Source organism: Oryctolagus cuniculus, chromosome 9 (assembly GCF_051225735.1).
Source record: "Oryctolagus cuniculus isolate XC-2025 breed Fujian yellow rabbit chromosome 9, ASM5122573v1, whole genome shotgun sequence".
Lineage (NCBI taxonomy): Eukaryota > Metazoa > Chordata > Mammalia > Lagomorpha > Leporidae > Oryctolagus > Oryctolagus cuniculus.
In genome coordinates this window covers 86,993,889-87,065,541 of record NC_142875.1, presented here as the reverse complement: position 1 = coordinate 87,065,541, position 71,653 = coordinate 86,993,889, and the positions used below count along the sequence as shown (strand labels likewise).

Genomic DNA, 71,653 nt, shown 5'->3' with positions numbered 1-71,653 from the left:
GTGCCTCATCTCCTCGGTCCTCCTTGTAACCCAGACCCCAGACGGTGACTTTGTCCTGTGTCCTCTGCCTGGGTTCCTGGAGGATGACCAGCTGCAGGCCCTGCCCTGCTGTGGCCTCTGCCACTGATGCTCAGCTGCTGGCTTTGCTCACCTGTTGGGATGCCCGTGTTCTTTGTTGCTGTAGCCAATAAATTTCATGCTTTCTTGCTTTTGACCTTGCTTGCAGAATTGGTATTTGGATCCGCTTCCTTAACTGTTCCTTTTGTAGGTTTCTCTCTCTGTGAGTCTGATGATGAAGTCAATCCTAGGCACAGAGCCTCCCCAGGCTCTAAGTGTATAACCTATTTGTTTGGGCTTTATGTTTCTTTAAAAACAGGGTGATACTTGTTCCCCAGATTCCTGGGAAGGGTCATCAAAGACTATGATGAGTACACGCTGCAAAAAAGATATGGAAACATGGTGCTTTACCTCACCCTGTACCCATGGGTGCTGTAAGGGGGAGGCAGCCCTCAGTGCCCTCTTCCAGGACACAGGGATCCAGGACAAGCAGGGGTCCGGGACAAGAATCCCACCTGAAGACAGCAGAAGCTGTGCAAATAAAGCCTAGATGTTGCTCAGCAACGCATCAATGGGAAAGAAAGGGAGAGTAAACCTGGGGACCACTGAGCCCCACCTCTGCTTTCCCCCAGTTTCTGTTCTTTCACAATCAGAATTTGAGCCAGCTTAGCCCAGAAGAGGCAGGTACCCTGATTTTGACAGGACCTAAAAAATGGAGGCAATGTCTTTTGCTTTAAATTTCTATTTGAATGTAATTTCAGATCTGCCAAGAAGAAAGTAATGCAAGAAACATTTTAAACATTCTTCTATTGCTAACATTTCAACCTCCTGCCACACTGCTTCATCATTTGCCCTCTCCCCTCTGTTAACTCTTGCTGAACCATTTGAGATTAAGTTTCATACACAATGGCCCTTTATTCCTAAATATGTCAGTGTGTATTTTCCACAAATGGAGACCTTTCTTCTACAAAACCAAAGTCATCAATGATGCTGTGACCTGAATCTGCTCTTACTGACCCAACAATGTCCTCGATAGCAAGTCTCCCACTGCAGGACGGGATCCAGTCCATGGTCACATACTACATTTATTTGTCATAATCCAGAACATTCTACAGTCTTTTGCCTTTTAGGTCACCAACATTTTTGAAGAATTCAACCCTCCACCCCCCAACTCCTGTTTGTTTTTTTTTTTTTTTTTTTTTTTTTTTTTTTAAAGAGCACCACTCATTTTGTGTTTAATTTTTTTGTGTGTGGCTACAATGAAGTTATGTGCTTGCCATAGGGTACTGCCTAGGTGATATGTCCTTTCCAAGCCATCATACCTGGAGATATGTGATATCCGTCTGGTCCACCGTGGAGCTGGTCATTTTGATCATGTGGACATGGTATTGAGTAATGTATTTATTGTATGATGAGTATTTTTAAACAAAAGATTGTTTGCTCATATATTGGTGATGTAATAAGAAATTTCCAAACACAAACACATATACATACATCCCACATATGTTATATCTTCTTTCCTTAAAGTTTCTTCTTTGCAATACCACATACCCAAGAGCTTCTGCATTTTCCAATCTTGCAAGGGCAGGTTTGACCTACAGAATGGAATTCTCAGAAAGGGAACTTGTAAAGGACATTAACTTGCTTACAAAATCACTGTTCCATTGCAGAAATGGATCCTAAATTGATTAAGCCACACCTCAGGACTGGTCTTCCGATCTGCTAAGAACAGGCAGCCTGCAGCTCCAGAGCCATGTTTCTAGGCCACAGCCAGTAAGCTGCTAGAGGGGGCTGGTGTTGTGGTGCACCTGGTTAAACAATGCTGTCATTCCACATGGGGTGCTGCTTCAAGAAGCAGCTGTTCTGCTTCTGAGCCAGCTCCCTGCTAATGTGCCTGGGGAAGCAGTGCAGGATGCCCCAAGTACTTAAGAGCCTGTCATTGGGGCTGGCACTGTGGCATAGAGGGCTAGGACTCCCATGTGGGCATCCTGGTTCATGTCCCAGATGCTCCCCTTCCAATCCAGCTCTCTGCTATGGCCTAGGAAAACGGAAGATGATCCAAGTGCTTGGGCCTCTGCATGGGAGACCTGGAAGAAGCTCCTGGCTCCTGGCTTTGGATCAGCTCAGCTCCGGCCATTGCAGCCATTTGGGGAATGAACCAGAGAATGGAAGACCTTTCTCTTTGTCTCTTCCTCTCTCTCTCTGTGATTCTAGCTTTCAAGTAAATAAATAAAACCTTTTAAAAAAAGAAGCTGCAACAAATGGTGCTTGGAAAACTGGATTTCCACATGCAGAAGCATGAAGCAAGACCCCTACCTTACACCTTACACAAAAATCCACTCAATATGGATTAAAGACTTAAATCTATGACCTGACACCATCAAATTATTAGAGAACATAGGAGAAACCCTGCAAGATATAGGCACAGGCAAAGACTTCTTGGAAAAGACCCCAGAGGCATAGATAGTCAAAGCCAAAATTAACAATTGGGATTATATCAAATTGAGAAGTTTCTGTATTGCAAAAGAAACAGTGAGGGAGAGTGAAGAGGCGACCAACAGAATGGGAAAAATATTTGCAAACTATGCAACTGATAAAGCTTTAATAACCAGAATCTACGAAGAGATCAAGAAATTCCACAACAGCAAAACAAACAACCCACTTAAGAGATGGGCCAATGACCTAAATAGACATTTTTCAAGAGAGGAAATCCAAATGGCCAACAGACACATGAAAAATTGTTCAGGATCACTAGCCATCAGGGAAATGCAAATCAAAACCACAATGAGGTTTCACCTCACCCCAGTGAGAATGGCTTACATACAGAAATCAACTAACAACAGATGCTGGCAAGAATGTGGGGAAAAGGGGACACTAACCCACTGTTGGTGGGAATGCAAACTGGTAAAGCCACTATGGAAGACAGTTTGGAGATTCCTCAGAAATCTGAATATATTCCTACCACATGACCCAGCCATCCTACTTCTTGGAATTTACCCAAAGGAAATTGAATTGGCAAATAAAAGAGCTGTCTGCACCTCAATGTTTATTTCAGCTCAATTCACAATAGCTAAGATCTGGAATCAACCTAAATGCCCATCAACAGTAGACTGGATAAAGAAATTATGGGATATGTACTCTATAGAATACTATACAACAGTAAAAAACAATGAAATCCAGTCATTTGCAACAAAATGGAGGAATCTGGAAAACATCATGCTGAGTGAAATAAGCCAGTCCCAAAGGGACAAATATCATATGTTCTCCCTGATCAATGACAACTAACTGAGCACCTAAAAAGAAACCTGTTGAAGTGAAATGGACACTATTAGAAACAATGACTTAATCGGCCCTTGTCCTGTCAAGGAACAACTTATCATTTTATTCCTTTTAGTATTTTTTTGTTCTACTTAATACCATTGGTTGAACTCCTTAATTAACACACAATTATTCCTAGGCATTCAAAATTAACTGAAAAGTGATCCCTGTTAAATATAAGAGTGGGAATGAGAGGGAAGAGATGTACAGTCCAGTACATGCTCACTCAGACTTAACCCTAATGGTAGAGCTAGAAATGTGCCAGGGGATGGATTCCAATTCAGTCCTATCAAGGTGGCATGTACCAATCCCATCTTACTAATCAAATTGATCAGCTTAAGTTCATAATTGATCATAATGGTAGGATTAAGTGTCAAAGGGATCACATAAACAAGACCAATGTCTGCTAATAATAGTTGATAGAATTAAAAAGGAGAGAACGATCCAACATGGCTGTGGGATACACAGCAGACTCATAGAATGGCAGATGTCCTAAACAGCACTCTGGCCTCAGAATCAGCCCTTAAGGCATTTGGATCTGGCTAAAAAGCCTATAAGAATTTCACAGGCATGGAAATGCCTAAATGAAAGATCTCTGTGATTGTGATTCCAGCAGAAAGAATGGGCCATCAAAGAAGGAGGTACCTTTCTCTGAAGGGAGGAGAGAATTTCCACTTTGACTATGGCCTTGTCTAAATAAGATCGGAGTTGGCGAACTCAAGAGGCTTCCATAGCCTTGGCAGCCCATGACAAGAGCCTAGGGTGATTACTGACATCATAAATAAGAGTGTCAATTGTTAAACCAACAATGGGAGTCACTGTTCACCTATGCCCCATGAAGGTTTTCTGTCCTTAATGTGTTGTACTATGAGAATTAACAGTAAAACTACTACTCAAACAGTACTGTATACTTTGTATGTCTATGTGGGTGCAGTCTGTTGAAATCTTTACTTAGTATATACCAATTTGATTTTCTGTATATAAAGATAATTGAAAATGAATCTTGATGTGAGTGGAATGGGAGTGGGAGTGGGAGATGGGATGGTTGTGGGTGGGAGGGAGGTTATGGGGGGGAAAGCTGCTATAATCCAAAAGTTGTACTTTGGAAATTTATATTTATTAAATAAAAGTTGAAAAAAAGAAGCTGCCAAGCTATAAAAATATTTTTTAAAAAGGAAAGTAAAGACCCTGTCATCCATGCGGGAGATGAGGATGGAGTTCTGGGCTCCTGGCTTCAGCCTGGCCCAGCCCTGGCTGTTGCAGCCAATTGAGGAGTGAGCCAGCAAAAGTAAGATCTCTCTCTCTCTCCTTTCAAGAATAAATAAAATAAATCTTAAAAAAGAACTTGCCATAGACTGTGGCTGGTTCTAGAATCAGACAACACTTGCCACAACATCAACACAGGCCCCTGTGGGACAGTGACCCACCTCTCCTCATTGCTGTTGAAAAAGAAAACCCAGGGGGCCAACAAGGTGGTGCACTAGGTTAATCCTCCACTTATGGCACCAGCATCCCATATGGGCACCCGTTCTAGTCCTGGTTGCTCCTCTTCCAATCCAGCTCTCTGCTGTGGCCTGGTAAAGCAGTGGAGGATGGCCCAAGTGCTTGGGCCCCTGCACCTGCATGGGAGACTAGGAAGAGGCATCTGGATCCTGGCTTCGGATTGGCACAGCACTGGCCGTAGCGGCCATTTGGGGAGTGAACCAACAGAAGGAAGACCTTTTTGTCTGTCTGTCTCACTGTCTGTAACTCTACCTGTCAAATAAATAAATAAAAATATTAAAAAAAAAAGAAAACCCAGAAATTCATGGGCATGCTTGCTCACAAGCAAGGCAGGCAGTAAAAGTGCAGCCTCTGCCTCACATTCTCCATGTGCTCTGCCCAAACCTGAGTCACACTGATGGCCTTGGCAGCAAGAGGCCTGTTGGTTCCCCTGCACTGTGCTGGGGATGCAAGGGGGCAGGACTCGAAAGAACTTTGGGAGCTGATCTATCCCATCCCTGTACCTTCCAAAGCTTCCTAGTTGATCAAGTGGCAATGCTCCTAAGACTTCAATTCTCTTCCCCTCAAGGGAATCAAAGAAGCCTTTCCTTTGGTAGTGGAGCTGCCAAATACCAGAGGGAAGCTGGCTCTGAGGTCATCCTCACCCAGAACAGCTCCACCCTGAGGGTCGCCTTTCTCTGGACAGCACATGTGGGGCTTTCAATTCTGTACTCCTCTCTAAATGCACTGTTTGCAGAGGAGAGAGCTATAAGGAAAAGCAGTTACCATGGTCAGTAATAAAAGCATCCCTTGAAAGGATGATGATGACTCAGCAGAGCAGCAGGTGATGACTTAACAGTTGAGTGTGGGCACAAGCAGAGCCTGTGGGCGCTGGTAGACCAGTGGGTCATTCTGGGGAGGGCAGAAGACATCTGGCTCAGAATCAGTCTGAGGTGGGGGTGGCATGGTTAGAGATGAAATTGACTTCGAGGCAGAGCAGGAGGCGGGGGTGGGGGCAAAGGACCAGGCAGGAAAGGGGGCACCGAGGCCACCACTGGTCATTCAGTGGCCAGTGCCTCTCACCTGTGATTCTCCAGCTAAGCTTCTCTCCTGTCCCACCCTCATTTCTCTTCCACCTTCTCCCGGCCCAGCTAGTTGCTCCACACCGTCTGCCAACATTCCAGTAAGAGAGGTATCCACAACGACCACGTCATTGCCCAGCAGTGGCCAAGCCGCTGTTCCACCATAGCTGAGCCCTGCAGACTCACCATGTTCATGGACACTTCCCCACGATGAATGGCACTTTTCTTCTGAGTCCTTTGGTTTCTGTGTGGGCAGCCAGCACAGATGTTTCAAGCATGTAGCCTGGCCCGCCCTGACCTCTCTTCTCTGTTGCCTTAGAATTCACCTTCACCTGTTCCGGCAATTTCTTCTCTGTCTTCCTTCCAGGGTATAAACAGGCACGTTTCTTCTCACTCCGAGGCACTTAGCAGAGCACTGCACCTGTGATAGGGTCGAGTCTACACCACAGTCTTCAACACTGCTGGGACATGAATACTCTCAAGGAGGTAAGTGACTTAGCAGTGGGCATGGTTTGGGGTGGGGTCAGTTTATGCCCTGAGAAGAGATTGTTGGTCCAGTGTGTCCATCCCCTGAGTGATGAGGGAGAGAGGGCAGCTGAGGCTAACTCTCAGGTTTGAGCCTGGAGATGGGTAGAGGAGCAAGCTTCGGAAAGATGGTGTTAGAGTGCCGTCATGGAGACATGCCTGGGGGGCAACCGCATCTATGAGGGGCAAGTGCACCTGCAGCAGGTCTTTAGGAGAGAGAGCCACTGCTGTGTGTCAATGCTAAGGTGCTTGTTTTCAAAACCAGTGGAATGGATCCTGTTACCATGACAACAGCTAGTAAGCCCCCCCCCCACCACCCTGTGTTGGGGACTGAAGGTGGGGCAAGTCTGTGGCTTCCCTTTGATGGATGGGAGTTGTGTGAGTTCCCATTTGATCTAGTCCCTGAGCCTCACAACCAGTAAAAAGCACGTGAAAGCAAATCGCATGCTACAAGCTGCAGAGACAAAGGATTCTAATTATTATTCCCGACTTTGGACTCTTACAGTTCCACCTGTCGCCACATCTCCTGGAAGTGGGCAATGTGAGAATGTGCACAGGGAGACCCGCAGCTCAGTGCCCGCTGCTGCTCCTCTGCCCTCTGCGGTCCTCGGAGGTGAGGCCGGGCCACACTTCCCAGGAATACTTAGGGAAATTCACTGACGCTGAGCATGCTGAAAAATACAGCTGAGTCATTGCTGGCAGCTCCATTGCTTCAAGGTCTGATCTCTCGGGTTGGGGGTGGGGGGACGACTCATGCAGTAATTATTTCCATATGAGGGAGAGAAAGAGGAAATGAATAATTAGGAGGCATTGAAGAGATGCAGATTTCCCTTTGTTCAAAGCTGATGTCTCAAGATGTTTCTTTACCAGGAGGATTTCCATCATCTGCTTTACTTCTGAGAGAGCAAAGGAAGGAGAGGGTGCTTATAGATGGCAAAGAACAGAGAAGAACAAGAGAGATAAGAGGAAAAGGAAGAGAGGAAACGCATTACCACTATGCTACTGGAAACAAAATCGCGAGAAACTGCCATGATCAGCATCTTATACTTTTTGAGAGTATGTGAGGAAGGATGTTTAATTTATTTTACTATTTTATTTATTTGAGAGACAGACATATGGTGGGGGCTGGAGAGAGAGAGAGAGGAAGGAAGAAAGAGAGAGGGAGGGAGAGAGAGAGAAACTCCCATCTGCTGGTTCACTCCCCCCAAACATTCCCAACAACTGGGGTTTTACTGGGTCACAGCCAAGCTAGGAACTCATTCTAGGCCTTCCACATGGGTGCCAGGAACCAAATTACTTGAGCCATCACCTGCTGCCTCCAGGGTGTGCATTAGCAGGAAGCTGGATCAGGAGCAGAGGCAGATAGTCTATTATGGAACATGGGTAACTTGACCGTGAGGCCAAATGCCTGCCCCTGAAGAAGGATTCAGAAACCTTTATAGGAATCTCAGTGCTACAAGGGAAGTGTGTCTATGCCTGTGCTTCAGGGCCAACTTGGTCTCCTGGGTCCCCGGGCCTGTGGCTTCCCACCCCTCCTCTGTCCCCGTGCACCTCCCCTAAATTCTGTGCAGGGCTGTTTCTCCGGTGAAGCCTGTGCAAGTCCATTTTCTGGGGCTACAACAAAATATCCATGGCTGGATCCATGCAGCTCACAGTCCTGGATGCTGCAAGTCCAAACAGCACAGAGTGGCTCTGGTGAGGCCCCCTTGGCTACATCAGGTCGTGGTGGGTAACATCTTGGCGGGAGTGGTGTGAGAGAGAGATCGGTCAGGCAGGAGGCCCAAGGATGGCAGGGACCCATCTTGCTCTTTTAATAATAGTGCATTTCTGCATCAGCAGGGTCCCAAGGTCACTTGATCCCTTCCAAGGGCAGAGGCCCTCAGTGAGCTCCCACCAGGCCCCCAAGGCCCCAGCACCTCTCCCATGGCCATGCTGGGGACCAAGCTTCCAGCACATGGACTCTTGGGAGACACCCTCAAACCACATCCAAACCACAGTGCTGCAGCCTCATCCTACAAGCCCCTAACCTTTGGCTGAATCCTGTAAGTAAAGGGAAAAAGAGAGAGAGAGAGAGAGAGAGAGAGAGAGAGAGAGTTGTCCCTTTCTACTGAGGGCATCAGAACTGCTCCCCTGCGACAACTGGGGATGCTTAAAATAAGGGACAGTAGGTGCCGTCTGAGGAAGCCCCGCTCAACACCGTGATGTCCACCGTGGGAAGCCACAGGCCAGGTGCTCAGCATGGCTCCCAGTTTGCTGGTGAGGAAATGGGGCTGAGAAGCCTTGGGAGGATTGCCCAGGGTCGCCTTGCAGCTGGCTGCCTGGCTCAGACAGGCTTTTGCCCGTCGCAGGATGCTGGTAGGAGATGGAGGCAGGCCCCGCAGCCGGAGGCGCCAGGCTGGAAAGGAGCGGCCTAGGCTCCATTCTGCAGTGGTGGACGCTGCGGCACCACCCTGGCATCACATCCCCTGTGCAGAAGCCCCAGGCTGGGGAGGGCCACCAAGAGTGTCCCTTTCACATGCCCAGACCCTCCTGCACGTGCAAGCACGGTGCAAATGGGCGGGAGTCAAACAGGCAGGCACAGAAGCGGCAGCTGGGAGCCGGCGTGAGCTGCCAGGAGGCAAAGAGGCAAGACTTCCACTGACCACAGGAGACCAACGGGAGTGGACCCCAGGGGGACCCATAAAGGGACACCGTAGCAAGGATAAAGACAGGCTGACTTCCACTGACTGGGCACAGAGGGATGGTCCGGGCAGACCTGGCTGTTGAGGATGACCGCCGGTGGTGGAACACAGTCGGTAAATATTCACGGAGTGCCTTTAGGTCAAGCGTGTTCCCAGGACAAGCCCCAGACGGTGCTGGGCTACGCGGGCGCCATGCACTCCAGCGGGGAGAGCCGTGTCAGGTCAGCAGGACTCAGGAGGATGTGAGTGACAGCTCCTTGCGGGAGAAGGGACCCTGGGCTGGGTGGCAGCAGGGTCAGCGCCAAGAATCCAGACCACGAGGATTCTATTACGTGCACTGGAAACCACTCGGCAGGCCTGCTGCAAAACCCCATTGTGTTTCACTGGAAGAGGTTGCATTCTGGGTTGGTGCAGATTCTGTGCTTCCCAGTACATTTCAGTCATCAGTGACAGCTTCATCCTGCCGGGAAGAGGCCCAGCATTCAGAGGCAGGAACCAGGAGTCTGGTTCTGCCGGAGATAAGCACAGCTCCCGTGTTGCGTGCTGTGAAGCTCTCTAAGTGCCTTTGTACACTGCCTCTGTGCAGGTACATGGAGTCCCTCGGCTGACTCACAAGAGTGCAGGGGCTCAGAGAGGGTAAGAAAACTGCCCAAGACCACACAGCCAATGATAGAAACGCTTTTAATTTTTTTGTCATTAAAATATTTTATTTATTTGAAACACACACAGAGAGAGAGAGAGAGAGAGAGAGAGAGAAAGAATCTATCTGTTATTTCACTCCCCAAATGGGAGCAACAGCCAGGGCTGGGCCAGAATGAAACTAGGAGCCGGGAGCTCCATCCAGGGCTTCCACACTGGTGGCAGGAGTCCAAGTACTTGGGCCATCTACCGATGCTTTTCCAGCTGCATTAGTGGGGAGCTGGATTAGAAATGGAGCAGCCGGGACTTGAACCTGCAAGATTCCGGGAAGCAGCTCTGGGTTTATGCTGGTAAGGGCCATGCCCCATTTTAGAGTTGTCCTTTCTTTTATTCTCTACTTCTTGCCAGTAAAGGAAAGAACACAGATGTTGATTGCAATTTCCAAGGCCCAAATGGTGCTCACTGGACACAACAAAGGCATAGAGAAAGTCCACATAGGTGGCCAGTCAGTACCACGAGCTTACCAGTGCTTTATAGAAGAATCATAGATGATATTATACACACGGTGATTTATATGTGTCTCAACAAAACAAAACAACAAAAACTCAGGGGCTGGCACTTAGCCTAGCAGTTAAGACAGCCGCATCCCATATCACAGTACCTGAGTTTGATTCCTTGCGCCAACTCCTGACTCCAGCTTCCTGCTAAACAGATCCCGGGAAGCGGTAGATGATGGCTCAAGTAGTTGTGCCTGTGTCACTCACATGGGAGGCCTGGCTCTTGGCTTCAGCCATAGCCTAGCCTTGGCCATCCTGAGCATTTGAGGAATGGACCAGCAAATGTGAACTCTGTCTGTCAGTCTTTTTCCTTCTTTGTTATCTCCAATTAAAAAAAAAAAAAAAGAACCACCACTAGTCCAGAGGAAGAAAACTCCCCTGCCCTGTGTGGCCCTGGTCAGGAGCATAAAACTGATGAAAAGGGGCTGTTTAATCACGGCGCCTCTGCTGCTGCAGAAGCGTTGAACATTCTGGTCACTCACCACTGCAGCCCGCAGTGTCCGCGCATTCCGGATGAGGGCCAGACAGGGAGGAGTTCTTCTCATGTTCTCCACTCCTTTCCCCTGCCATCCTCATGTCACCCCCTGTCCACCCCTGTCCGCTCCCCACCTGCTTCCCATCCACTCCTCCACTCCTCCGTGCTCACCCAGCCTCGCAGGCTGCTCTGAGCGCATTCACACAGCATTTCCCATCTGTCTCCCTGATGCCGGGCTGAGTCCTGGGGTTAAAAGCACAACTCAACGGCCGGCGCCGCGGCTCACTAGGCTAATCCTCCACCTAGCGGCGCCGGCACACCGGGTTCTAGTCCCGGTCAGGGCGCCGGATTCTGTCCCGGTTGCCCCTCTTCCAAGCCAGCTCTCTGCTGTGGCCAGGGAGTGCAGTGGAGGATGGCTCAGGTGCTTGGGCCCTGCACCCCATGGGAGACCAGGAAAAGCACCTGGCTCCTGGCTCCTGCCATCGGATCATCGCGGTGCGCCGGCCGCAGCGCGCCGGCCGGCGGCCATTGGAGGGTGAACCAACGGCAAAGGAAGACCTTTCTCTCTGTCTCTCTCTCTCACTGTCCACTCTGCCTGTTAAAAAAAATAAATAAAAAAAAATAAAAAAAAAGCACCCGCCCTCCAGGGGATAATTGTCTGGGCAGGAGCTAGGCCTGTTTAAAAACAATGCAGGGAGTGTGTGTTTGGCCTAGTGGTTAAGACTCCATCCTATGTCACAGTGTAGGGGTTCAGTTCCCAGAGTTGGCTTCCGATTCCAGCTTCCTGCTAATGCACACCCTGGGAGGCAGCAGGAGATGGCTCAAGTAGTTGACCCCCTGTCCTTCCTGTGAGAGACCTGGATGAAGTACCTGGCTTCTGTCTTTGGCCTGGCCAGATCTCACTCGTTGCGGGCAATTGGAGAGTGAACCAGCAGATGAAAGAGTCTATTTTTTCTCTTCCTCCTCCTCTTCTTTCTCTGTGTCTTTGTGTCTATCTCTCAAATAAGCCAACATTTTAAACTAAACGCAATCCCGGGGACAGGCATGGAGGTGCCATGCCTGGGGATGGGCTGGGCTGGGCTGGCAGGGCCCTGGGAGGGCTTTATCAGGGAGGAGTCCTTAGCAGGGTCGGATGGTGAAAGCGGTGGTGGCAGAAGAGGGGTTAGGAGGAGCTTCCGCCCCAGGGGGCAGCCTGCATACTGCACATTCGAGCCATCACCTGCTGTGCTAGCCCAGCCTGGCCCAGCCCAGCCCAGCCCAGCCCAGCCATCTGAGAGCAGCTCCCTGCCTCTTCCCAGCCTTGTCCCCACTCTCAGAGCCTGCCAGCCTCCCTGGGTTATTCTTCCTAAGCCCTGCTTTGCTCCATGTCACTCTCCTGCGCCAACCTACTCATGGCTAAGGATCGAGGCCCCCCATGTCTTGGCTGTCCAAGGCTCTGCACACACTGGTCTGGGTAGTGCTTGGGAAGGTTCCTGCCATGCCCCTTCAAGAAAGCTTGCCTGCAGCCTTGCAGGCCCTGGCGAGCCTCAGCCAGGGGTCAGGAATGCAGAGCCCAGGGTGAAGGTGAGAGGTGGCCCTGTGGACAGCGGGAGGATGGGAGAACAGTAGCCTGTTCACTTGCTCAGCATTGAGGCCCTACAGGGCTCTCTGGAAGCCCATCTGAGGCTTGTTCCTGCTCTGGGTCCTTCTAGCTATTTCTTATCCTTGGAAATTTCCTGAAATCCTCCAGGGAGCCAAAATCTTGCCTTCTGATGGAAAACACACACACACCAGAATTTGTTCCAAATGAGATTCATCTGCCGGTTGCAGACTAGCCCTTGTTCATAATTCTTCTGTCCCCAGGCATGGCTCTGCAATTCTTCCAGTCACTGAGATCAAAAAGCACACATTCCTCCAGCCTTGCCGTAACTCTCAAACCTGGCCGGCACAAGGCACCGCGCTGAGGGCTACAGCGGCTGGGAGAGACCTCAGATACCTGATCTGCCTGCTCATCAGCCCCCCATGCCACCTCCATAACAGCTCTCACCTGCTATCTGCCAGGTCATTTTTTGTAACTCTCTACTTGCTTACAAAGTGGTCATCGTCTTTTTCTTCTTTTAAATGTATTTATTGGAGGGGCTGGCATTGTGGCTAACAGGTTAAGCTGCCATCCCATAGGGGTTCCGGTTGGAATCCTGGCTGCTCCATTTCTGATCCAGCTCCCTGCTAATGCACCTGGGAAAGCAGTGGGTGATGGCCCAAATCCTTGGGCCCTTGCTCTTATAGGGGAGACCAAGAGGAAGCTCCTGGCTTCTGCCTGGTGCAGCCTTGGCTGTTGTAGCCATTTAGAGAGTGAACCAGCATATGGAAGATTTCCTCTCTCTCTCCCTCTCTCTCTCTCTCCATTTCTCTTTGCAACTCTGACTTCCAAATTTAAAAAAAATCTTTAAAAAATATATACTTGAAAAGGAGAGTGCCAGCGAGTTCATCTGTTGGTTCACTGTCCACATGGACTGGGGCTGAGGCAGGGCCAGAGCCGGGAGCTCTGAGCCAGGTCTCACATATGGGCAGCAGAGACCCAACCACTTGGGCCAGCACCTACTGAATCCCGGAGTCTGCTAAGAGGAAGCTGGAATGGGGAACCAGACTGGGACTTGAACACTGGCACGCCAACATGGGGTCTTCCCTGCTAGGCCAAATGCCCCCCGCCTGGACCCCTCTGCTCCTTCTCTCTTTAGCTACACAGACTGGGTCTGATCTTTTTTTTTTTTTTAAAGCACTGGCCATTGGCTGCTTCACTGGTGATATCCCCATGACTGCCACAAATCTGATCCCCTCCTTTAACTCATCATGGTTCTTCCTAAAGTGTCACCTGGAATTCCATTTAAATTCTGCTCCAAAAATCTTCCTTGGGTCTACCATGAGAGGAAATTAATTACAAGCATGATTTTGGGAGTGGGACTGCCTGGCTTTGACCTTGCCTGTACCATTTAATGGCTGTGCAACTTTGGCCTTTGGTTTTGTCACTCAGGGGACATGGATGATAATAGCACCCAGCACACAGGCTGCTGTGAGGCCAAATGAGTTAGCAAGTGACTGTGAAAGCACCAGGAATAGTTAACAGCCCATAAACATTCAATAGACAGCTTGCTTTTCGGTTTCTTTGCTTAAAATACGGCATGTGCAAGATAACACTGCAACCAAGTGCTGTGTATAGGGAGGTTTAGGCAGCTTTCTTTTTACTTTAAAATGGAACTTTTAAATTGCAGGTTAATTGAGTGACATGTACTTCACCTTCATGGATATTAGAGTGGCTGGAGATCCAGAATGAAGCCAGGCAGCTCTGGTTCAGTCGGTGGCAGGTCACTGGGGCAGACAGATGTGGAATCCAACGGTTCCAGCTTGGCGTAGACAATCAGCTGCACACAGCTAACAGAGGCGGCTTAGCAGGGGGTGTGCAGGGCACTGCAGTGAGGGGCTGGGGCAGGGAGAGCCGAGCACGGTGCAGGCTGGATGCCCTCTGCTGCAGGGCTGCATCAGCTGACTTAGTCGCTTGTGCCCATCCAGCAGGCCCAGGCTGCGCTGTTTTCACAGGTTCTCGCCCATTGCCCGAGGCCTGGCGTCAGAGTGTCTGGGTTCCAAACCATAACTCTGGGCAATGAACTTGACCTCTTTGAGCCTCAGCTTCCTTCCCTCCCGGAGGCCAGTGGCTGCACCTACCTCAGGGAGCTATGCGTTTAAAACTAGTAATGCATGCAATGTGCCTGGCACGGCTGGGCAAGTCGTTCAATTTGCAGATCCGGGATGCTGTTTCTCTGAGAACTCCTGCGACTCTGTAATGTTTATTGCAGACAGCTCCCCTTCCACCGGAGTGTGCACCCAACACGAACAAGCCTGCAAAGCCTTCCAAAGGGGACTAGAAGAGCTGAGTCATCCACCTTGTCCGCCCCACTCCCTGCTCCTGGGGGAGCGGCTGAGCAACCTGGGACTCATGGGGGTTGGAGGAGCCTGCTGGACACCAGGCAGTGGGAAAGAGGGAAACAAAGATCTCACGCTTTTGAAAAGGAGAAAAGATCCAGCCTTTGCCAACAGTTAAGATGGAGATGGTTAAGAAACCGCTCTTCGCTCGAAAGGAAAAACAAGGGTTCCAAGCTCCATTTCCACAGGTTTGGCAGCAAGCTCCGCTTTTTGGGGTCAACAGCGCCACCTGGTGGCCTCAACCACATGGCTGGCTGTCATGCTGTGCAGACAGTTGCTTTTTTGTTAAAAATGAGCCCATTGGGGCCGGCACTATGGCACAGGGGGTTAATTCCCTGGTCTGAAGCGCCGGCATCCCATATGGGTGCCGGTTCTAGTCCTGGCTGCTCCTCTTCAATCCAGCTCTCTGCTATGGCCTGGGAAAGCAGTAGAAGATGGCCCAAGTCCTTGGGCTCCTGTACCCGCGTGGGAGACCTGGAAGAAGCTCCTGGATCCTGGCTTTGGATCGGCACAGCTCCAGCCATTGTGGCCATCTGGGTAATGAACCATCAGATGGAAGACCTCTCTCTCTCTCTGCCTCTCCTTTCTCTGTGTAACTCTGGCTTTCAAATAAATAAATAAATCTTTAAAAACAAGTCTCAAGCAGGCCTCTTAATAAAATGAGCCCATAATTTCAACACCAAATACAATATCTACTTCCTGTATAGTAACCCATGACCACTGGAAAATCCATGTCTGTCCAAAAGGTAAGTTCATCTTCTGAAGGAGAAGAGGCTGTTTTGCTGTTCCGTTTCAGCAACATAAACATGGCCCTCATGGTGCTCCCTGAACCGAGGGGAGGCGCCTGTATCACTAGGATAAGAGCCATCCACGTTCCAGGATGACACCTGCCTTGGGATCCTGCTCCACTCACCTCCTGCCTCCCTTTCTTGCCTGCCTTGCACACACAACCCCCCTGTGACGATCTGGTCACCACCCCACCTTCCCACCCAGCTTCTCCAGGTCTCTTAGAGCAGGTGCACGGGGCCCTCTCGGTTATGAAATCATACCAATGCAGCCCACTTCCCTCCCAACAGGTACACCCACCCGAAGGTCGCTTTTTCTGTATCGTTTACTTTCCAGTTTCATTTTCCGCTTTAATGGTGGCCTACAGTGCTGGGACCACAGAAGCACTATTTGTAGAATGGATCAACTCATGTCATTCTTTCAGATGGGCTCTGCTGCCAGCCCGGCAGCCTGCCCTGCTCTGTGCTGATCCAGTAGGCAGGGAACCAGGGGAACGACAAAGACGCATGTTGGTCTTCAAGCAGTTATTTGGCAGGCAGTCGCGCCATGGTGTCTGGATGGACATAGCTCTGGGGGGAGCCCACCGACCTCATTCTGCAGCTCGGGGAGCAGGTCGCCAGCAAGGCTGGGTCTCCACTCTGCTGGGAGCAGATTCACTTCCTTCTCCAGGGATGGTTCCCGACTTTATCAGCTTTCTCGACTTGAATATTGTGCATGTGCATGGGGCGTGAGCACTGATGGTGTGTGTGCCTGCGTGCATGGTGTGTGTATGCACATGCTCATTGTGTGCACACACGTGTGCACACATGCATAGGTTGTGTACACCTGAGCACCACTCCCACATGCCCTGAGCGGGATGAGAGAGGAAGGGGATTTTGATGTGGGGACACTTGCAGGAACTTTTTGCTTCTTAAAAGTGCACGCCGGAAGGTGGGAGCGCAGCGGAGGATGGCCTCTGGTGTGTGTTTGCGCCATCCTCACACGGGCGAGGCTTTGCCCTCCAGCCTCCCAAAAAGAAAGAAGGCCAAAGAAGGGGGAGTCCTTAGTTTTTCATTGAGGGGCCAGCGCTGGGGCGCAGCAGGTTAAACAGCCACTCCCCAGGACAGCGTCAGTTATAGGAGTGCAGGTTCAAGTCTGGCTACTCTGCTTCCACTCCAGCTCCCTGCTAATGCACCTGGGAAGGCTGCAGAGGATGGTCCAGAGCTTGGGCCCCTGCCTGTGCGGGAGACCCAGATGGAGCTCTGGGCTCCTGGCTCCTGGCTTCCAGTCCAGCCATGGCGGCTATTTGGGGAAGAAGCCAGCAGATGGAAGACCTCTCCCTCTGCTGTGCCCTTCAAATCCATCCATCTTCAGAAATAAAAGAACTTTGGCATTGGCCGGGACATCCAGTCCCAAAGGCTCTCACCGTTTTTCCCACACGGCCCCGCTGATGTAGCTGCAGCAGCCAAGGGCACCCTCCACAAGAGGCTGACAGCGCCCCTGCTGTGACCCAGGCCCCCCCAGGCTCCACACAGCCAAACAGCGGCGGGGCTACTGAAGTGGCCCCAGTGTGCAGAGCAGAGTCAAAGCGAGAGAAGAAGCCAGACTGTTGGCCTGTACTGGCAATGGGCATGTCCCTACCAAGAGACCGCCTGTCCCCTGATCAGGGCTCAGCGCGGGTGCCACCTCGCCGGACAGCAAGGAGGCTCAGCTTTGGACAGTGCATGTGACGTGGACCCCGCTGTGCCGCGGTGAGACCGGGGCTCCCTCCTGCCTCACCAAGGGCAAGGCCGGGCTGGGACGCGGGTTCCACAGAGAGGACCACGCCACCCGACCCCTTCACACCAGTGAACTTGGAAGAACTGGAGGAAGCCATCAGGACTTAGGGCAGTGACACGTGAGATCTGCTAGCCCTGGGGGTAACGTCCTGGGTCCTGATCACCTGCCCAAGCTGGGAAAGGCCAAGGCCACAGGACTCGCCTTGAAATTGGGATAAATGTGCACTGCTGGGATTTCTGTACTACAATAAGAATTCTCCTCCATTAAATAAATGCGTAAATCAATGAGGACAGAAGCGGCCACTGAGCTGGTAACAGGGACAGCCGGCAGATGTCGCCAGACTCCATGGCATGGAGTGCGGGCCTCGCGGGGAGCCTGCAGGAGCAGCGGCCGGGTGGCCGGAAGGAGCCGTCCCTGGCCCGAGGGCGCGCTCCTGGTCTCTTTGCGGTTGTGCCTTTCCTGGCGCGCTCGCTCCATGGCTCCCGGGACGCGCGCTCTCTTGAGTTTGATCTGTGAGTTTGCGTTGTGGGGATCCCGGGCGCGTCGTGTGCCGCCCCTTCCTCCGCGGGCAACCCGAGTCCACAGCGCTCTGCCTCACGTGTGCCCTGGACCCCTTAGGTTACAGCGTGGTCTCCCTTCCTGTCACTGCTGCTGCGTCGGGGAGACGCAGGTGTCCTCGCCTCGCGTCCCAGGGGACTCAGCCTACCCGCTCCCTTCTCGCCTAAAAGCTTCCCTTTGGTGGCACAGGTCATTGGAAGTGTAGGACATCTGGTTGCCAAGAACTAGACTTTGCTCAGGGCCTGGGGAGGGTGTCCAAGCATTCATGGTTGTTAAAAATTCATAGGGCACACACGCCACTCATTGATCATGTGTCCCAGGGAGACAGGTGTGGTGGTGGTGCACTGATGGACCTTCTTCCTCTGGCCAGTGGAGACACAGAAGGCCTGCCCACCACCCTGTCCCTAACAGGCCCTGCCTTAAATACTCACTGCCCCCATGTCTCTAGCCCCCCCAGCTGCAGAACTGACCCCTGCTTCCATTTCCACCTGCAAGGTGAGCCCATTCCAACCTGTGCAAAATGTGGGGCTCTGGGGAGACTTAGTAACCTGTGCTTGTCCACAACTCTTAGAGGCAGGGCTGTGATTCAGGGTCCTAGAAATACCCGTGATTTCTCATGCTTCCTGGTAGAGCAAGGAGCAAGGTGGCTTTGGACCTGTGGGAAGGTTACCTGTCTCAGTTTATGTGACTCAGTTTACTTTAAAGTAGCCACTGGGCAGGGCAGAGATGGGGCTCATTGCTTTGCAGAAATGGGAAGTCACATTACTTTTGGGGGAGAGAGAGAGAGAGAGAGAGAGAGAGAGAGCGAGCTCTGAGCTCCTGATTCACTCCCCAAACGTTTGCAACAGCCAGGGCTGAACTAAGCTGAAGCCAGAGCCAGAAACTCAATCCGGGTCTTCCACAGTGGTGGCCGGGGCCCAAGTACGTAAGCTATCACGGTTGCTGTCAGGTGCACATGAGTTGGAAGCTGGAATTGGGAGTGGAGCCAGCACTCAAACACAGACACCCAGATCTGGGGTCTTGCTCACTGCACCACATAAGCACTGTTTCTGGACACCCTAGCAGATGTGTAATCCTTATTCCCGACTCTCCCCAGTGGCTCCTCTCAGATCTTGGTCTCCAACAGTCTGATGGCCTGAAGGTGTCCTGTCTCCTCTCCCAAAGGGAAATGAGCACACATCTGCATGAGTGCCAGCTATAGAGAGCACATCTGTGGTCCCAATGGTAATTTTTATATTTTTATTTTAATATTCTTTTTACTAGTCTCTATGTCTTCACAAAGAAATGCTAAATAACCTTGAAAATGCTTGTATTTCAAAAGGGGGGAGGGTCTGATAGTAGGAAGATACGGCATTTGTAACCCACCTTTGCATGTACTTCCTGTCAGGGACACTAAGAGAGTTTTCTTTGCTTTTTTTTTTTTTTAAAGATGTATTTTATTTATTTGAAAAAGTTACAAAGAGAGAGAGAGAGAGATAGAGAGAGAGAGAGGTTGCCTATCCACTGGTTTGCTCCCCAAATGGCTGCAACAGCCAGGGCTGAGCTGATTGGAGCCAGGAGCCAGGAGCTTCCTCCAGGTCTCCCATGTGGATGCAGGGGCCCAACATGTTGGGACATTCTCTGCTGCTTTCCCAGGCTCATTAGCAGGGAGCTGGATCAGAAGTGGAGCGGCCTGGACTCGAACCAGTGCCCATATGGAATGCTGGCACTGCAGCCCAGGGCTTTAACCTGCTGTACCACAGTGCTGGCTCCAGAGCAAGTTTTCTGGCTTCTCTAAGTGCTGCGGTTTCAATAACATTTGCTTTCCCAGACTTGTGCAGGAGTGTTTACTTCCCAGAGTCTTAATGGCATTAACAGTGGCCACCTGATCTGACTGCAGTGCTGAGAGGTGAGGCCTTTGGCAAGTGATGGGGTTAGATTCGGTCGTTAAGGTGGAGCTGTATGAGGTGGAGAGAGATCACACCCACAGAGACCCACACGTGAGGCAGCCAAGGGAGCCTCACCAGAGCCCGTGCCATACTGTTTGCCATACTGTTTGCACCTTGCAGCTCCAGAACCATGAGGTGGACATCTCTTTCATTTATTCAGTGGCTTGCCTCAGGCATTTTGTTAGAGTAACAAGAAACCGACTAATGCCTTGAGTCTGGGTTCCCTCATCCAGCACCCAGGGATGGATTGTGGTACCTCTACTATGGGCATCCATTGAGAAACAAACAGGACAAGTGCCCAGCAGGGGAAACACCTCCCCAATCCCAAGTCCTGCCTATTCCCCTGGACAAAGGGACAGAGGAGCCAGGCTTTGGTTCCAGTCCTGCCACTCACCAGCTGAGACCAGCGCCGTCTACCTCACCTGTGGGTGAGTCTAAGGAGTGCTTCTCTGTGACTCTTGGATTTATTTTGTTTCCGAGTGCTGCTGATTTCCTCTTCAGAAAAGGACCCAAGGTTGGGAGTTTGCACAGCCTGGGCACCCGGGTGCCACCAGGGTGGGGCCATTTGCTGGGGTTCATCAGAGGTGAATGGTAGCAATACCAGACAGTGGTGTGTGGAGCACAGAGAACCGGCCAGCAGTAACTGTGGAAATCTGTGGGTCTGAGGGTCTTAACACCCTGCCCCTGCCCACCACCTATCTCCTCAACTCAGGATTTCTGACAGGGCCCTGACATAGGGTGGGATGGGCATGCCTGGGCCGGAGCCAGAGACGCATCCCTCTCTCTGAGCCCCCTCCCCAGCTTCAGTTCCTCCTGCATCGTGTGTATGTTGCCCTTGTTCTGTCTGCTGGTCCACTCCCCAAATGTCTGTAACAGGCAGGGCTGAACGAGGTCAAAGCCAGAGCCAGGAGCTCCATTTGGGTCTCCTACATGGGTGGCAGGGACCCCAAGCACTTGAGCCAGCACCTCGGCTGCGAGAGTGCATATCAGCTGGAGGCTGGCCTTGGGGGCAGAACCAGGACTCAAATCCCGGCACTCAGATGCAGGATGTGGGTGGAACAAGAAAACTGAAGAAATAGTGTTTGTCAGAGTTCTTTCATACAAGATGATTTTCAATGAATTATCTTTAAATTCACTTTTTATTTCTATACAAGTTTCTCTCATGAAAAATAACATTTATTCCTTTCATTTAAGACTTCTCTGCACAGTCCACACCCCACATCTGTCTGCATGAGATCTGCGCAATGGCATGGGGCTTTGCTTATAAATGTGGATTTTAACACACGTGGCACAGAAGTGACTAATTCTCTCCTCCAGTGGGAATCCATCAGAAGAGGCTCACATGGATCATATTGATCTCAGATACCTGTTCTTTTAGCCATCTTTCTCATTCTGCAGGATCCTTACAAATTTGGAATTCTACCTTGGCATGCCCGGAGGAAGAGACCATCTCAAAATCCAGAGTGAAAATCAGAAAAGGCGAGGCAATTGCTGGCGAGGAGAAGGGCAGGGAACGGTCCCTTCCAGGGACCCTGAGTGCTGCCCAGGGCAGATTCCACCTGCAGGAGGAGCTGAGGACAGAGTGACCACAAACAGGGCCAGCCAGGACAGCAGCCTCCGTGGAGCTATGGCCAATGACCCCCTTGAGTGAATGCACCAGCCAGGCTGTGTCCTCCTGGCCTTGCCATGTGTTTGAGGATGTGTGGCCTGGTTTTTGGGTCTATGTGTGTGTTCAGTGTGGCATGCACATTTCCAATAGCAGGCTGGCTTATGGAGATATAGAATAGGAATGCAACAGGGACCTCAGCTCTGATGGCCTCCGTGTTTAGAATCTGAGTTCTTCAGGACTGGCGCTGCGGCACAGCGGGTAAAACCATATGGTCACCAGTTTGAGTCCTGGCTGCTCCAATTCCAATCCAGCTCTCTGCTGTGGCCTGGAAAGGCAATAGAGGATGGCCCAAGTACTTGGGCCCCTGCACCCACGCGGGAGACCTGGAGGAGGCTCCTGGCTCCTGGTTTCAGATCAGTCCAGCTCCAGCCATTTTGGCCAACTGGGGAGTGAACCACTGGATGGAAGACCTCTCTCTGTCTCTGCCTCTCCTCTCTCTGTAACTCTGATTTTCAAATAAATAAATAAATAATCTTTTTTTTAAAAAAAGAATCTGAGTTCTTCAATGCATGAGACCCAGAGAAAATACTTTTTCTGAAAATAAGAATATATGATGAAATCCTAAATTCACAATCACTAGGACACTGGAGAGATGCATACGGCCGAAGTTATAGCCCTGGAGGTGGAATGTAAATCCGTGTTTTCGGATCTCCAAGGTTAAAGTCAGTGCTGGCTTGAACGATGTTGTTTAGGGCATTCCAGATAATTCTAGGGAAGACATGGGAGCAGTTTTTGGAGGGACAGGCTGGTGGGAGAGCATTTTGGGATGTGGAGCCTGCTGCTCAGACTCACCGTGGCTGCCACCAGCCCCCACCTGGTTCTGGTCTCCTCCGCTTTGCTGTAGTTGTCTCGCCACGTGAGCTACTGCAGGTGCTGCCCCCAGACCCCCGCTTCTTCCAAACTCCTGCAGATCCAGCTCACCCAGAGGGGCGAGCACATGGCGATGGGATGATGCCACGTCTCAAGAACTGGTGACGGCAGCCCCAGTGGAGCAAAGTGCTCCCACTTTGGTGTCCAACCCCTCTGGGACTTTCCACTCCAAGTAATTGGACATTTTTCAAAAACCCCCAAAATCAATTAGAATGGAGCCGGCTCTGTCCCGTGGGTTACTCATGACCCTGGAGCTGATTAATCATATTTGCACAAGCTTTCGCTAAAGCAGCTTCAACAATAGCCAGGTTGGACGAGGGGTCAGCCCCACCCCCATCAGGACAGACGTGAAGTATTGATCCCCCTGCTCCTGGTCCCCGGTGCCCCGACTTTGGAAGCATTGCCAGAGATCATTGCCTGCCCACCTGGCACCATGTCCTCCATGGCGTCTTGCGGGAACAGCCCCGTGCCTCCTTCAGCTCAAAGAACTCTGGGATTTCTGGGAGCCAGAGACATACATGGCTGGATTCTGGGGAAGTGCAGCAAGGAAGTCGGTGCTGCTTGGGCCCAGGTATTCCAGGCGGTGCCTCCTGATTCTTCCCTGCGTGGCTCACCGGGAGATGTTGCTGGAGCCTCCGCAGAGGGCCGCCTTCCTCGTTGCCAAGGCTTCTGAACTGTCATTGAACATCTTCATGTTTTAGACTTTGTGCTGCCTATGGGGAAAGCCACAGACACAAGGGATAGTGTCTAACCAATCCACCCGTTGGCCTTGCTGCTCTGCCAACCTGAAACACAAGCCTTTTTTTTTTTTCCTTTTCTCCTTCTGGATGAAAGGCTGCACGTTTCCCCACATCTCCCAGCTGTTCCCACATCTGGTAAGCTGGTGGCTTGAGCCATCTCCTGGGCACCGCCTCACCTCCACCTCCTTGAAGGATGAATGAAACCTAAATCAAGCACAGCGGGGATAAGCTTGCGGATTCATTTCCTCTTTCGGGTCCACTGTACAACCACGTTGTCACCTGAGCGGCTGGAACTGAGGACAGTCTCAAAGGTCCACACAGCGCCCTCCAAAGAATGACAATAGATACAGCAAAGAGGTAAGAGTATGGATAAGCAGGCAGATGGATGGGCAAGCCTTTCTTAGGGCCTGCTACGTGCCAGGTGTTATGTGGCCTGCATATCAGCCATGCCACTCACCAAATGCAGCCTGGCATGACTCTGGACTAGTTCTATACACCCCTAAGCCCCTGCAGCCTCACCTGTAGCCAGGTAGATAATGTCATCTCCTTTTTCATGAGGTTTGAGCATTGATGTCACAGGGCCAGCCCTGGGGCACTGCCCATTCTCTATTTCTCTCCCCCTTCAGGTCCAGCAGAAGGGAGCAGTTTGAGGGTGTAACATAGATCCACGACACCTCAATTTGTTAGTCACTGAACAGTAGGGAGACAGAGGCACTCTCCTGTACTTAGCCGTGTGCAGACAGCAGGGCCTCTCACCCCACTCCGTATCTCTGAAACGTTTACTTTACCTGGGCAAACACAAGCTATCAAAGAAACAAATACAAGAAACACAAAAGTTCAGTTATTCCAGGTGGGAGGGAGCTCATTAGACTTCACCGAACTCAGCAAATGGTATCTTGATTGCCAAGTTTTAGGGTAACTTGGTGGGAGTAGTCTTGGATTAGGAGCCGCGAGGTCAGGTTCTGACCCTGGCCAGGGTCACTACTTACACGGGAGAGCAAACGACTTTGGACTTAACCTCTCGGCTTGGGCAAACTTTGTTTTATCTGAACAAGGAGGGGTTAGATGCTGGATGGCCCAGGAGCCATGCCCCCTTCTCGCCCTTTGCCTCTCTCTCCCCTGTCAAGAGCATTCCCTGAGCACCTGCTCTGTGTCAGGCCCCTTGCTGGACGCTGGGGAAACTGAGACAAGTAAGAATGACCAGAGGCTAGGTGAGACCTCCCAAGGGGTGCTGAGAGAGAGAGACAGATATGTGGAACGGATACAGCCGTGTCTCCTCTGCCTGCAGCAAACACAGCTCCCAAAATACCACAGATGTCTGTGATGCAGTCAGGAAGCGTTGTTAACAGTGTTCTCATCGCGCTCAGGTGTGCTCAGGTGGATGCGGGCAGGGAGAGGGATTCCAGAGAGGCCTTCACAGGACATGCGAGTCACTGCTATGTACTCAGAAGTTGGAAACAAACAGCTTTGTAGGTCTGCGTGTCCTTGCAAGTCAGGAGAGGCCAGAGGAAGCTGGGACAGTTCCCCGCCCACACATAGACCCCATTACTGCCACGCGAACCTGGTCCCCCAGATTTCTGGTATGAAGTGGTATTTTAGGTGACATAACAGTCCTATACCATAAGCCACCACGTCACTCACCAGTTGAGTTTAGATTTAGATAACAGCCTTATTCTGTGTTTTTGTTGTTGTTGTGTTGTCTGTTTTTAGTAAAATGCCCATAATGCAGCAGTCACCCTCTTGGCCACTGTTAGGTGGCATTAGTGCATTCACAGTGTTGGATAACCCGCCCACCACCCACCCCCAGAGCTCTTTCATCTTTTTAAACTGAAGCTCTGGCAACATCAGCTCTTCATTCCTCTCGCCCCAGCCCCCAGCCACCTCCACGCTGCCTCCCATCTCCAGGACCCTGACCATTGCGGGCGCCTCGTCGGAGTGGAGTCCTACCCTATTTGTTGTGCAGTGACAGCTGTGGGTGGGACTGAAGGTTGGGTCAACCTATGACTTGGGGTGGGTGAACGAAGCCAGCATGGGAAAGGGACAATTCTGGGCAGATGTCACTGCCCCTGTAGTGTCCTGGTGTACAAGCCCCGAAGGCAGCCACAGGAGTGTGGCTGCATCCCACAGTGGCTCTGCTCTCTGGGAGAGCCTTTGGTGGTCCATGCAAGGAAAGTGCCAAGGATAACTTGGAGCCAGAGGAGCCCCTGCGGGGCCCCTTCAAGGGGACAAACCCGTCCTTCCATCTCTGAGTCTTGCAGTGACCCCCTCTCCACCCAGCACACCTGGCTCACTTCCTGCAGCAGGGCCCTTCCCGGGGGCTCTTGTGCCATCCTGGTGCCCTCTATGGAGTTGCTTATAATGGTTCCTTTACTGGTCAGTCCCCCCAGGAGGACACAGGTCTTCCTCACGGGCCCTTCCTGGGGCCTGGCAATGGTGGACAGCCCTGTGTGGTCAGGTGCCCTCCAGGCAGAGTCTGAGGGCCACACCCTGTGCAAGCCATGGGCAGAGGGGGCTTGGGAGGCACCTGCAGGAAGGTGAGGGGAAAGTGAAGCAAACAGGTGGTTTCCACTGAAGTCCGACCTGGTGGGACCCCTGGATGGGAGTGCACTTCACAGTTGTCCCACAGCCCTCAGGGTCCAGGTCTCTGTACCTGAACGAGTTGGCCATGAGCAAAACTTTCTGGGCATGTGGAGGTGACACAGTGCCAATAGCAGCGTGTTGAGGGGCTGTGGCTGTCAGCAGCCAGCACTCACATGCCTGCGGTGGGCGAGGCACCGAGAGAGTCCACTGAGGCACTGGCGAGTAGCAGGGTCTTCTGAAACTTCCTGGAGAAACTGTGTGTGGGTTTTAGGGCTTTTGCACCAAAGTAAACAGATCTTTTAATTCCACCTGCCATGAACTTTTTTTGAAGTCTCTGGATTTGTTGAATGAACACTTGTGGACGATGATGAAACTCAAGCCCACAGCCATTTAGTGGTTGGCCATTCTGTACCAGGCGCTGTGCTCTGTCTTTGGCAGAATTTCATCTGGTCTCTGTTTAAGCCAAGACAGAAGTGCTTGGTTGGACAAGGGTAGAAACAAATGTGCTGCAAAGCCAAACGATTTGCCCGGGACACACAGCTAGGGGCCAGCATTGTCAGGGCCCAGGCTGCCACCCGCCTGCCTTTATCTCAGGTGGTGTGGGTGCACATGGAAGCCTGAGATGCGAATGCACTGATCTCTCTCTGTCTCTCATTCTTTTCCTCCTTCTCTCTTTTTAAGCTAGGATAACCTTTTACATCATTGCTTAATTGTTCTTTATTTTTAAATTATTACTTCAACTATGCTTACTTATGGGGTGCAGTATGATCATTTGACAGGTGTATTCAATGGGTCCAGAACAAGGTAATGGATGTCTCCCTCTCCTCATTGCTGCTTTGTTTGGAGCCTTCAAACGCCTCTGGCCTGTTTGCTCACAGAATGTATAGCAGGTTATTATGAACCATGGTCACACCGCTGTGTTAGGAACACGAGTACTTACTCCTTTTAGATCTCGTCCTCCATCTCCCCAGTCTCTCTAAGATTTGTTTTTAGGGCTGGCGCTGTGGTATAGTGGGTAAAGCCACTGCCTGTAGCACCAGTATGGGTGCCAGTTCAAGTCCTGGCTGCTCCACTTCTTATCTAGTTTCCTGTTAATGTGCCTGAGAAAGCAGTGGAGGATGGCCCAAGTGCTTGGGTCCTTGCACCCATGGGGGAGACCCAGAAGAAGCTCCTGGCTCTTGGCTTCAGCCTGGCCCAGCTCTGGCTGTAGCAGCCATTTAGGGAGTGAACCAGCAGATGGAAGATCTTGGTGTCTCACTCTGTCTCTCTTTGTAACTCTGGCTTTCAAATAAATAAATCTTTAAAAATAAATATTTCAAGTAAATAAATCTTTAAAAAAAGGAAAAAAGATTTGCTTTCATTTATTTGAAAGGCAGGCAGGGAGAGGGAGAGAGAGACAGAGAAAAATCTCCTGTCTGCTGGTTCTAAAGGTTTACAACAGCTGGGGCTGCACCAGGTTAAAGTCAGAGGCCCTGAATATTCCATCTGGGTCTTGAAGTGAGTGACAGGGACCCAAGGACTTGAGCCATCACCTGCTGCCTCCCAGTGTGCACATTCACTGAAAGCTGGTATCAGAATCAGAGCCGGGACTTGAACTCAGGCATGTGGAACGCACATGTCCCAAGCAGCATCTTAACTGCTGAGCCAAATGCCTGCCCCTCTTATTTTGAAGACAATTTTTGTTTGTGTCATTTCCTTCCGCCAGCTTCCACAAATGAGATTTGAACTCGTGCTAACCTGCTAACCTGCAAGGTTGTAAAATCAGTAAAAGCATTTAAACCACACCTTGCTCAAAGGCCTCCTGTTCCCAAAGGCGCGCTCACCTTCCCCGCAGCAGCACTTTGTCCCAAGGGCGCCTGATGGCCACAGGTGCCAGCAGATCGTGTCCTTGACAGCCACGGACTTGGAGCTGGGTGGAGGACAACCCTTACATTCCTGGACCACGCCCTGGGTCCTGACTTCAGCCCTCGGAGCCCTCCGTGTCAGCACTTCCTCGCTGTTTATCTGGTGCAGGTCCCCGGCCACTGCAGTATTTGTCTAAATTAGAGTCCGTTTACTTTGCAAACCACTCTCCAGCTTTCCTAGACACCGAGCAGCTGCTCCCCTGACGTCCCCAGCAGAGCCCTTGTTTGCACGGCTTGTTGTCAGCAAACAGACCGCCTTGAACAAGCCACTTGGGAGTGCGCTGCAGCCAGGAGGGGAGCAGCAGGCACGCGGAAACCTTCCCTGGTCTTCCCTTAACAGACGGCTACCTGGGCCCATCCGTTCAAAAAAAAAAAAAAAAAACAGAGGCACCATAGCAGTCACGTGGCCTCCCTCTGCCAGACCTGCCTAGCTTTCTCGGTAGGAAGAAATAAGCAGATTGGTTATAAAGACAGGCTCGGCAGCAAGACTGCCTGGATTTCTATCTCGGGTTCCCCTGCAAGTGATTTAATCTCTCTGCAGCTGTTTTCTCAGTAAATGGGGAGAAGAATCCTGTTGGGAGGATGAAATAAGCTAACAAATGTCAAGTTCTTAGGACAGGGGCTGGTAAGCAATCATCTGTCTCCGAAGATGAGTATTCACAGATGATCCCCAACTTCCCACAGGCTGTGTGCTGGCAAACCCTTCACAAGTTGAAAATATCGTTGATGAAAATGCATGTTAACACTCCCAACCTGCTGTACCTCCCAGCTCAGCCTCACAGCAGTGCACTGCAGAGCAGCGTCTGTGTCGCCTCCTGCCCACGGAGGGTGACTAGGAACCCAGCCACAGAGAGAGAATCCGACTGCACAGTATAGTTGGCCCCGGTCATTTTTGCACCTTGCAAAGTTCAGAAATTCTGAGCTGAGCCTGTAAGTCAGGGACCACCTGCGTTTGTCTTTCCGCTGGCTCAGGGCACTGAGTTAGATTTTGGTGCATCTGTTCGTGTGTTATTTTTCAGACAGGAAATTGGCAACATGGAATGCTTGTTTCTCCTGTCCTTAACAGACATGGTAGAGAGCTTGGCTGAAATAAGCCAGATATCATTTCTGACTCAGAGAAGCTGAGTGATGACAATTGGGAGCCCAGGACTCTGTGGCAGAGTGCTCCCCGCTTCCACCGCATCCTAGAAGCTACACCCTGACCCGGGAAGACAGTTTTTGTCCTTATCTCCCACTGTTCTTCCATTTGTGTGACTCAAAGGGTTTCCTCATACATATCACAGTGTTTCTGAAAGGGTGTGGAGAAACAGAAGTCAGAGTTAAGTTTAGGGGCTGGAGTTGTGGGACAGCAGGTTAAGCCTCCATCTGCAGGGCCAGCATCCCATTGAGTCCTGGGTGCTCCACCTCCAATCCAGTTCTCTGTCAAAGCAGCAGAAGATGGCCCAAGTGCTTGGGCCCCACCCCCACCACTTTGGGAGACCTACATGGAGCTCTAGGCACCTGGCCTCAGTTCTGGCTATTGCTGCCATTTGGAGGAGTTAACCACTGGATGGAAGATCATCCCACCCCCACCCCCATAGCCCTGGCTTTCAAATAAATACATAAATAAATAAATTTTATTTTTTTAAAAAAACAAAAGTTGTTTATTTGGGTGCAGAGACTTTGGAATCCGTACATGGCTGTTTCATAACACATCTCCCCTGAAGCTTTTCAGGATCCTTTGTACATAATTGGTTCCCTTTTGTAGGGGCCAGCAAGAGACCCATTAGTGCTGAACTCGGTGATCTAGGGCCCCCTTAGGTGGGTTCCCCAGCCGGCCAGCCTGCCATCAGCCGGCCATGCCTCTTGAGACCCGCAGCTTCCATCATCAGCAATGCGAGGACGGCGTGCCCTGCCGTGCCCACGCGCTGCGAGCTCAGGCTCCGCCTTGGTCAGAACAAGCCATCCCTCCCCTTCCCTCGCCATAAAGAAACTGCACCCGCTCGGAGGAGAGCCCTGCAAATTTCAGAGGTGAGCACAGGGGCCGGCGACAGAGGAGTCTTTGAGACGCACCCCCTCCCCCCCTGCCCCAACGGTGGTTCTTGAGAAAGGAGCAGAAGAGGAGGAGTGGACGGGTCACACCCCAGTCCCCAAGCCCGGCCCTAGACATTCTGGTGCCTACAAGAGTCATTTCCTGGCAAAGGTGGAAAGAGGTGCAGCCTCTGCTTGCCGATTCTGATCCCATCAGCTCTTGAGCCCTGGAGCAAACACAAGCCCCTCCCCGCGGCGGCCGGCAGGTGCTGTCCCTGACTCACCCTTGCCCGGCCCGCCCCCGCCGTGCAGGAGTCAGTCTCTGCCACGACGGCTTCTACCCCGCAGGTAGTTAGAAACACAGCCAAGCCCTGGACTTTATTGTGCGCTGAGGCGCGCGGCAGCACCTACAGGGGGAAACAGCGCTGTCCTTGCTCCATGTGGCTCCTGGGGCTTCCCTTCCCGCGCCGAGCGGTAGAGGTCACTGTGTAGCCACGGAGCGCCTTGGCGAACCTCCGCGGAGCCCTCCCGCCTGGGACGCGGCCCCCAGACCCGGCCCGCTGAGTGCCTGGTGCAGTGAAATGTTGCAGAGTGCATAGCTCCTGTGCACCTGCTCCATTGGGCGTGAAGCCCTTCTCGATGACCTCTAACTCCTAATGCCGTGGAAATGCTGTGGAAACAGTCATTCTACCGCACTGTTTAGGGAATAATAACTCGGGTTGGGGGGGGGGGTGCTGTACGTGTTCACTATAGACACGGAGCTTTTCCTATCCAAAGTTGGTGGGACCTTGGGTGCGGACCTCGCGGACACAGAGCGCCGACTGCGCGGGTTTCCCTGGCTCATTGGCACCCAGCAGGTGCCAGGCTGTGCCTGTGCCAGAAATCTACCTCGACCTACTTTTTACCTGAACCAGAGAACCTGATGATCCCAAGTCAACACCACTTTTGGTTGTGTCTCCTCTGTAATGATCCACAGCGATTTCCTTAGTGCTGAAGCAACAAACAATGTGTTGGTTAGGGCTGAGTCCCTAAGTGATGGTGCCACCAACCCAATACTCCTGTGTTTCCTCGGCTTGTTAGAAAGCTGGTCTATGGTTTAATTCTGTAATTAATACACAGTTATTCTTAAGTGTTAAAAATTAACTGAAATGTGATCCCTGTTAAACATAAGAGTGGGAATAAGAGAGGGAAGAGATGTATAATTTGGGACATGCTCAAGATGACTTGCCCCAAATGATAGAGTTAAAAACATACCAGGGGATTCCAATTCAATCCCATCAAGGTGGCATGTACTAATGCCATCTCACTATTCCAAGTGATCAATTTCAGTTCACAATTGATCATAATGAAAGGACTAAGAGTCAAAGGGAGCACATAAACAAGTCTAGTACCTGCTAACACTAACCGATGGAATAAATAAAGGGGAGAGTGATCCAACATGGGAAGTGAGATACTCAGCAGACTCATAGAATGGCAGATGTCCTAAATAGCACTCTGGCCTCAGAATCAGCCCTAAAGGCATTCGGATCTGGCTGAAAAGCCCATGAGAGTATTTCAGGCATGGAAAGCCAAGACACTCTGGCAAAAGATCTCTGCGAGTGAGATCCCAGTGGAAAGAACAGGTCTTCAAAGAAGGAGGTACCTTTCTCTGAAGGGAGGAGAGAACCTCCACTTTGACTATGACCTTGTCTAAACAAGATAAGAATCGGAGAACTCAGAGGGCTTCCATAGCCTTGGAAACTCATGACTTGAGCATAGGGAGACTACTGATGCCATAGACAGGAGTGTCAATTGGTAAAGTCAACAACAGGAGTCACTGTGCACTTACTCCTCATGTAGGATCTCTGTCCTTAATGTGCTGTGCATTGAGATTTAATGCTATAACGAGTACTCAAACAATATATTTCACTTTGTGTTTCTATGGGGGTGCAAACTGTTGAAATCTTTACTTAATGTATACTAAACTGATCCTCTGTAAAAAAAAAAAAAAAAAAAGAAAGAAATTATCAACTCCCTACTTGACTCTCACTGGGATTAAACATGACAATAGGTCTGATCTGATTTCATCATCATTTAAAAAAAATCATCTATTATTTTTCACTTTATGTTTCTGTGTGGGAGCAAACCGTAGAAAGCTGGTCTATTTTCCTCAACTAAGCTTAGCACATAAGTTTTATATTGTATTTTATTTTTTAAATATTGATTTATTTATTTGAAAATCAGAGTTACACAGAGAGAAGGAGAGGCAGAGAGAGCGAGAGACGTCTTCCATCTGCTGGTTCACTCCTCATATGTCCTCAACAGCTGGAGCTATGCCAATCCGAAGCCAGGAGTCAGGAGCTTCCTCTGGGTCTCCCACAAGGGTGCAGGGGCCCAAGGACTTGGGCCATCCTCTACTGCTTTCCCAGGCCATAGCAGAGAGCTGGATGGGAAATGGAGCAGCCAGGACTTGAAATGGCACCCATTTGGGATGCCAGCACTGCAGGCGGCTTTACCTGATACACCACAGTGTATCAGCACATAGGTTTTAAAAAATATTTATTTTCATTTTATTTGAAAGGGAGACACTGGGGGAGAGAGAGAGAGAGAGAAAGAGAGAGAAAGAGAAAGAAGAGAGAGAGAGAGAGAATCTCCCATTTGCTGGTTCATTCCTCAAATGCCTGCCATGGCCAAAAGCCTGCTTGCTACTCAATGTGGGTGGCAAGGACCCAAGTACGTGAACTATCACCAGCTGCCTCTCAGGGTGTGGTTAGTAGCCAGCTGGAATTGGAAGAACCAGGACTTGAACCTAGGCACTCTGATATGGGATGTACATGTCCCCAGCTAAGCCTCACCCACTACACCAAACACCCACCTCAGAACATAGTTTTAATGGAATGCATGTGTTTTAGGTACTGGCAGGACCGCACTGTGTTAAAAACATATCTTTTGAGTGCATTTATTAAAACTAGGGTGTCTTTTTAAAAATATTTATTTATTTATTTTAGAGGTAGAGTTACAGACAGAGGGAAAGACAGAGAGAAAGGTCTTCCATCCACTAGTTCACTCCCTACATGACTGCAATGGCCAGAGCTGAGCTGATCTGAAGCTAGAAGCCAGGGGCTTATTCTGGGTTTCCCACGTGGGTGCAGGGGCCCACGCATTTAGGCTGTCTTCTACTGCTTTTCCAGGCCGTAGCAGAGAGCTGGATCTGCAAAGGAGCCACTGGAACTTGAATCAGTGCCCGTATGGGATGCTGGCACCGCAGGCAAAGGCTTAGCCTATTATGCCAAAGTGCCAGCCCCTAAAACTAGGTTTTCTGAAGAAAATATTAGAAAGCAGAATTTAGCAGTCTTGATTCTAGTTTTTACATTGGGCTAACATGGAATAGGAGAAATTTTGGAACAAACAACAAAAAAAAATATTTTTTTAAAAAGCTATGCGCTCATAAGGTAACTGATGGATTTAGCATGCATAAATGGAGTTAGTGGAAATAAAATAAAATTGGATAACATGTGGGGAAGGGCTTTGCAGATTAAAACCTGGGCCAGGTTTTTGAAAAGATTGATTTTAGGGCCAGGAGAGAGGAGAGCAGCTGGCACACAGTTTCTAAGATGAAGAATGGCCCTGAAAAGTCAGCTCTACACGGGTTTCTCCGGTATTTATGTCAGAATCCAAAAGTGGGGCGTGGCAGCCACTTGACAACCCCTTCCATCTCTGCCCACCAGGGGGCTCCGTTCCTCCCTGCTTGAATTCTCATTCCTAACCCCCCCCCCCCCCCCCCCCCGCCGCTTCCCTCCGCACAAAAAGGTTCCCCTTCCTTGTCCCCACGTAGTGGATGCTGGAGGAGGAAGGCTTGGGTGAAAAAAGGCACGGCCCACAAAACCCTGGTTGGGAACCGTGTGTGCCTGCTGGCCCCACTGCCTAGCGCAGTGCGGCAAATCAAGGCATCCAACGAGGAGCGGGGACCTCAGCCAAGCGGGGCCCCTCAGGAAGCCACCCCATGACCGTGCTCGCTGATGGCTGTGGCTAATTAAGAGTCAGCAGGCATGGAAAGCCATGACACGGTGGCAAAAAACAATCTAAATGAAAGATCCTGGTGAATAAGACCCCAGCAGAAGGAACAGGCCATCAAGGAGAGAGGCGCCTTTCTCTGAAGGGAGGAAGGAACCTCCACTGTGATACGGCCTTGACTAAACAAGTTCAGAGTCGGTGAACTCAAGGGGCTTCCATAGCCTAGACAGCTCATAGCGAGAGTCTCGGGTGATTGCTGACGTCATAAATAAGAGTGCCAATTGTTAAATCAACAACGGGAGTCACTGGGTACATGCTCCCCACATAGGATCTCTGTCCTATTTAATGTGTTCTACTATGAAACTTAAAAACAACACTACTAGTCGAACAATCCCCTATACCTTGTGAGGTTGTGTGAGTGCAGCCTGTTGAAATCCTTGCTCAGTATATACTAAGCTGATCTTCAGTATATGAAGGTAATTGAAAATGAAACTAGATGAAGGGCGGGATGGGAGAGGCAGTGGGAGAGGGGAGGGCCATGGGAGGGAGGGAGGTTGGGGGGGGAAGCCACAACAATAGAAAAGTTGCACTTTATAAATTCACATTTATTAAATAAAAAAATAACTATATAACAAACAAACAAAAAAAAAGAAAGAGAAAAAAAAAGAACTTAATACTTTACCCTTTTAGTATTTTTTATGTTCTACTTAAAACTATTGGTTGAACTCTGTAATTAATACACAATTACTCTTAGGTGTTTAATTAATGCTATAACTAGTACTCAAATCGTATTTTACACTTTGTGTTTCTGTGTGGGTGCAAACTGTTGAAATCTTTACTTAATATATGCTAAATTGATCTTCTGTATATAAAGATAATTGAAAATTAATCTTGATGTGAATGGAAGAGGAGAGGGAGTGGGAGAGGGGAGTATTGTGGGTGGGAGGGAAGTTATGGGGGGGAAGCTATTGTAATCCATAAGCTGTACTTCGGAAATTTAATTCATTAAATAAAATAAAATAAGATATAAATATAAAAAAAAAAGAGTTGTGAGACGGAGGCTCGGCCATCAGGTCTGGTGGCAGCTCTCTCTCTCCTGTCATTTTGGACTGTTCTTGAGAGCATAAAGGGGCACCTCTCTTGAAAGTTTGCAAATTATTTTATTTTTTTTACACAATAGATGTTTTATTCATTTTGTATATATACTAACTTATTCAAGGTTCTTACTGACCATACAAATTATGTGTCATTGGCCCCATTTCAGATAAGGAAACTAAGTTTCACCTACATAGTAAATTACATTGCAGAAGCTATGGTATAGAAGCAAATATTTAGAACAAGAAATAATAAAGATGGCATTTCTAATAGGCAGCAAATATCATAAACATGTCAAAATCCAGCATGATAGCATAACATTTTCCCACATAAAAAATTGTGATAGAATATACAGATGAAATTTACCATTTTAACCAGTTTTTTCTTTTCTTTTATTTTTATTTTTTAATTTTAATTTTTTATTTTTTTGACAGGCAGAGTGGACAGTGAGAGAGACAGAGAGAAAGGTCTTCCTTTGCCGTTGGTTCACCCTCCAATGGCTGCTGCGGCTGGCGCGCTGCGGCCAGCACACCGCGCTGATCTGATGGCAGGAGCCAAGTGCTTCTCCTGGTCTCCCATGGGGTGCAGGGCCCAAGCACTTGGGCCATCCTCCACTGCACTCCCTGGCCACAGCAGAGAGCTGGCCTGGAAGAGGGGCAACCGGGTCAGAATCCGGCGCCCCGACCGGGACTAGAACCCGGTGTGCCGGTGCCGCAAGGCGGAGGATTAGCCTAGTGAGCCATGGCGCTGGCTCATTTTAACCAGTTTTTTAAAAAAGATTTTATTTGTTTATTTGAGAGGTAGAGTTACAGACAGTGAGAGGGAGACACACAGAGAGGAGACTTCCATCTGCTGGTTCACTCCCCAAATGACTGCAATGGCCAGAGCTGAGTCGATCTGAAGCCAGGAGATTTTTCTGGGTCTCCCACGTGGGTGCAGGGGCCCAAGCACTTGGGCCATCTTCCACTGCTTTCCCAGGCCATAGCAGAGAGTTGGATTGGAAGAGGAGCAGCCAGAACTAGAATAGGAACCCATAGGGGATGCTGGCACTGCAGGCAGGCAAAGACTTAGCCCACTACACCATAGCACTGGCCCCTGTTTTAACCAGTTTTAAGTGTCCAGTTCTGTGGCTTTAAATGTATTCACATTGTTGAACAACCATCACTACAATCATCTCCAGAGGTTTTCGTCTTCCCAAATGGACACTCTGTATGCATTAAACAGTTACTGTTTCCTTACCCACCTGCCAGCCCCCATTCCCCATTCTGTCTCTGTGCTGGGCACCTCCTATAAGCAGGCTCATACAGCATTTCTTCCTCTGTAACTGGCTTGGTTCACCTGGCGCGTGTCTTCAAGGTTCATCCACCGTGTAGCACGTGCCAGTATTCCCTGCCTTTCTCAGGCTGAATAGCATTACATTCCAAGATTGCTTATTCATCTTCCCCAAGATGGACTTGGGGTTCCTTCCATTTTTTGACTCTTGTAAATAATTCTGCTATGAACCTGGATGTCAGAATGCATTTCAGACCCTATTCTCACTCCTTTTGACTATATACCTGAAAGTGGAGTTGCTGGATGATATAGTAATCTCCCCCTCCCCAGCCCTGAATTTCTCTACTTGAGAGGCAGAAAGAGAAAATGAGCAAGACAGAGAGAGCCCCCATCCACTGATTCACTCCCCATTCTCCACAACACTTACTCCTTCCAACTCCTTCCCTTCCCCACCTCTGTCACTGGCTGTGCCCAAGCCAGGAGACAGGGCTGCAATCCAAATCTTCCACATCTCCCCTAGGCAGGCTGTCAAAAATGCTGTACCCATTCCAATGCCATCTAACACTGGCCACAATATAATGGTTTTTTGATATTGATCTGTGGGAGATCTTTGTATATTGTGGACACAAGTCCTTTATGTGTTTTGTACATTATAAATACATCTTGTACTCTGTAGTATGTCTTTTTTTAAAAAAAGATTTTATTTATTTGAGAAGTACAGTTATACACAATGAGAGGGAGAGGGAGAGACAGAGAGAAAGGTCTTCCATGCACTGGTTCATTCACCCATCTGAAGGCAGGAGCCAGGAGCTTCTTCCAGGTCTCCTATGTGGATGCAGGGGCTTCTACTGCTTTTCCAGGCCATAGCAGAGAGCTGGATTGGAAGAGGAGCAAACGGGACTAGAACTGGCACCCATATGGGATGCCAGTGCTGCAGGCAGAGGATTCATAGCACCAGCCCCAATAGTATGCTTTTTCACTCTCTTAATTCTGTTTTTTGATTAACAGAAGTTCCTAGTGTTAACATAGTTCAGTTTCACTGTTTCCCTCGAGTTTGCCTTTCTCACATTTTTAGCTCCATAACCTGGAAACTGAGGAGAGGACCAGGCTAGGATTCAGTTTGCAAACATGTCCACTGTGGATCAGCCTTCCCACCTGTCCGTGTGAACTACCACCTGGTGGGCAGGTGACCAGACAGCACCAGTGGGGGAAGGGCAGGTAACCAGACCCCCTGCCCTAGCTCACTGCCTTCCACGGCACTGGCTATGGCCCTGGAACAGCTTCTGAGGAAAGCTGAGGCCGTCTGTGTGCGCTTGTGTCCCCAGGGTGTGAACAGGAGTCAGCCTGCATAGACATCAGGCCTGACCCCTGTCTCCCACTCCCCAACTCAGCAGAGTCCTTTCTCCCAAAGGTCCCAGTGGACAGGCCCAGGACAGCAGGTGTAGAATCCTTTCTGCCTTTGAGGTGCCTTGAACTGCCAACCTTGGGGCAGCTGCGGAGTGCGTGTGGGTTTGGCTGAAGGCACAGAGCAGGACCTGGGTGTCTGTATTTCTGTGTGGCTGGTCTGGGCCCCCTCGCAGCAGCCTGGTGGAGGGTGTCCCCTGAGGACACCCCCAGATCTCCCTTCTCACGCTGGCCTAGGCACTCTTCTGCTTCTCCCCTCCTCCCGTACCCCCACCTCCTGTCAGAGCAGCCAATCTGCAGCTGAGAGGAACCAGATGTCCCCAGTGGGCCGGAAACCCCGCACCCTCCCTGCCAGCAGCGGCTCCAAAGCCACTCTTAAAAGGCAGGGGTACCTGGTGGTGGGGGGTGGGGAGGCAGGAAGGGAGCTGGGGGAAAATTAGACAAAGGAAGACCCCATAAAACCAGCAGCACGTCTGTGATCACCAGGGCCCTTTGTTTAGAGCGAGTTTAAACAAGTTGTGATCCTTTGCGAGGAAGGCCATAAACCCAAGGGAAAATAAAAGTGTTTACGGCAAGAGGGACCAGGTGCTGTGGGGACTGGCTCAGGCGGGGGTGGGGGTGGGATGGGGGTGGGGGAAGCATTCTCCTGGGGCTGAGCCAGCCCCAAACATCACAGACACGGATGGTGGTCAGGGATCTGGGGACAGTGCCCACCCCCACTTCTGGGGAGGACCCCATATTCCATTCCGGTGCCAGGCTCCATGTCACCTGGACAGGCACTGCCCCGGGCGGGAGATCTCACAGCCCCGCTCTCCTGCCGAGTGGACCTGATGGGCGGCCGTTGTATAGCTCCAAGAAGCGCCTCCTGGGACGGGGCAGCTGGCCTCAGGCAGGGCGGCTTCAGGTGGAACGGGAGCATTTATAACAGTCAGGTCCTGGGGTGGTTTTACAGACATGGCAGCATGTGCACTCCTGCCCTGATCTGTCCTCTGCCCCACTGACTAGGGACATCCCACAGTCGTTCATTCATTCAGCAAATGTAATGGGAACCAATGTGAGGCCAGACGCTCAGGGCAGGGGCTCCAGGGGAGGGGCTACCCTCCCTGTTCTACACGTGGGTCGAGGGGCAGGTGTTGTGCAGCAGGGGAAGCCACCACTTGGGAAGCCCACCTTCCACATCACAGTGCCAGTTTGAGTCTGGACTCCTCTGCTCTGATCCAGCTCTCTGCTCAGGTGAATATTCTTGGAGGCAGCAGATGAGGGCTCAAGTGTTTGGGCCCCTGCCACTCATGGGGGACACTCAGATGGAGTTCTGGGCTCCTGGCTTCAGCCTGCCCTATTCCAGGCTGCTGTGAGTATTTGGGGGGTGAATCAGCACGTGGAAGATCTTCCTCTCCATCTCTGTACATCTCTGCCTTTCAAATTAACAATCTAAGGAAACCTTTGAAAAATAAAAGTAGGGCAACTTGGGGGGATGGCCAACGATATTCTCAGGACTCATGGTTTTTAAGTGATTTCTTGTCCCTAAGAGCGACGCCTTTGGAGAGTGGCAGCCCGGAATGAAACCAATGCGCTGCCTGGGAGCACGCTGTGCTGAAGTTGTCACAGCATGACTTGTGGCTTGTCCCCAGCAAGAAATGTGCCCAGACTTTTCTGCCAAAAAAAGATCACACCCATGCTAACCAGGACAAGGAGCAATCAGAGGCACATGTGTGGGAGATGCATCGAGTTCCCTTACCCCCTTAGAATATTGGTGTGGCTCTTGAGCTCGCAACATCTGTCAAAATGGTGCAGCCAGTACCCCGTCTAAAGAAGCAAGTCCAAACAAGAATATCTCTCCTGGCACTCACACATTCACTGCTTGGAGCAGCCTCTCCAAAGAGAAGAGCGTGGCCCTGTCATACCCAAGGTGCTTTCCTCAATCAGAGAGCAAGTGAGAAAACAGGCAGAGGGGCCTGCTCCAGCCGTGATGCCCTTCTTCCTAGGGTTTGATTCCAAACGTATTCCAGCCCAAGCTCAGCTACTCTGGTGACCTCCCCGGGACCGTTTCCTTACTGGTACCATCGGCTGATTTATGAGCTCCGAGTTCCTGCAACAAATAAGATTCTAAGCCATAAAGCGGCCTGATAGATTGTCCTGATAGGAAGCACATGAAGTGTTTGGCAGCCGCTGAGCTTCGGTTGATGTGTGCTGTTTATGGAGACCTGGAGTCAGAGGCTCTGGTCGCTCTGTGTTCTCCCACCTTGATGCAGCCATCTCTACACGCCCAAAGCTCAGCCACCTGGGAGATGCCTCAGGGCAGCCCTTCCTGCTCTCTGTAAGATCCCAAGGGTGCAGGAAGCTTCATCCCCCAGGGTGCTGGCTGCTCTCCTACTGCCTTCTTTGAGATGGGTCCTGTGGGTTTCCCTGCTGCTGTCCTGAATGCAGAAGTGCTCGCATTGTCCCCCACCATGATGACAGCCATTGCTCCAGGTGGCTCTCAGGCAGACAGCTACCTGGGAGGGCAACAGCTCTCAGAGAGCTGGTGCCCCCAGAGAAGTGAGGACATAGAGCTGGTGACCCAGAGCTGGTGCCCCCTCCGTCGTGAAGGAGCCATGCTTTGTGAGAGGATAAAGCGGGGGGCACAGAGAGGGCTGAGCTGTGACATCAGGGGGGAGTTGAATCCCATCTCTGCTACTTAGTGAGTGGATGGGTGAGTTAACACAGCTGTGCCTCTGCTTTTTATCTGTGAAATGAGGATAATCAAAGGCTGGATTGTGTTAGGAGGATTTCACGAGATGATGCAGGCAAAACTCCCTGCATTATGACTCCTTTCTCTTTTTTTTTTTTTAAGATTTATTTATTTATTTGAAAGTCAGAGTTACACAGAGAGAAGAGAGGCAGAAGAGGGGGGAGGGGAGTGAGGGAGAGAGAGGGAGAGAGAGAGAGAGAGAGGTCTTCCATCCAATGGTTCACTCCCCAATTCGCCGCAATGGCGGAGCTGTGCCAATCCAAAGCCAGGAGCCAGGAGTTTCTTCCAGGCCTCCCACACAGGCATAGGGGCCCAAGGACACGGGCCATCTTCCACTGCTCTCCCAGGCCACGGCAGAGAGCTGGATGGGAAGTGGAACAGCCGGGACTCAAACCGGTGCCCATATGGGATGCCGGCGCTTCAGGCCAGGGCATTAACCCACTGCACCACAGCACCCACCTCCATTATGACTCCTTTCTTCCCTTTCCTCTTCTCCCTCCCTCTCGCTCTTCCAGGGCAGCAAAATGTAGTTTTATTTTGTTGTCATGAATTGTGAAAAATGAAAAATTGCCATCACAAAAGTACCAAACCCAATAAATGAGCTCTTCTTGTTTACTTATTCCTTTGCCCATGGAATGCAGTTTCACTACCCCAGATATCCCAGTTGGAACTGGTTTGGGACTTCCAGTTCCTTCATGTAGTGTCAACCGTGTGCCAAGCTCCAGGGCAGAATGAATGAATGACATGGCCCTTAACCACAGGCGAGTGAACATAGATGCAGATAATTTCAGCAGAGCAAAGGATTTGGGGTCTATAGTGGAAGAGTGCTTTGCCTCCCTTGTGGGTGGAGTTGGAGGGAACGAGGTTCCTAGCTAGATAAGTCTTCTAGAGAAAGTGGTGCCTTCTGTAGTGAGTAAATATTAAAATATCAGCACATGAAAATTGCATATCAAAAGTAACTTAGATATAATTGGTGGTGGGTTCAATGCTAATAACGCTTTGCATAAGTTCTCTAGACATTTTTGAAGTGTCTATTTGTGAAACTCCACAGATGAGGAGATTCAATGCCTAAAAATGGACAAGAAAGGATTTCTTCCTCCAACGAGCTTGAATTCTAATAGGCAAGCCAAACTCTATGATCACAGTAGGTGACACTATGCTGGCAGGACTCCTACACAAAGGGTGTACGGAAACCGTGTGGCTCCTCATGTATAAGTGTCTTGGTTTTGAGCCACTAAGTCATCTGAGCGGTCTCCCTTCTTAGCAGGTCTGTGTTCCCTTCCCGGCCCTATACCTGAAATACTGGGACTGCAAAATCTGCTCTTTGATGGGTGGCATTGACAAGTCTGTTTGTGAAGCTTGTAACAGTGCTCCACAGAGGAGCACGGTGCTGTCCAGAGCATTGCCTGGGCCGTGGGTCCAGGCTGGGCAGTTTGTGGGAGAACGGTGGATGTGTGGAAGGAGGTTTCAGGTGCAGAAGTAACTTCTCAGGTTGGCTCCATCCCCTGCTCCCCCCCAACTTCTGCATTGGCCTTTCTTTCCTCAGCCTCCTGTGAGAATCCCAGGTTGATATTGCATGGGGGATTTGCTCCAGAGGGAAAGAGGGAAGTGAGGAAATCCCGCATTTAGTGAGCACCTGCTGAAAGCCAGGCATGTCGTGTTGAATGGTGACAGGGACCCTGGAGTTTGGCATGATCTTTCTTCCATATGGGGAAACTGGGGCTTGGAGGAATCTGTGGCTGGAATCAAGCCTGGACCCCACTCACACACTCTGCTCTCTGTGCACCTGTGTTCACTAAGCCAGGGAATGCTGTATTTGATGCCTGAGAAATCAGCTGGCCAGTGAAAGGTGAGGATCAGCCATTCTCTCCTCATGATGGCACAGGGTGTAAGCTTCAGCTTTATACTCAATCCAACACAGATGTGTCCTGGCGCACAATGCAATGTGTTTGTGGATGCTAAGAATAAAAAGTATTCTTCAAGGACAGCTTACGTTTGCCAGGGAGTGACTCAAAGAGGAGGCGAGGGAGGGTGGGGGCACTCAGAGAGCCCTGGGAGCTGATGGTGGCTGCCCTGTTATGCAGCGTGTGGACCCCAGGAGGAGACTGGGGAGGCGACTGCTGGGAAGGAGCTGAACCACTCATGGCACAATTCCTGGGGGAGGCAGTGGGGAGCCACAGAGACCTGGCCATGTAGGAGCAAAGGGTTAGGGGCACGAACTCTGTAACACACAGCCTGAACCAAGCCTTGGCTGCACCACTTTCTAGTCCTGCAGCTATGGGACTCCCACATTAGTGACTAAGGTGCAGGTGTGATTGTATGCGTGTTGTCATGATGACCCAGCCCTTCATGGGTTACTCACACCTCCTCGTTCTGCAAGCAGGTGGCTGGACAGGATGGGGGAAAGCAGCTGGGTGCATTTAGACTTTCTTTTAATGTACATTGAATTATATGCCAAGCCGTTAACTTGCTGCATATTTCCTTCAAGTTCATGTGTAGGTAGTGGCTCTGCTCTTCTGGTTGCACCCGCCAGAGTGTGATGGTTGGAGGAGCTGGGTGCTCTTTTCCTGGCTATTGTATGTCCTCTCCTGGCTGGTGTTATCCCCTTGGGCCCAACGGGCTTGTGGCCACAGGGGTTGCAGGGACCAAAGAGAGACAAGCATCAGGAGCAGTTGGCACCTGCAGTCCAGTGCTCAAGTCTTTGAAGCGCTGCAGAGCAACTTTCCTGAGTCTGCTTCTCTGGAAATTTGTCATGTGAGTGTTCCGGCTGCAGCCTTTTCGCTGGCTGAGAGGGGAGGGGGAGGATGGAAGAGGGAGAGTTGGAGGAGGAGGGGTGGGAGGCAGAGAGGGAAAGTGCCAGATAACATCAGCGCATGGAGTTTTCCGGGCTCTCTTGGTCCTTAAGGCTAGCCAGACCCTCTTTGCCTGGCCTGTGACCTGCCGTGGTTCTAGGCCAGGCTTCCCAGGATCACCCACGTTAAGCTGGCTGCCTGTGATTTAAGACTGCGTTATCTCCCGATGGGAGGAGGCCAGAGACCCGCCTGGTTGCCTTGCAGGGCTTGCTCAGCCCTGGGACCCATCTATTTGTGTAAGATCCTTGCATGGGTCAGGTTCTGTGCCAAGCCCCAGGTACTGTGCTGGTGAGCTAGAGAGCCCCCGGCTTCCAACCCTGGCCTCCTCTGCCACGGAGCTAGTACTGCTGTCTGCCTCGCTTGAGTTCCTGAGATGCTAGAGTGTCTTGATCAGAGAGAATAGAATGACCCCGTATAGCCACCCCCAGCTTCCTCAGTTGTCAGGTTTGCTTCATCTTCTCTGGTGCCCCCATCCCACCCCTACCCAGACAGCTCATCATTTGTAAATACTTCAATAGTAATTCTAAGCAATAAGGATGCTTAGAAAGGAGCCATGCATTGTCTTGCCTGAAAATGAGCAATAATCCTCCAATAGCATTCCACACCCAGTCCATGTTCACATTTGCCGATTGCAGCTTGCTTACTTGAGTAGGGATCAGCATAAGGTCCATGAACTGGGATATGTGCCTTGAGCATCTTGGAAGCTACAGAGTTTCCTCGCCACGCTTCTCACTCTGGCTCTCAGAAACTGAGTTGCTTCTCCCTTAGTGTCCCTCACAGGTAGACTTTGCTGATGGGGTTCCTGTGGTGACCTTTGACATGCTCTCCCAGGGCAGGTGTTGTGGTATAACAGGTTAAGGTGATGCTGGCATCCTCTATTGGAGCCCAGATTTTTAAGTCCCAGCTGCTCCACTTCTGACCCAGTTCCCTGATAACGCACCTGGGAAGCAGTAAATGATGGCCCAATTCTTGGGTCCCTTCCATACCAATGGGAGACCTGGATGGAGTTCCACGCTCCTGGCTTCAGCCTGATCCAGCCCCACCCATGACTGGCATTTGGAGAGTGAACCAACAAATGGAAGACTTCTGTCTCTTTCTCTCTCCCTCTGTCACTCTGCCTTTCAAAGCAATCAACCAGTTTTTAAAAAGTGTGTGTGTGTGTGTGTGTGTGTGTGCACATGACTGGAAAACTTCTTCGGAGGTGGTGCCTCTTTGCACTCTGGGAAGCATGTTTTCCTGTGTCTCTCTGTATCCTGTTGTCAGCCTCTGCAGGTTGATGCTTGGCCCCATCCATTCATGTGGAAGTGCCAACAGTGCTGCTCAATTCACTCATCCCATCTGCATCTCTTAGCTGCAATTATATAAACCAAAGCTTCCCTCATCCTCAACTCCTGGGTCCAGATCATATAGAGAATGAGGCTCAAATGCTTGACCTTTCCCTTGATTTACCAGCTCAGAAAGTAATAAAGATTTGGTTCCTTAGCATCATTCAAAGATATCAAATAAGAGAATCTTCAGAAGTCTCCCTTTGCTCTGCTTTTCAAGTAAATAAATAATCTTTAAATTTTTAAAAATTATTTTTCATTTTTGTTTGAAAGAGAGACAGAGTCTTTCTCTTTCTCTCTCTCTCTCTCACACACACAGACACACACACACACATAGACACACACACACTGCACACAGATCTTCCAGTTCACTCTCCAGATACTCACGCAGCCAGGGCTGGGCACGGCAGAAGGCGAACCCGGTCTCCCATGTGCACGACAGAAACTCCACCACATCTGCTGCTTCTCAGGATGTGCATTAACCAGAAACTGGAATGGGAATCAGAGCTGAGATTTGAACCCAGGGATTCATGTGGGTTCTGATATGGGATGCAGGCATCCCAAGTGGCATCTTGAGACCTTGTCAGCTTTTTTGTTTTCTGGTATGAGAAAATATGGTTTTCTGTCCCAGACCTGCATCCAAGGATGAGTGGTTGCTTTGAGTGGGGAATGCAGTGTAGATAGCTGGAGCTGAGAATTGGGCCACACCTCTGGTGCATCACCACTGGAAGGCTTGCAGGCTGGGAAATGCCCATTTCTTACTAAAGACAAAACTTATCATAAGGTGTTACTCTGGGGGGCCAGTGCTGCGGCATAGTAGGTTAAGCCTCTGCCTGTGGTGCTGGTGTCCCATATGGGTGCCAATTTGAGTAACAGCTGCTCCACTTCCTACCCAGCTCCTTGCTGATGGCCTGGGAAAGCAGTAGAAGATGGCCCAAGGGCTTGGGCCCTGCACCCGGGTGGGAGACCTGGAAGAAACTCCTGGCTCCTGGCTTTGGATTGGCCCAGCTCTGGCTATTGCAGCCATTTGGAAAGTGGACTAGCACATAGGAGGCCTCTCTGTCTCCACCCCTCTCTGTGTCTGTAAATCTGCCTCTCAAATTAAAAAAAAAATGTGATTCTGATGCTTCAGTTCAGACACAGGATTACGGGAATATACTGAGCTTCCTCCACCCACCAGTGTCAACCACAGGGAAAAACTCTCCTATACAGCAACACAGTTATTCATTTGATTTGCCCTACTATGCACAGAAGACCATCCCAGAGCAACAATACTGAGGAACACCATGATGGCTGCAAACCCCATGAGACTTGCTTTGCAGTTCTTTGTCCCTAGGGTCTAGACCTCAGAGCACCAGCAGTCACACAATGATGCTGTCCAGTCACTTGCAATCCCTCCTGTCTGGGTGGCTGCACACTGGGGCTCATTGCTTTCCTTTCCTTTTCAGATTGTAGGCATTGCTTTTTGATCTAATTTTGCTTTGCAATTATGCAATTATGCTTTGTAATTATGCACAATTTTACTGGTTCCCAAATAAAATCTATAAAACTTGGCACATCCAAATTCTGTTACCTCAGTGTCTGTTAGCTGAGAGAGAGAGAGAGAGAGAGAGAGAGAGAGATCTTCTATCCACTATTTCACTACCCAGATGGCCACAATGGCCAGGGTTGGGCCAGGCCAAAGCCAGAATCCAGGAGCTTCTTCCAGGTCTCCTATATGAGTGGCAGGGACCCAAGCACTTGGACCATCTTCCACTGCTTTCCCAGGCCATTAGCAGGGAGCTGGATTAGAAGTAGAGCAGCTGGGACGTGAACCTGTGCCCACATAGGATGTTGGCACCGCAGGCAGCAACTTTACCTGCTATGCCATAATGCTGGCCCCACTTCCATATATTTTTATGAGAGCTTTATTGAGATAAAATGTACTTATCATAAAATTCATCCTTTAAAAATGTTTGTTTGCAGTGGGGGTTGGTGTGGGGTGGGTGTAGGGGATTGACCCCAACATTTGGCCTAGCAGTGCAAGTGTCCATATTCCAGTTGGAATGCCTGAGTTAAATTCCTGGCTCCAGCTTCAGACTTCAGCTTCCTGTTAATGCAGATTCTGAGAGGCAACGGGCATGACTCAAGTGGCTGGATCCCTGCCACCCATGTGGGAGACCCAGGTTGAGTTCTAGGCTCCCACTTTGGCCCCAGCACAGTTCCAGCTGTTGTGGGCATTTGGGAAGTGAACTAGTAGATTGGAACTCTCTGTCTGTCTGTGTTTGCCTCACAAATTGAAAGTAAATAAATAAATAACGCGTGTGTGTGTCTTCTTAAACAGCAGTGTATAATAAATGCTTTGCTCTATCTTGCTTGTTGTACTAATAGTTCCTAAAAATGCCCCCGTTAGTATATAGAGATCATTCTCATTCATTTGCACACTTGCATTGCGTGAAAGTACCATAACATGTTTAGGCAGTGCCCTGTTGATGGACACATGTGGAACATTTTCAGATTTTTGCTCTTACAAATAATGTATACACATTTTGGTATTTTGGCCAATGCATCTGTGGCACAAATTTGTAGAAGGGAAATTGCTGGATCACAGGGTAGATGTGTTCCTAATTTTTCTAGACATTGCCCAGTTCCCTCCCCACTGCACATAGATAAGGCTGGTGACCTCACGTCCTTACCGGCTTTGTATACTGTCAAATGACTGCATCTTTGCCAAGCAGCTAGCAGAGGTGGTGTATCTTGGTGTGACTTCTTGTTGGATTTCTTTCTAGAAGAATGGATTATGCCTGGGAATTAAGCGCAATTTGCATTGCCTTTCTGTATTATGTCTTAATTGACCATCCATTTTCCTACAGTTTGTAAATCACTCTCTGATATGGGCATAAAGATCTTTCCTAACTTTCTCAACTTGTAATGTCATGGAAAAAAGTATGCTGGGGGCTGGCACTATGGCACAGTGGGTTAGAGTCCCAGACTGCAGCTCCAGCATCCCATATGGGCATTTGTTCGAGTCCCGGCTGCTCTACTTCCAATCCAGCTCTCTGCTAATGCTCCTAGGAAAGCAGCAGAGGATGGCCCAAGTCCTTGGGACCCTGCATCTACATGAGAGGCCTGGCCTGGAAGAAGCTCCTGGCTTCGGCCTGGCCTTGCTGCAGCCTTTGTGGCCATTTAGAGAGTGAACCAGTGGCTGGAAGCTCGCTCTCTCTCACTCTCTCTCTCTCCTTTCTCTCTGTAACTCTGCCTTCAAATAAATAATAAATTAATATTTTAAAAATAAATAAATTCCCATATATAGTTGCATTTATTTATGGATTTTTGTCTTCTTGTGCATTGGTTTGTCTACCCTTGGGTCAATATTCAACAGTTTTAACTATAGAAACTTTGTTACACATTTGAATGTGAGATCATCCCTTATTCCTTCCATTGCTGTTCTTTTCCAGGATTTTCCTGGTTCATGCTTGTGTGTAATCATATTTTTTAAGTTTTCAGAAGGATTTATCTTAGTGCAATAAAAGTGTGTAGAGCCTGAATTTGTTTGGATCCTCATTCAAAACAATCATTTTTCAAAACATTGGGGGGCAGGTGTTCAGCACAGAGCAAGCCACTGCTTGGGACACCCATATCCCATATCAGAGTCCTTGGAATTTCGATTCAGTTTCTTGCTAATACACATCATGTGAGGCATCATAAGATGGCCCAAGTATGTATGTTCCTTCCACCCATGTGGGAGCCCCAGATGTAATTCCTGGCTCCTGGCTTCAGCCTGGCCTAGCCCTGGCAGTAGTGGGCATTTGGGGAGTAAACAAGTGGAATGCAAGAGCTCTCTCTCTGTCTCTCCGCCTTTCAAAAAACAAATAAATAAATATTTAAAGCAATAAAAATAAAGGTTTTTATCAAAGTCAAAGAAATGTCCATACTGACCATTTATTTGATAAAATTAAGGAATTGCCATTTTTTGGTGTTTGATAATAGCATTGAGGGCTGTGTGTGTGTGTGTGTGTGTGTGTGTGTTTAGCCCTTATCTTTCAGAGACACATAGCGAAGTGGTCACAAATTGAGTCATGATTTACATTTGTTTCTAAGTAATCCTGGTGGGAGGCTGAGGAGAAGACACAGACGGCACAAGATCGGCCATAAATTGATCATTATTGAAGCTGGGTAATGAGTACCTGGGGCTCATCTCACCGTTCTATTTACCTTCACGTGCGTTTAAAATTTCCCACAATAAAAAGCTTAAAAAAAGAGAAAGGGGATTTAAGTTCTGAAGGTTTTGGAATATGAAGCAATAGAGGACTTCTCTTATCAGATTTAGCCAGGAGTGGGTGCTTTGCACAAGGACCTTTGCAGGCAGACAAGGGCACAATGGGCAGAAAATCCTTGCCACAGTCGCCAAGGACGAATCTGGCTCAGGGCCAGGGAGACCTGCTGACCCTTCTCTCCATTAAACATTTACCTGGGACTGAACTATATCCTTCAAGCAGACTTAAAGGTCCAACCTAGGTGTGCCCAGATTGATGTGCCGGCTGAGTTCCGGCAAGCACACCACCCTGCTTGCTTCAGGTCTCCTCCGAAATTTCCTAAGTGTTTCCAGAGAAATATGCTATCAATGTCACCTGTGGACTTCTTTTTCACTTAAGCAATGTGTCTTCTAGGTCACAGTCAATAGCTTCTGTAAGTTGCCCAATCCATATTCAGGCATTCAGTAAGGCGAATACTGAAAGCAGCACTCGGGCCTTCTGCCTGGTGGACTCTGGGGAGTTTGTAGGCTGAGGACTGGAGGCGGGAGCTTTGCTCGTCGGGAGTCGTGGCTTTCCCAGTCCTTTTCAGAGCATAAGAGATTGTGTGAGAAAAACAAACACATGGATAGGCCTGGGGAGATGGGGTTATGGAAGGGCTCCTTTTAAAATTCAACACTGGGTTCGCGCATTACCTGTTAAATATTAATAGACTTAGCTATTTTGAAAAAAGCATCCCTGTATTGACTGAAGGCAACGGTAGAGGTACAGGTGCTGTGACCCAGAAATGCAGCTTCAGAGAATTGTGTGCGCAGTACCTACACCTGGGCACAAGCACAGAAGGTACATCAACAAGCTTGTTCACAGCAGCCAAGACTACCAGCGATGCAAAGGTGCAGCAGCAGCTCCGTGCTGCCTCTGCTGTGAAGAGTGATGTCTCAGATAACACACAGCTGCGAGGGTGGATAAACCACAGCTACGCGCATTAACACGGATGCGTACTGCCACAGGGCTGTGGGTAGAAAGAAGCAAGACAGGCAAGAACACATCCATTTTATTTACAAATTGCTACTAAAGATGAATACCTAGGTGGTTTTTTAAAAAATATTTTATTTATTCAAGATGTAGAGCCACAGACAGAGGTAGGGAGAGACAGAGAGAAAGGTCTTCTATCTGCTAGTTCACTCCCCAGGTGATCGCAACAGCCGGAGCTGAGCTGATCTGAAGCCAGGAGCCAGGAGCTTCTTGCAGGTCTCCCACACAGGTGCAGAAGCCCAAGAACCTGGGCCATCTTCTATTGCTTTCCCAGGCCATAGCAGAGAGCTGGATTGGAAGTGGAGGAGCTGGGACTTGAACTGGCATCCATATGGTGCCGCAGCTGGAGGCTTAGCCCAATACGCCACAGCACTGGCTGCTACATAGGTGTTAAAACTACCACAGACACAGGGGAAAATAGGCAGGTGTCAAACTTTACAATCAACTCTAAAGGATGTGATCATCACAGAAGACAGGATGGGGGCTATTGTGATGGGCAGGGAGCTACACGGGAAAAGACTCGGAGGAATATCTGGGTCTGGAAATGTGCTATTTGTTGGACTAAATTGTGAATGCACAGCCATGCAATAAACATTATTTATTAAAATGAACATTGGTTATATGTACTTTTAAAAAAGATTTATTTATTTGAAAGAGCCAGAGAGAGAGAGAGAGAGAACAAGAGAGAGAGATCTTCCACCCACTGATTCACTCCCCAAATGGCCTCAACAGCAATGTCCAGACCAAAGCCAGGAGTCCGGAACTCCATCTGGGTCTCCCACATGGGTTCAGGGTCCCAATCACCTGGATCACATTCCACTGCTCTCTTTGGCACATTAGCAAAGAGCTGGAAAGAGAGTGGAGCAGCCGGGACTAAAACTGCTGCTCATTGTCGTAGATGGGGAACCTAGCCTGCCGCACCACAACCACCAGCCCCTGGCTGTATGCACTTTTTCAGGTGTTCGACATTTCTCATTTTGAAAAGCCAAAAGGGGAGGGAGTGGCATGTGACAAGACTCTCATGTCCCACATCAGGGAGCCTGGGTTCAATACTGGCTTCTGGCTCCTGACTCCGGCTGCCTGCTACTGCAGACCCTGCATGGCAGCAGTGATGGCTCGAGTGGCGGGGTCCCTGCTACCCACACGGGAGACCTGGATTTGGCGCTCTCTCTCTCCCGCTCAAAAAGAAAAAAAAGAATCTTGTGCCAAATGGAATTAAAAGGTTAAAACCTTAACAGGTTTGAAAAGAGTAAAACATTAAAGATAATGAAAGGGCTTTAAAAATGTATGGGAAACATGATTTTTGGTGTTGTCTTGAAATGAAAATAGATCATGTGTAATTATCTGTCAGACCACAAACTGCTGAATCATCTAATTCACACTTCAAAGCGACATGCTGCAGAAGCAACAGCTAGATAGGAGTGTGGCAGGGCTTCGCACCGAATCACGGTTTGAAAACACACATTGGTGCATACCAGTTAAATTGTTCTTTGTGAAAGGAAAACATAAAATGGAGAAATGAGCAGCTTATGGAGAAAGAGTGAGATAGTTTTTTAAAAACACCCGTAAGGGGCTGGCGCCACGGCTCAATAGGCTAATCCTCCACCTTGCTGCGCCAGCACACCGGGTTCTAGTCCTGGTCGGGGCGCCGGATTCTGTCCCGGTTGCCCATCTTCCAGGCCAGCTCTCTGCTGTGGCCAGGGCGTGCAGTGGAGGATGGCCCAAGTGCTTGGGCTCTGCACCCCATGGGAGACCAGGATAAGTACCTGGCTCCTGGTTTCATTAGGCGCAGTGCGCCGGCCGCAGTGGCCATTGGAGGGTGAACCAACGGCAAAAGGAAGACCTTTCTCTCTGTCTCTCTCTCTCACTGTCCACCCTGCCAGTCAAGAAATAAAAAAAAAAAAATTATTAAAAAAAGGGGAGGGTTGTGGGTGGGAGGGATGGTATGGGGGGGAAGCCATTGTAATCCATAAGTCGTACTTTGGAAATTTATATTCATTAAATAAAAGTTAAAAAAAAATACCCGTAAGTATATTGCTCTTTGTGCTTGGAAGGAAACTCGGCTTTTATTCAGTAAGTGCATGTAGTACAGCAGGCAGAGGGGACTTCTGGATAATGAGAGGAAGTGACGTCACTGCTACAGCCGGTGTGGCCTCTAGAGGCCCCTCTGGGTTAGCCCTGCTCCGGGTAGCTCTGGAGGTGCTCTCAAGAATCAGACTGCCCCAGCTATCATGCAGTTGGAAACCTGTGGAGGCCGTGTTCCTAGTTTTTACATTTATTGATACAGTCTGTAGCCTCTGCGTCATGGGTAATTGCAGAGAGCCGCGTGTCATGTACTTGGGGCTGGGGAACGAGAGCAGCTCACAGACACACCACTGCATTGTCAGCACAAGTAACAGACTGAGGACAGGGAATGAGCGAACGGGGCTGGGAACAGTAGACTGGCTTCAGCACTCGTACTGGGCTGGCCGCTTTTGCGTGTAACCTCATACGCTAGGACTGGCATAGCATGGGCAGCCGTGGAATGATGGCCTGCGAACTCTTGCACAGATGAGGAAACTGGTGTTCAGAGCGGTAAAGGAACCTGAGCAACTAAGCCACAGAACCAAGGGAGAAGTGTTCATTGCAACCCAAACTACGAATTGTGGGGTAGCCGTTCTGGAAGAGAGCATTAGGCCACAGCTTAGAATGCTTGCAATGCCATATCAGAGTGCCTGCGATTGCGTATCACCTCTGCTTCTGATCCCGCTCTCTGCTAATGCGCCTGGGAGGCAGTGGAGGATGGCCCACCCATGTGAGACACCCAGATGGAGCTCCTGGCTCCTGGCTCCGGCCTGGCCCAGCCTTGGCTCCTGCAGACGTTTGAGGAGTAAGCTAGTGCACGGAAGAATCTCTGTTTCTCTCTTTCTGCCAGTTATTCTGCTTTTTAAACAAACAAATGAATAAAAATTTTTAAAAAGAAGTATTAGTGAAGATGAAAAATTAATTTAAAATGTGAATTGCAATAATAGACAAGGTATCAAGGAAACAAATCTGCTTTAATGAATATATTTTTTTAAGGATTTATTTTATTTATTTGAAAGACAGAGTTACAGAGAGAGGTAAAGAAGAGAGGTCTTCCATCCGCTGGTTCACACCCCAGATGGCCGGAGCTGCACCGATCCAGGAGCCAGGAGCTTCTTCCACGCAGGTGCAGGGGCCCAAGGACTTGAGCCATACTCTACTGCTTTTCCAGGCCATAAGCAGAGAGCTGGATTGGAAGAGGAGCAGACGAGACTAGAACCTGAGCCCATATGGGATGCTGGCGCTTCAGGCCAGGGCTTTAACCCACTGCCCCCACAGCGCCGGCCCCTGAATATACTTATTTTAAATCAAGACTAAACACTTAGCTGAAGTAATCAAATATTTAAAATGTAATGCATTGTGGTTCACCTGATTTTAAGACTTACTGTATAGTTATGATAATGAACAAGTATGATACAGCAGCCCTCTGTTTCTACAGTTTTGCTTTCTATGGTTTGAGTTCCCCACAGTCAACATCAGTCCAAAAATATTAAATGGGGAACTCGGGATCTGACAAGATGGCCGGGCTGCCCTGCAGGATCATCAAGGAAACCCAGTGTTTGCTGGCAGAACCAATTCCTGGCATTAAAGCAGAACCAGATGAGAGCAATGTCCGCTATTTTCATGTGGTCATTGCTGGCCCCCAGGATTTCCCCTTTGAGGGAGAGACTTTTAAACTTGAACTTTTAAACTTCTTTCCAGAAGAATACCCAATGGCAGCCCCTAAAGTATGTTTCATGACCAAAATTTATCATCCTAATGTAGACAAGTTGGGAAGAATGTGTTTAGATATTTCGAAAGATAAGTGGTCCCCAGCACTGCAGATCCGCACAGTTCTGCTATGGATCCAGGCTTTGTTAAGTGCTCCCAATCCAGATGATCCATTAGCAAATGATGCAGTGGAGCAGTGGAAGACCAACGAAGCCCAAGCCATAGAAACAGCTAGAGCACGGACTAGGCTATGTGCCATGAATAATATTTAAATCGATCTGATCATCAAGTATGCATCACTTCTCCTGTTCTGCCAAGACTTCTTCCTTTTTGTTTATATTTAATGGACACTGTCTTAGAAATATTGTAGAATAAAAGCCCAGACATCTTCAGTCCTTTGGGAATTAAATGTACATTAGCAAATCTATGTCTTGTCCTGATTCGCTGTTGTAAAGCATGAACAGAGGCTAGAAGTGTCATCTGGATTGTTGTGGAAATGTTTGAAAGCAGTAGCCCCTCTGCTTTTGTTCATTTCCCCTATCATGGTTTAAGTATAGAGCACTGTGAATGCAGGTAGGTGTCAGGGTTAGCTGCAGGGGTGTGGGTGTTTTTCTTTATTTTATTTTATTTTTTTGAGGGGGGAGGTAAGTTTTATTTTAATTTTATGGGCTCTTTTCCCCCCTTTTTATGGTGATCTAATTGCATTGGTTAAAAGCAGCTAACCAATTCTTTAGAATATGCTCTCTAGCCAAGTCTAACAATTTAGACTCTGTAGATGGCAAGCTTGATTGTTTGAACCAAAATGGAAACATTAAACAAACATCACAGCCTTCACTAATAACATTGTGATTTTGCTGTCAAGTATAGATTTCCCCCTTCAAAAAAGCTTGTGACCATTTTGTATAGCTTGTCTGGAAACCTCTGTAAATCTTATGTTTTAGTAAAGTATTTTTTGTTATTCTACTTTGCCTTTGTACAGTTTATTTTACTGTATTTATTTCATTTTCCCAGTGTGACAATCGTATTTAAAAATTAAAGCTCTGATGGAACATTCTGTTTTGGTTTTCACCATCTGATAAATTGAATGGCAAAAAGTAGATTTTGCCAGTTTTTTTCATTGATGCAAATTTATGTTACAGCATTATTGAATGGAGTATTTATAAACTAGCCCTGAGCATGCATAAAGTATCAGTATCTGACTTTTTTTTACCTCCTAGAAATTTGAAATAAATATGTTGGTGTTGTCTGATTCATTGGGTCATTGGTGTCTTGCCATGATGTTTGAAAATTACCATACAGGACAGTCACAGCAAAGAAAGTTTTCATGTGTTACAGCACATTTTTGCCTTGGATTTGGGTTATGACCTTTTTCTTGATTCTTGTCTGAAAACTTCCTGCTGGTGTGTGTTATTGGGAAATACCAATCTGATCATCATCTGGGGTTTGCGGAGACATTTGTGAGTCTTTCTGACAGGCCTGGTGCACAGATCTCAAGCATACCACCTGCCTGAGTGTCATCAGGCGGCTTCTTCCTGTGAGAGCATCAGGTACTCAGTTAATGATTCTTTCATCTTTCTGGTTGTTGCTGTGGGAGCTTTTATTCTTTACTTTGGAGTTCATTGATTCTTTTTCTTCATCGACCGAGTTCTTCCCCTCACAAAAGTGTTCTTTCCCACCTCTCTTCCTATCTAATTCCTCATTCTTGGTATTATGAAGTCATAAACATAGCCAGCCATAAATATATAAACTTGGAACCTTTTTCTCTTGCAGTTTAAGGTAATGGATATTGTAGCCCATTTGGATTTTCTTCATTCTTATTCTCATAACGTTTGGAATTTCTTCAGAATGTAGTGTATTTTATTGTGATCTTATGTGATATGAAGAATTATCTATTAAAATTATATTTTCAACATAAACAAACATTAAATGGAAAGTTCCAGAAATAAACAGTTCATAGGTTTAAAGTAACTTTTACTATAATATATTGCTATGATTGTTCAATTTTTATTAGTTATTGTTAATCTCTTATTGTGCCTAATTTAGAAATTAAATTAAATCTTATCATTGGTATATATGTATAGGAAAATCACTATGTAGATAGATAGATAGGGTTTGGTGCTATCTGCAGTTTCAAGGATACATGGAGGGGGGTGGGTCTTGGAATGGATCTGCCAGGATAAAGAGGCCTACTGTGCTGGTAGACACCTAGAGAGGTGGAACAAAAGAGAGAGCCCATACAAACATGCTCCACTGTTTTTCCAGAAAGGTGCAATTCAGGGGCTGGTGTTGTGGCGTATTGGGTAAAGCTGCCCTCTGCAATGCTGGTTCAAGCTCTGGGTGTTCCATTTCCTATCCAGTTCCCTGCTAATGGCCTTGGAAAAGCAGTGGAAAATGACCCAAGTGTTTGGGCCCCTGCACCTATTTGGGAGACCTGGATAAAGCTCCTGACTCCTAGCTTTGTCCTGGCCCAGCCCCAGCTATTGAGGCCATTTAGGGGGCGAACCAGTGGATGGAAGATCTCAATCTCTCTCTCTATCTCTCTGTAACTTTGTCTTTCAAATAAATAAACAAATCTTAAAAACAACAAACTTCTCATCATCACTTTGGATGTTAACAAGATACTGCCTCCTTACATTAAAAAAAAAAAAGGTAAAATTCCATGGAACAGATATCCCCTTTTCTGAAAAATAATGCTAAAGCAATTGGATATCATAGAACAACAACTGAAAAAAACAATATGACTCTCACACCTTATATAAAATTTAATTTCAAATGGGTCAGATCTTTAAGTATAAAATGCAAAATTGTGAGATTTTTAGCACAACTAAAGCAAAAAGCAATGGCAATGCCAAAAGCTGGCATGGATGCAGAGAAGCTGGGTTACTCACACGTTGTCAGTGAAGATTGTAAAATGGTGCCACCACCCTGGAAAACATTTTGGCAGTTTCTTAAAAAGTAAAATATGCAACTACCATGTGATGTAGCAATTGTATTCCTGGACTGTAGGGAAGATTTATGTTATTCACACACACACACACACACACACACACACACAACGTTCAGGAATGTTTATAGCAACTTTCTTTGCAACCAATGTAGATGTCCTTCAGTGGGTGAACGAGTAAAACCATGGTACTTATACTCAACAATAAAAAGGAGTAAATTACTCATACTCAGAACAACTTAGATGAGTCTCCAGACAGTTATGCAGAGTGAAAGACGCCAGTCCCCCAAAGCTACATGCTGCAGGGATTCCACTCACATAGGGTTCTTGCATGAGAAATTCTAGAAATGGAGAGCAGGTGAGTGGGTTCTGGGGATGAAGGTGGGCTAGGAACTGGAGGGAAGTGGTTATGGTAATTAAGGCTGCTTCTAATTTTTTTTGAAGATTTGTTTTATTTATTTGAAAGGCAGTGTTACAGAGAAAAATCTTCCATCTACTAGTTCATTACCCAAATGGCTGCAATGGCAAAAGCCAAGAGCCAGCAGCTTCTTCCAGGTGTCCCACATGGGTGCAGGGGCCCAGGCACATTAGCAGGGAGCTGGATCAGAAGTGGAGCAGCTGGAACTCGAACCAGTGTCCATATGGGATGCTGATGCTGCAGACAGTGGCTTAACCTGCTATCCCACAGCACTGTTCCCAGGGCTGCTTCTTAGGCAAATGACTTATCTTGCCTATTTACCATTTTCCTGGCCTCGATGGTTTTCTACAGTTCAGTCTTTGACTAAAACATGTCTTCAATCAAAGGTAAATTTAAGACTTTGGCTAGATGAACATATTAAGGAAAATCTCTGTTGTCGCCCAATGGTATAAGCCAACCCATGATCTTCAAAATTAAAGTCTAGAGGAATGAGCTATGTTGACCACTGAATGTTTTCATTTCCTCTAAGCATAAGTTCTGAAATATTTTGGTCCTGGACCCCTTTATACTCAAGTTATTGAAGACTCCAAGGAGCTTTGTTTGCATGGGATGTCATCCATTCATTTTTACTGTATTAGAGACAAAACAGAGAAATTTTTAATATATTGATTTATGAGCTTAAAGATAAGAGTAATAAATCTTTCAAGTATTGACATATAGGTTCTTTAAAAAATTATTTCCAAAGCAGCAAAACATTTGGTGAAAAGAGAAGCACTACTTTTCATTTTTGTAAATGTCCTTAATGTCTAGCTTTCTCCTTTAAAAACCTCTCTGGAACAGATCTCCATGCTGGGTTCTCCCGTCTGCTTCACCTCTGCTGCTGTGGCTGAAGTGTGGAAGAAAGCTCAGCATCACACAGACTTTCAGCTGAAAAAGGGAGAACTTTAGGGAGCCCCTGAGAGCTGCTGGATCCTCCCCCCTCACACACAAGACCCTCAGACCACACACTGAGAACTGCCGAGCTAACGGATTTCCCCAGCTTTAGGGCAAGTTTTTCTTTCCTTAAGATTACAGAAGTCGCAAAAAGCTGGACTTTTTGTTTGAGTCTTCGGTGCTTTTGGAAACCTCAGGAAACACTTGATTGAAAATAGGGTGGGGAGGGCTGACAGTGTCTCCAGAGTGCTTTGGGGGTGGAGGGTGGGGTGGCGGTGGCTGCTGTTAGTGTTGTTTTTTTCTCTTAAAAAGAAAACTCTGAAGACAAAGTCTGTGTGGGCTCAGAAGGCTCCGGCATTTGGCTGGACCAGCCCAGAGCCCTTGGGGACACCCAGGTGATGCAGCCCTGGGAAAACGGGGCGTTTGCAGCAGCTGGGTAAAAGCAGCGTCCATGGGAGCTTTCCATTTAACGAGATTAGTCTTGCCTTTCCCTCGTCTTTATTTCGCTGTCTGCGGGCCACCTCTTGGCTCTCATGGTAATGTGATTAGCCGGCCTGTGGCCCACACCAGGACCACTGTCACAAAGCTCTCTGCTTCCCTGAGAGCAACATCTTGTGTTTACAGTCACGGGGGGCATTGTTAACGCTGGGATTCAAATAGAATGGGATATTTACGACACCCTCCCGCCTCCCCCACTCCCATAAAAGTCGATTCAGGGAGACGTTTAGGGAAGACATGGACAGAAGACAGATGTGCTGCCTTCCCCAGATGCTGGGCGCCTGGATTGCTGTGCTTATGTAATGACTTTTTATGGCTCCTCGCAAATGCCTTTTTGGACTTTTAAAAAGGTGCCAAAATCAAATACAGGCAGTTACGGCGAACGTTCTCTAAGGAATCGCACAGGACTCTCCAGCTGGCTCAGGCAGAGGATGTGGAGGAAGTCCGCATCCCTCTCCCGCTCGGCCGAGGTAACCGTGGCTTCCTCGGGAGGATACCCACGAGCATGGACCCACAAAAAGCGGTGCTGTCTTCCTTGGACAAGTGTCGCTCCGTAAGCCTTTAAAGCCTCCATAACTGTTTTAAAGGCAATTGATAGAACTGCAGCAAGAAGAAAAAGAAACGAACGGAGAATGTGGACTCCCCCCTTACACTTTCGGTGCGAGGCCACGCATCCCAAGTGCTCTGAAAGATAAACCTGACATTAGTGGTTTTGATCGTTTAGGCTACGTTGAACAGGTAGCTGTGCAGGACAGGTAGGGTTTTCCTGTCCTCACTGCTGTATTTTTCCCACTGGGCTCACATTACAGATGGTTGGCTTGCATTTAACTCACTCGATTCGATCCCAGTACGCAGGGTCAGCGCTATGCACTGGCCCTGGTGGGGGGCCTGTGGGAGAGGACGGGTGCTCCGCGGAGGTCTCTCGCCGCCACTTCTCCCTTTCAGGGCCTGCAGCGGAGAAGAGAATCTGTGATGGACAGCACAGTGGCCCCGAGAGGGCGGAGCCCAGGAGGAGATGGGGCCCTAGCACAGTCCTCGCCTTGGGCTTCTGAGGACCTGTGCAGGCGTCTTCTCACCTCTGCATGGGCTGGATGCCCCCGGTCCTCAAACAATATTTTCTGGGCTCCTACCTTGGATATGTGTGCTACTGGTGTGCTGGTAAGTGTTTAGCAAGCAGCTCCCGGGAACAGAAAATAAACAGTGGTTTGCAGTGTTTGCCACCCAACGTGGGGTAAGCACTCCCGCCCTGGCTGATTTTGCTGACCTGGCACTGGTGGACAGGCAGCCCCTGAGTCCCTGGCAGCCAGGGCACTAGTTCCAGCTCCTCTGTCTGTGCTTCCACTTCCCTCTGCTTAAGTTGCAAATTAGATGCCCACATACTGATCTCTCCAGGGAGACTGTGAGCTTCAGGAAGTCAGAGAAAACCTCCTATCATCCTGCCATCATTTACAGAGCCTGGCACAGTACCCCACAAAAGAAAAGTCCCCTGGAAACGCTCACCCAGTTGCGTTATTTTACTATTTTTTATTGTTGAGATTGTTATTGTCAACTAAAAAGATTCTTTAAATAAATGTATTTATTTTGAAATGAGGAGGGGGAGAGAGAGAGAGAACAAGCAAGAGCTCTGGTATACTGGGTCACTCCCCAATGCCTACAACGCTGGGATGGGGCCGGGCCAAAGGTAGGAGCCGGGAACTCAATTCTGGGTCTCCCACATGGGTGACTGGGACCCAACTACTGGACCTGGCACCTGTTGCCTCCCAGGGTCCACTTTTGCAGGAAACTGGAATTGGGAGTAGAGCCAGAACACGAACCCAGGCACTCTCATATTGGATGCAGGCATTTCAAGGGTGTTTTAATTGCCATGCCAAGCCAAACGCCCGCCTTGAGGAATCGGTAGTCAGGAGCTAGGTATCAAACACAAGGCACTGCCTTATGGGTCAGAGACTTTTTAACCAGCCAAATGCTCATCTTTCCACTCTGTATTATTCATGTGTATACAACAAATATTTGCAAATAATTCTCAATCATTAAGAGTGGTAAAATTCTTCCTTATCTCACCTACAATTATCAGTGTCATCGCTCTGTGAAAACAAATATTTTGTGTGTTCCCCTTATCGAAGAGTCAGAGGAATCCAAATACTTTCTCAAATCAAACCTCATCACCCTCTGGCTACAGAGTGCCAGGTTGCTGGACAGAGGTTGAGATGGGAGGGGTATGGCAGGAACGTGTTTCTGCCAGCCCCTGCCAGCCCGTGGAGTCCTCAGGGGGAGGCTGCTTGGGAGGTGCCATGTGGAGGTAGGGCCTTGGGTTGCCATCCAAACTCAAGCACAGATTTACGTACCCTTAGGCAAATCATCTCCCCTGTGTTCATGCAACACTTCGAGACCCTGGGCAAGGGTTGCAGCAGTAGCAGGTTCCAGGTATAGCAGGTACAGCAGGCTCACATGCCTGTCTCCCTGGGCTTGCAGACACAGGAGAGAAGGGGCTGCTCTGCTAGGATACCAAGATGGCATGGATGATGTTCATGGAGGTCCAGAGGGAGCTGACCCAGAGCCAGTGGGTCTGTGAGCCACTGGGAGAGGGGGGCCAATGGCCACCCCAGGCACCATCAGCCCCTTGCCTTGTGCACTCGATCATTACCAATGCAAGCCAGTGGAGACAAGGCTCAGGAGAAATGGGAGGCATTGCAAACACCTCAGGGAAGCCTAGCACGAAAGGCCTTTCATGAAGGCAGTCATGTCAATACACCATCTGGACTCAAAAGGAAGCGCCTGTTTGACTGTACACAAACACTGTTAGTACTGGGAGTTGTTCAGACCGTTGGAGACGGCTATCAGCCAGCACGCCTGCATTCTCACTTCTCCAGGCCCCTCTTGGACACCAGGTTGTCGCCTCTCCAGGCTGCCGTGTCCCTTGACTTACGGGAAGAAAGGTAGGAGCCTGCCTATGCTTTTTCAGGCAGTTCGTCATTGTTGTCGAACCTATAATTATCTGCCGTGAAGAAGAGGCGCTCATTTAACTATATTTTTCCTGTAGTAGATTATGAAGAACATGGATTGTTCAAGACTCCAGCATGGTCAACAGGCACTAAATTATAGTCAGAGGAAGAAGCTCTAATGTCCTATTGCACAGTGATCAGAATCATAGTGTGCTGTGTGTTTCAAAAAAATGAGATATACTTACCTTAATAGGAACCTTCCATAGTGTATACATGGATTGAAATATCATATGGTACCCCATAAAACAAGTTTATGTGTTAATTTAAAAATAGTAAATGACTACAATTTATAAAACTCTAGGATGGCTTCCTAATTAGTAATTCTTAAAAAAGCAAAACCAGGGGCCAGTGCAGTGGGTTAAGCAGCTGTCTGCAATGCCGGCACCCCATAGGAGCTCAAGTAGTACCCTGGCTGCTCCACTTCTGATCCAGCTCCCTGCCAATGTACCTGGGAAAGCAGCGGAGGATGGTCCAAGTGCTTGGGCCCCTGTCACCCACAGGGGAGACTCAAATGAAGCTTCTGGCTCCTGGCTTCCTTTTGGCCCAGTTCTGGCCATTTCAGCCATTTGGGGGAGTGGAAGATCTCTTTCTCTCTTTCAAGTGAAATAAATAAACATTAAACAAAACAGGACAAAGCCTTTTTCTCCTGAGATCACAGAAGAGAATATTGTCAGTGCACAAGACATTTCTTTTGGAATTGTGCGTGGGAGGAACAGCACTGGAGCAGGTGTGGAACAGCTCAGGTGGGTGTATGGCAAAGGTGACAGCTCCACTCACCTCCAGAGCCCCCAGGTTCAGGGGAAATGGGAATGGGAGGAAATTTTTTTTGTCTTGTATTCTTAAACAAATAGACTCTTTTTCAAAGACCTAAAGAAAACCCCAAAGAATCAGGTTACATAAAAAAGAAAACTTCCAAGGATTCACACTGGACAAACACAAGGGTGAGTGTGCTTCCTCACAGAGGCGGTAACTGGATGAAACGTTACACATGGTACGAATCACATGGTCCATGTCCTTGGGAGTGTCCTTGGATACTGAAATGTGAGTTTTATGATCTGCCTATAATTAGCGTTTGGGGTTAAGTGTTTAGGGCAGAGAAAACGAAACCCTTTCAAAACCCACACCTTATTTTCAGGACACCACTGGGGCCGATTTTTATGGCTTGGAGTTGAGCTCTCAGTTCCTGCCTGGGCTTCTCTCCCTAGTTCTCAAAGTGCCCTGGGCACTTCGCCTTTATGGCGGGGCTGGGCTCCCTGGTGCTGCCAGAAGTGCAGACCTGCCTGGACCTATCTCCCAGGCACCGTGACAAAGGGAGTGAGGCTGAGACCAACTCTGAAGGGGCTGAGCTCAGCCCTAGGTGCTGGACAAATTAGAAGCTGAGGGAAGCCCACATGGGAACCACTAAAAACTTCTCCCTCCCCTGAAATCCCAGCCACACTGGATGGTGGGCGAGGCTGCTGGGACAGGCTGGTAAGAATCTTTAGGAATATTTTGAGTCAGTTATGAAGCATAGCTGGTATCAATAATTAAATTATCTAAAATCACAATCAAATCAGGTCTATAAGAAGCCAAGGTTCTAATACTTAGAATCTGACACTGCCCAACCTGTGTCTTTGTGTCTTTCTGCATTTGATTCTGATCTGTGTCCTCTGAAGTGACTTAGCTGGGTGGTAGAAATACTATATGTGTCTTTCTGTGCACCTCTTCCCAACACCACCTTCAGTGATGTCATATCAGTGCTTGAGAATTGGCTGTGATTGAAACCCAAGTGTTTGCACCAGAGAAATTGGCAATCAGCAGACATCAGAGCTGGGTTGATTGTATTCTGTTGATTGCCCAGACTTAAGAAAGTGAAACAGAAAAATGCTAATAATGCAAATTAAACATAAACGCGTGGCATGTGTCTAGCTGTGAAAGTGTGAGTAGTTTAGGAATTATAACTCTGTTCTTTCGGTTGTTTAAAACATTGCATGATTTACAAAGTCGCACATTTCATCAATAAACGGCAGAAGTTCTGACATCGCCTTTGTTGCTTCCCTTTTGTCTTACTAACAAAAATACCACCTAACATCTATGTTGGAAGCACACTTGCTCATCAGTTGTGACTAGAGTTTGGCTATGGATACAAAATTTAAAAAGAAATCAGCTGAAAGCATTGTGTGAGAAATCAACTGGCTATATAAGATTTATGATCAGAGTATCATATATTTGTAAATTGTGGCACACATCTTTACATCAGTAAAAGTTACTATAAGCACACCAATAGTGAACAGGCACACTGACACATTCTTATTTAATCCTGAGAGCTGGTTGCTAAATCTCTCCCAACTTTCCACGGCACGCCGCTGGGGCAGTACACTTCAGTCTTCTATAGAAGACAATAGCAAGAGTGTTTTTTTTATTTTTTTTTATTTTTTGACAGGCAGAGTGGACAGTGAGAGAGAGACAGAGAGAGAAAGGTCTTCCTTTGCCGTTGGTTCACCCTCCAATGGCCGCCGCTGCAGCCGGCGCACCGCGCTGATCCGATGGCAGGAGCCAGGAGCCAGGTGCTTTTCCTGGTCTCCCATGGGGTGCAGGGCCCAAGCACCTGGGCCATCCTCCACTGCACTCCCTGGCCATAGCAGAGAGCTGGCCTGGAAGAGGGGCAACCGGGACAGAATCTGGCGCCCTGACCGGGACTAGAACCCGGTGTGCCGGCGCCGCAAGGTGGAGGATTAGCCTATTGAGCCACGGCGCCGGCTCAAGAGTGTTTTTTTGTTTTGTTTTGTTTTGTTTTGTTTTGACAGGCAGAGTTAGTGAGAGAGAGAGAGAGAGAGAGAAAGGTCTTCCTTTTTCCGTTCGTTCACCCCCAAGTGGCCGCTCCGGACGGTGCGTTGTGGCCAGCGCGCTGTGCCAATCCGAAGGCAGGATCATAAATCTTATGCTTCTCCTGGTCTCCCATGCGGGTGCAGGGCCCAAGGACCTGGGCCATCCTCCACTGCACTCCTGGGCCACAGCAGAGAGCTGGACTGGAAGAGGGGCAACCGGGACAGAATCTGGCGCCCTGGCCGGGACTGGAACCCGGGGTGCCGGTGCCGCAGATGGAGGATTAGCCTGTTAAGCCACGGCACCGGCCATTGGCAAAAGTTGTTAACAGCATCCTACCTGGCAAACCCAAAACCTCACGGCCCAGCTAGCTCAGTCCATCTCCATGTGGTTTACAGAAAGAGCTCCTTGCAAACACCTGGCAGAATTCTGTACACCTGTGATTCAGCAATGAGGGCATGGGTGGTTTGTAGTTAAATCTCTGCCTTTTTGTGTCAAAGTGTAGATACCAGAACATTATAGACATGGCAAAACACACCAGCCAGAAACCCTACAACAAAGGAGGTTGACAGTAAAGACGGGAAACCGAAGGTAAGTTCTAATTAAAAGCCAGAAAAGCAGCGACCATAAAGCGTGACCAACCCAAGCCAGCACTGAGGACGGTGTTCCTTCCCCAGACGGCAGGAATCCCAGCTATGCTGCAGATGTTGGCCACACAGGCAGCCACAGTGTCGGAAGGACCTGAAGCCAAACCATGGTAATTCCTAATTCTGTGCTAAGCAGGGGTGGGGAAACCTTTTTCTCCCAAGGACCACTTGGATATTTGTAGCATCATTTGTGGGCCATACAAAATTATTAACTTAAAAATTAGCCTACTGTAGATTAATTGAATTCTGAGTCCCACCTGCAGTTGCATTGGCAGGGCCGGACCGAATACTTCTGTGGGTCTTTACGGCCCATGGGCTAAACATTCCCCACCCTGCTTAGAGTAGGATTAGTAAACTGTGCTGGCTCCTAGTGACTCACTTCTTGATCACAAATAATTAGGAATCTTTATCTGCAAAAGAGAAAATGTCAGAGCCATCAGTTAAGCCACCCCTTGTGATGCCAGCATTCCATATCAGAGCATCAGTTCCAGTCCCAGCTATTCTGCTTCTGATCCAGTTTCCTGCTAATGTGCCTGGGAAAGCAATGGAAAATGGCCCAAGTGCTTGGGGCCCTGCCACCCATGTGGGAGACCTGGATGGAGTTCTGGGCTCCTGGTTTCCGCCTGGCTCAGCCCTGGCCTGGCCAATGTAGCCATTTGGGGAGTGAACCAGCAGATGGAAGATCTCTCTTTCTCCATTTCTGCCCCTCTTTCTGTCACTCTGTCTTTCCTATTACTTTAAATGAAAGGAAGGAAGGGAAAGTGAAATTGCCTGGTATTTCCAGTGAGACGCTCAGAAGGACCTGAGTTTTCGCATCCCTGCTTAGCAGGAGGCCAGCTGGGTGTCAGGGAAGGTAGAATTCTAGGGAGTTCGATTGTATCACTGATGTCTTTCACTGACTTCCTCACTCAGCCTCACTGAGGCCATTTCTAATACTGTCAAGTTTAACTTAGACTTTGTAGTCAATACAATCCTTGTGCTTAGCAAATCTTCACTTGCAGTTAGTGGTGATGAGTCTGACATGTTTGTGGAAACATCAGCTTGTGGTTCAGGTGTCAGTTAGTTACTGCTGGGGCTGACTCACTCCTGGGATTTTTGCAGTTAGCCTGAGGCAGGCCCACCGCTTGCTACACAGTTCTGCAGGTAGGGGCCCAGCTTCTGCCATGGTCACTCTGGTCACTACAGAGGTGCAGCTCTGTCATGGGCAGAGCAGTGCGTAGCCAGATAGCCATATATCATTGTAAATGAGAGCCCAGTGCCCTGCTGGCTCTGCTTTGGAAATCCTGGGCCTGCTTCTTCATATGCTTGAAAGAGCTTATCTCTTGTGTTGATCCAAGTGGAGACAGTGTGGGCACAGGGAGGGCACTGGCACCAGGAACTGAACCAGGTGCTTCCCTCCCTGGCCTCCTGGTAGAGTTGATTTGGGAGTGAAAGGTTACACTTTCTGAGAAAGGTAGTAAAACATTAATGATGGGTAAAGTTCTTCCTCTCTTGCTCCCTAGTGAACTGGGTGATCCTGTTTGCTCTATAAAGCAAACTGTATTTGCTAAGGGTAATTTGAAGTCAGCAGCACAAATGACTCCCTTGATTTCCTCTTGCTGCTGGGTCCTGTGCTGAGCTGAGAGTTACAGGGCAGATCAGGTACCAGGAGCCCGAAGCCTACCTTCCCCAAGTACCCCCGGTGGAATGAATGTTGCGGAATTTGTAAGAACTGCGGGATCCCTAATCAGTTAGGAGCCACAGAGACTCGGCATCCTGAGCAAAGCAAAGAGCTGGGGCTGAGAGTCTGACTGGCACCGTGGAACGCTCTGCTCTGCTCTCATTCCCCTCCCTGGACACCCGGCTGCTCAGATGTGATATGTTTTGTCCGTTGTCTGTCTTCCCCATGAAAGCAGAGACCATGCATGAACAGAGCCCTGGCTTGTTCTGTTTAGTGCTGTCTTTCAGGACCTACAGCGCACCTGGCACAGAGCAGCAGGGCTAGCCCTCCATCCATAAGTATTGGCTGATGGAACAAACAGGCCCTAGCACCTTGTGCCCATTGCCTCGTGGCACTTGCTGTCTCCCTGGGGACACACAGCGTGTTACAAGGCACATGTGAAACCACGAGACTGCAGAGCCAGGAACAAACATGTGGGCATGCCAGCACGCCCTGGAGCAAGTCAGCACTCGGAGGCCTTCAAGAGCCCAAGGCTGAGGCTGCGCAGTCACCTCCATGTCTGCCGGACATGGGAGTGGGGGCTGGAAGGTGCAAAGCAGCAGGAAACATAGTCTAGGCTGCCCTGAGGATGTAGGAAAAATGAGTTGTTTTAAAACTTGAACTGAATTCTGTCTTCACCAAATGCAAGGGCATGGCCAAAGCCACCCATAGCACATCTTTCCCGGGACATGGATTTGGACTGTTTCTTCAGTGGCTTGACTCAGTAACTGCTTGCTGGGATTCCTGTGGTTCCACTGTGGTACTGGGACTTAGCCTCCATCAACACAGCTCAGGTTTGCTCCACCAACGCTAGACAGGCTGCTGAGAAGGTGCTCAAAATAATGGAAGCACCTGCTGGCTCTTGTCTGGGCTGATAAAAATAACTAAAAATAAAAAACAAACCCTCGTGAGTACAAGGTGGGAGGGTCTGTGGAGCATCTGTTGAGGACAGCTTAGTTGAGGACTGGACCTTGTATGTAGGAAAGGCGCACGCACATCACCAGTCATAGCCAAAGCAATTTTTAAAAAAGATTTATTTATTTATTTGCAAATTAGAGTTACACAGAGTGTTACACAGAGAAAGGAGAGACAGAGAGAGAGAGGTCTTCCACCCAGTTGGCTGCAACGGCTGGAACTGTGCCAATCCAAAGCCAGGAGCCAGGAGCTTCTTCCAGGTCTCCCACATGGGTGCAGGGGCCCAAGGACTTGGGCCATCTTCTACTGTCTTCCCAGGCCATAGCAGAGAGCTGGATCGGAAGTGGAGCAGCCGGGTCTAGAACTGGCACCCATATGGGGTGCCAGCATTTCAGGCCAGGATGTTAACCCACTGCACCACAGCACCAACCCCTGCTAAAGCAATTTGACAAAGCTTTTTGCAGCTGCTGGGGTGTTGATCGTAGCCCAGTGTCCGCCGGTGACACTGGTGCTCGGAGCACTGGATGAGCCACACTCAGGCAGCAGCGCCTTGTCAATCCATGCTGTGAAAGTCCTTTCCCCCAGGGCGGGAAGGGCACGCTCTCCACCGGCTCCTGAAGTATGCGTGCCGTCGCTGGTTGTGATATGGTCGAGAGCTCATGTGAAATGATGGAGGCTTCCAGGAGAAGCAGCACGACTCTGGGAAGCAGCCAAATTGCCATTCTGCAGCTCCTGGCATCACGGCTGCTGACTCAGGCCCATCCTTGCCATGGAGGGTGTGGCTGTGCAGCCTTTGGCAGCATCGGAGAGCAATCAGACTAATTCCTCATTACGTTCCAACAATATAAAACCCCAAACTACATCGTTGAGGCAAATAATAAATCTTACTGGGTCATGATTACTCAAGTTGGCTGTTTACTTTAATCAAATCACAAAATAATGATCAGATTTGGATTTGATTATGTGCCTATAAAGATAATCGGGAAGCCCACATCAGTAAGTGTCCATCAAAGTCTTTTCAGACAATCGCTAGCATATGGCACGCCAATTACATTTTTATCAGGTAGTTAAGTTAATTACCTGTGGTAAATGTGTTAGTGGCACAAGTAGACTGCTGTAAACATTTGCTGGCCACTTTAAAATGCTGCCCGACCATGTGGGAGGGATGAGGGGCGCAAGTGCAGATGGACTGACACCTGCTAATGTCTTAGAGAATCCTGGTCCCAGGTTGGAGGCTCAGGGCTCTCTTCCACCACAAGGTGGCTCTGTGAGGTTTCCTCTCCTCAGGGGACAAATTATGGAGTTGTGGAGTCCCAAGCAATGATACAGAAACGGGACAGGCATTTCAAACTAGTGACTCCCACCCCTTTCTCTTGCTAAGGAAAACTGTCTCCTGCCCACCCTCTCGCAAGCACCCAGTGCCTTTGGCCTCCCTCCATTCAAGATTATAGCTGCCTCTGGCTCCTGCACCATGGGCAGGGACGTGGCCCGTTCTAGCCATTGCTGCCTTCCCAGTGCTTGGAGCCATGTCTCACATTCTAGGTTGGCTGGTGAGGCTGCAGCAGCCGTGGGCGTCCCCAGAAAACCGCAGGCTGACTCTGTGTCCATTCTGGGTGGTGTCAGCCTCTAGCTTGGGGTACGCACCTGAAATCCTCCTGCCCATGGAATGGTGGTCAAGTTCTAGCTACTTTTAATAGATTTATTATCAATATATTTAAAAGTATTTCATTGCTATTTATTATGTATTGAGATGTGTATTATTATTATTATTCTCCCTTTCCCAACTCCCCAAACACGTGTAATTCAAAGCTTGCATTTGATGGAGAGTAAGTTAGCCTCATTCATTTTCTTTCGCCTACTACTCCTAGGCACGATCAACTGCTGCCAGTTCTCTTCAGGAAGTTTATGAGTTTATCCATTCTTTCCATAGTATCTTTTAAAAAAGATTTACTTCTTTTCATTGTATTCAAAAGGCAGAGACACTGAGACAAAAATCCGTCTACTGGTTCATTCCCTAAATATCTGTAATAGCTGCATGTGGGCCAGATTAAAAAACTCCACCCAGGTCTCCTCCATGGGTAGCAGGGATCAAGCATTTGAGCCATCATCAGCTGCCTCCTGGGTAAGCATTAGCAGGAAGCTAGAAAGGGAGTGGAGCAGGTGTTTTTTTCTAGTAGCCTAAAATCCTCCAATATAGTTTTGCTACATCTGACTGTTCTGATGGTTTCACATTTATTTATCAACTTATTTAATTCTCCCTGTGACTTTTTGATTCTACTCAATTAGCTTCTATCCAATTTACCAACATTCAATATTTTGCTGCTACAACCTTATCTTTTGTTCTTTTGTCTTTTTTTAAAAGATCCTTACTGTCATTTTACTATGGTGTAAAAGGCAGCAGAAGTGAACACTCTTGTTCAATACACCATCTTTAATAAGAAGCCTGGAGGCTGGGTGTAGGGGCTAGGAGTAGGGCGAATGGACCCCCTGGACAATGAGAGGGGTTCCTAGGATGAAGGCTCTGGAGCAGGTTCTGGGAGCCCTCAGTCCAGGTTGGAACAGGTCAGTAGTGCTCTGGGAGAAATTTCCCTAAGAAGGCAAAACTGAAGACCTGATTTATTTGAGCCTAAGGAACAGAAGGATTCAGATAAGTTGAATGGGTGATAAGTACACAGGACACAAAAGACCAGATAAGTGAAACACCAGGCAAGTTCTCACTCTGGGTCAGATAAAAAAGAGAAGTCACAGCTTATCACTTGGATCAATGGGTGATAGCATTGATCTAATCATCTTAGTATACATTCCAAAGATTGCTCTAACATTAGGATGTTGTCCTAGTGGTAGGACTCTCTGGGCAGGAGAAGAGACCTTGCTCCTGTTCCAGTCTGCAGCCAGTGCTCACTGCCTTGTGCCTGCTCTTGGGTTCACCAGCTCTGGGACTCAATGCCCTTTTCTAGGAAATAAGGATCATAGTGGAACCTATTGCCTCTTGTTCGGGAGCATATTAACTGAAGTAATACATGTAAAATGCTTAGATAAGCTTCAGGTAAGAGTAACTTTGTGTTGTTATTTGTGAATATTTTGTAACTACATGAGGAAATGGAAACAGAGAAGTAAGGAGTGGGTGTGGGCGGTGGGGCGGGGGGGGGGGGGGTGGAGTTGTGGCACAGTAGGTTAAGCCACCACCTGCAATGCCAGCATCCCATATAAGAGCACCGGTTAAGATGATCCAAGTACTTGGGCCCCTGCCATCCTTGTAGGAGACCAGATGGAGTTCTAGACTTCTGGATTCAGCCTGGCCCAGCCTCAGGTGTTGTAGCCGTTTGTGGAGTGACTCATTGGATGGAAGATCTCTCTCTCTCTCCACCCTCTCTCTGTCAGGCTGCCTTTCAAATAAATAAATACATAAATTTTTTTTTTTGACAGGCAGAGTGGACAGTGAGAGAGAGAGAGAGAGAGAGAGAGAGGTCTTCCTTTGCCGTTGGTTCACCCTCCAATGGCCGCCGCGGCTGGTGCGCTGCGGCCGGCGCACCGCGCCGATCCGATGGCAGGAGCCAGGAGCCAGGTGCTTTTCCTGGTCTCCCATGGGGTGCAGGGCCCAAGCACCTGGGCCATCCTCCACTGCACTCCCTGGCCACAGCGGAGAGCTGGCCTGGAAGAGGGGTGACCGGGACAGAATCCGGCGCCCCGACCGGGACTAGAACCCGGTGTGCCGGCGCCGCTAGGCGGAGGATTAGCCTAGTGAGCCGCGGCGCCGGCCTAATACATAAAATTTTTAAGAAAGAAATGAACAAGGGTAAGGGAGAGAGGCTCACTCTTCATATTTCGTTGAGAAAAATCAATAGAAAATGCCTAAAACAGAGCAATCTGAATCAGCACTGCAGGAATGTCATTTGAAGATGTAAAGGAACATAACACCCCAAAAGGAGAAAAGGTTGCTTCTTGGGAGTAATGGACTAAAGACTGTCTCCAGGCAGGCAGGGCGTGCTGTTTTTCGTGCCAAGTCTTATGACATGATTTGACTCCAGCTTTCCCAGAAGCAGACTCTGGGATGCTAGGGGCTTGCGTGCAAGTGACTCATGCAGGAGGTACTCTGGGGGCAAACTGGTGAGGGTGTGGGCTGCCCTGCCCAGCTCAGCTCCAGGCAAGGCTGCTGGGTTTTGCCACTCCCTTCAGAGTCTCTTGCTCTCTGCACCTGTCCAGAGGTAGACAGGCTTCTGCCACCCAGGGCATACCAGGAAGGCTCAGCTCTGGCATTACAAACCTGATAGGATACCTGCAAGTCCTAGAAATACATGCAATACTCTCCGCTTTGCATCTCCAGCCAGCTTCTCCCAGATTTGTATGCCCATTGGTCTGAGCAACAGACACAACTTGTTCAGCCCCAGGGAGCTCCAAGAGGTCTTTGGCAAGACCCTGCTGGCATAGGAGGGTGCTGGTGTACCCCCCCCCCCCCACACACACGTGATGTGCTATCCTGCGTGCCTTCCGGCTGGCAGGAGA

The 71,653-nt window shown here is 49.0% G+C and overlaps 1 pseudogene; it reads left to right on the top strand.

Moving 5' to 3' along the window:
• The first annotated feature begins 53,075 nt into the window (after positions 1-53,075).
• On the top strand, positions 53,076-53,659 carry LOC100339349 (ubiquitin-conjugating enzyme E2 N pseudogene; annotated as a pseudogene).
• Positions 53,660-71,653: the final 17,994 nt, after the last annotated feature.